We start from the raw sequence: 72089 nt of genomic DNA, 5'->3' as shown, positions 1-72089 counted from the left end.
CTGGAGCCTACCTATGGACCTCAAAACAACTTGATGCATCGATTTTGCATCAAGTTGTAGAAATCTCAATTTTGCATCTAACGATCATGCAGGCTCACAATACGTGCATATAGTAAAGCGAAAAAGCGAAGGTAAGTAAAAATATAAATCAGACAAACGCGTTATTATCTGAATTAATTTCTCCGAATAATTTTCCTATCGTATCCAATTTGTAGCTATCACACATGAACACCAAAAATCTCAAATAAAATCATTAATCGCTGCAATCTTCTTTAAATTAGAAACCCTAATATCCTAATAGAAATATCGCCTAATAATCCCAAAATAGCTCTAATAGACATTTAATTATAGGTCGGACCGAGTTCCATTGACCCCTTTTACACTTGTTTACGTCTTCATCCCCTCACCACCCTGCCCTCGAGTGCGATGAGCCATCAAAATGGTATGTTTAAATCCAATACCCCATACGATTTATTATAACAAAGCAGAACGGGAACGATCGCCCGTTTGCCATCTGTCGTCGTTCCGAATCTCGAATTCCCGAAAAAAAACTAAATGTGCGAGCAACCCTGGGAACCTAGGAGCCCGGAGCATTCCCACGAACAACCCCTCAATTTTCAATAACCAAATTAGCCTTTGCGTTACCCTATTTCGGATATGAGGGAGTCGTGAATCTATTCGAGATCAATAAAAAATGTTTTACGTCTCTTTCTTTTGTCAGTGGAAATCGTATGTGCGTACCCTTCGAATGCACGTGTTCCGCGATCGTGCGTTCGAATTGCGAGCGTGTGTGTGCGAGAGCCTTCGGATCATAGCACCTGCCGGCGCGCGCGCACCCCATTGGCTGCGACGGCACTATCACCGCTACACTGATTTCTTTTAAACATAATCTTTTTTTGTGATACTCTCTTCGGACATGTCGAGAAAAAAAAACATCCTACGTGTTTGGACCGGTACGAGTCGAATATTTTGTGTGTAGGTGGTATCTTAAGTTTGATAGTTGTTTTTGTTAATAAATTCTGTAGACGGAAACTCAACGGCCGCCGCAGCAGAGTTACACCATAAAATTCTAGTGTAGTAATTTTTTATGAAATTATATTATAATATTACTATGAAAAGATAAAGCGAATTAAGGAATTTTAATGTGATTATTGTCCTCGAGTTGGTCACGTGAGAAGCGTACGCGCAGCACGCTGGGGTCACGGGCGGTGTCAGAGTCACCCCATGACTTAGTGACCCCGTGGGGACGATAACAATCGTATTGTCCGGGCCATTTCGTTAGGGGCCTAATGAATAGAAGTGTTAAGCGCAGGGGAATGTGGACGGCACGTGGATAATTTTCCCATGGAAAAACCCTTTCGTAGCGCTTGTTACGCTTACGATTGATAAAGAGATGCGTGATTAACGTGGCGTGATTGTTAATAAATATTTATTATTATTATTATTATTATATATAGTGTACTTTTATTTAAATAATGACCTAGTTTTTTCTTGGATTTTTGCAGGTCGTAGACAATATAAATGACTTTTAAGACTGTTTTAAGACTCTTCTTTACAATAAAATTGTCATTTTAAACTAAACAAATATTCTAAAAACATTTATGATAATAACAAACAGAGATCTACATTCTGAAATGCTATGGATATTAGTTCATGCGAATGCAAAAAAATACTAACTGAAACTAAAATATATACACCATATATGTATATAGTGTATGGTATGTATTGTAAACAAAACAACTGAAGATCGATACAAAAATCATACAATGACACAGAGTTGATTTAAAGTTATATCACATAAACTCTTTCACCGTGAAAATATGAGAACCTGTCACGCTATACGAAAAGCATATTAGGGTATCGGATAAGCCATGCACACACGCGCGCACACACACACGTAAGGGGAACATTTCACATACGTGGAGCTTTTATGTCGGGGGCGGCCCAGCCGGTATAAAAGACCGTCCGACAAAACCAGCCCCACATTCCCGCCTGTGATCTCACTAGCGACACACGCTCTCATCCACTATTTCATTAACATTATCAACATGTCTACGTACGCTAACAACGAATACATCATCGCGACAAACAACTCGATTAACGAGAACAGATACAACGCTGAAAAGATGAAGAACAGCGGCATTAAGGCGCTACTGCGGCCGCTTATGAAGATGATCAAGAAGACAACGAAACGGGTTCCCGCCAAGGCGATCGACACGTGCCACGAGGACGCACAGAACTCGAGCAACGAGCTATTGGAACGCAAGATCTACGAAGAGATGGAAGCGTGCCAGTCCGGCGCCGCGTTCCTCGTCTACAATCAAGATGAAACCTGTGACCTTGTGCCGGTCAACAAGGACACATTCTACGTCCCCGTGCACTTCGCACGCACCGAGGCCGGCACCTTCTTCTGGACAGCAGTGTCTAAGCCCGAAGCTGACTTCGCAACGGCGCATTGCTACACCGAGTGCCAAGCGGCAGAACAACAACATCCAGTGCTCCAAGACCGTTGGGTGCAAGCTTGAATGCAACACGCGATCAGGATCAGTGTCTTCCGTGAAACCAGTGTCCTTTGGTTTCTGCAACCGTCTGTGATGTTAGCTTTAATAATTCGCAAGTGCCATGTAGATTTAAATTTAGTATTAAGTTAAGCTCAACACTCGTGATGACTTTTCGAAAGCTTTATATGTTTATGAATAGCAAATTGTGATAAAACATTATTGTATTGTATAATTTATGTTAGGTGTAACTTAGAAACATAATCTTCCTGAATATGAGCTTTAATTGTTTTTTTTAGATGTAATAATTTATTTTAATGCTGAACTTTTAAATGTTTTTTTTTTTAAATGCGAAATAAATAAAAAATTGATGATATTTTCTATCTTTCATTGAACTTTCTAGATTCGTGTTATGACATCTTAATCAAAGATCCGACATTACATAAAATTGCAATTCATCGTATCTAAAGGCCAGTAGCGAGTGGAGAACCGCAAAGTATTGAACAGTAATAAGCGGTTCTCGACGTCCGCCATAAAATGTGAGTCTCCAGTACACAAAGTGGTCAGACGAGTTGAGCCGGCGCGAGCCAATATACGTATAAGTAAAGATAACGCTAACCATACATACCAGTGCGACAGCGCGACTTCACCTCTTCGAAAGCCGAATAAAATTCTATCGTAACGTATTATATATGATCAGCTGAGATAAGATTGACTTTTATAAATTTTACAAAAGGCTGACTTCTGATTAATTGTTAACAGTCATTCGATGGGAAACTTCAATATTTCGGGTTTTTAATCACAACGGAATTAAAAAGGAAACGTATACTCTATTCCAATTACGACGTCCCATGAGACAGACATTATTGTGTGTGTGAATTAATTGTATAATGATTTAGATTGATTGTGTATTTTTAAATGATATTTACGGCCACTAACAAAAAATGATTATTATTTCAATGTATGCGAAACGTGAAGAGTTACGTTCTAAGAAATGTCAAAAGGGACTTCGTAATTGGAATAGAGTATAGGTTATAGTTATAGTATAGTATAGTTTACTGGTGGTAGGACCTCTTGTGAGTCCGCGCGGGTAGGTACCACCTCCCTGCCTATTTCTGCCGTGAAGCAGTAATGCGTTTCGGTTTGAAGGGTGGGCCAGCCGTTGTAACTATACTTGAGACCTTAGAACTGATATCTCAAGGTGGGTGGCGCATTTACGTTGTAATTGTCTATGGGCACCAGTAACCACTTAACACCATGTAGGCTTTGAGCGCGTCCATCCATCTAAGCAATAAAAACAAAACAGAGTATAGGTACAAATTTCAGTTTTTACCTTATATGCGTTGCAATACTAAAGTCCGTTGGTCTGTCTATACATGGAGTGCTCCACGGACGCACGTGCATGGCCCGAGGCAAAACCGGCTACTGGGTTTTAATGGTCGCTTTTTAACTCTCGAACCCAGAACCATTATTTATTTTAAAGCGAAGGTTTGACTAATAACTCTTAAGGAACGATTGTATTCGGAAGTACAAACATTGATTATGATTATTACTTGATTGTATTATATTATTAAAATCGCACTTTTGGACAGTTGCCAAATTTGAATTATTAGGTGAAATATAACATACAAGACGAGTATAATTGAATAGAAAATCAGCTCAAAGAATAATTTTGTTTTGATTAAAATAATTGTAGTAGAAATGTCAAATCACTTTATATTAACTATTAATTTATAGATGTTTTGATATTACGCACGTCAATCGATAAAAAAGTCAAATAAAAACCATTTTACCTCAACGCGAACATGACAAAATATGTCACGCAAAAAACTGTACGATACAATTCGACAAAAATATCCTACGTACTCACAGTCCATTCCGATAAAATAACTAACAGGAAAAATTACTTCGCACCTCATCTTCGATTTTTTAGTTTGTGTTTCAAACGTTCGCCAAAAAAAACCTTAATTTGATGATGCATCAAAAATACTATAATTTGACTATAAATTTTGTATTGTTCTCGATCTTAGCGTCAATACATCGGTTTGTTTTGGTTTTCATTCGTATTGACTTATTATTGTTAGGTACTTACTTAATCAGCAGCCGTCCATGAGATATCAATTTGAGATTATTTACATTTGGATTTTGGTTTGTTGTTGTTAATTCCTAATATATTTATGTAGACTGATTAGCATACTGATAATCTGATTTTTGTTCCTATTATTTTCTATTATATAGGCTATTTCAGCTTCTCCTTGACGTGTAAATGAGCTTACGGGGCTCAAACCGGAGTGTTGCTAACACTGGCCCTAACGCGAGCAGTGCTTCGCAGAATCTACCACCGGATCTGAAATGCGACCTACTGAGGAGATCCGGTGAGAAACTCAGTGGGCTGTGTCTATGGGAAAAATTTACTCGTCGAGCCCTTCGTCGCAAGCGACGCATTCGGCGAGAACGGTGACCGGTGCTTGAGGTACCTAAAAGCACCGTTAATGGATCAAGAGGATCGGTAATGACGTGTTTAGGGCAATCAATCGCTCTTGGTCATCAACAACGTCAGAAGCACAGCTTTATATGCTGTATACTGCGGAGGATGTTCTCGAACCTCGTTTGCAAAACGACTTGTCATGAGGTTAAAGCCTTGTGGAAATTGTACTTATTCATTAAAAGCGCGAATAACTTATTTAAAAACACTTCACTAAGACAAGTAAAAAAAATTGATACTTGCAAAAATATTTCCGCAAAAGTATCATGCGTTTACGTAATTCTAACATCCCGAAAAGCATGCTACATGTACCAACCTGTTCAGCAGTCGAACTTTTGCAAGTTCGAACTTGCTCCCGTAACATTATTGTGTTACGAAAAGAGAAGCATTGTGCAAAGCGAAAGAATAAATAAATTGTCAAAGAATCAACGGCCGCACGTGCAAAAGCGTTAATACTTATTTATGAGCATGAATGCAATTTTTGGAACAATGCCATTTTACCATTATTTAGTCTGTTAACTAAATAGAGTCTACGCAAAGAAAATAATAAATAATATAACTTACATATTTTTATAGAACCAATAAACATTAAATATATTCTAATCAATTGAAATCATAAAATATATTTACATATTACTTGGGTACGTCTAAAATCCACAACAATTTAATCGGAGTTCTTAGTCTTAACGTAAAAGAGCAGAATTCAGACCAGTAAATTATTAAAAGCATGTATTGACAAAAAAAGAAACTAATTTCAAAATGCACGAAATACGTAAATTTAGAAAACTCTATAATTTATATTCTTACTAGCTGACCCGGCAGACTTAGTAGTGCTTCAATCGATAAATAAAAGACACATCAAGGGGACACATCAAAGTAAAAATAAAATTGTTTGTTTTTATATAATTCCGAGCTTTTTTATATTTTCTCACCTTTTAAACCTTCCCTGGACTTCCACGAATAATTCAAGACCAAAATTAGCCAAATCGGTCCAGCCGTTCTCGAGTTTTAGCGAGACTAACGAACAGCAATTCATTTTTATATACAGAGATTATGGTATGGTATATACAGGTATTTATCCCAACTCTAGACCATAGGAATCCACCTAGTGTCACCCTTCAAATTTGAACGCGTGACTTCTACGCGGTGAAAATAGGTACAGATTATGTAAATTTACAAATTTTACGGCCATTAATGCTCGTCTAAAATTTTTGTTAAAAACAATCAAGATCGCAAAACAAAATCTACAAAAACAGTTGTAAACTACTCACAAAGCCTGTTGATATATAATTGCCTATTTAACCGTTAATTAGTATCAGCGCTACGGTAAATCTAGGAATCTACAGATAGCTAATTGCCATACGGAACCAGTCGAGTGCAATAATTTCGGTCCGTCCAGAGTTGACCGCTCCGCTAGTAATTCGCGTCCCGCTAAATGCCACGGAACCTGATATGCTAATACACTAGCTATTGATTAAAAAGTTCCCGCCAACCGATACCGCTAGCCGAGGCGACTTGTCATAATTACCAGAACACAACAAGATCTATAATACCCGGTCGGAGATAGCCGAGCGATCCGGTGTAATAATACCATACGCGGCGTTCGGATCCGTGAGAAATTTCGGCAGATGTACAATTCCTTGACGCGGTACGACGAGTGAGCGCTTATCTTTTCTTTTTCTTTTTTTGTTGTGTTTCTTTTTAATAACACGAGTTTAATAATACGACGTACGGTCCGTATCGGCGACGTATCGAGGCTTGTTCGTGACTCATCGGCGCATTGTTACCTCATGCACGTGTATATCGGCCAGTCGGGTTAGAGAAAGGATTTTTTTGCAACCCTTATATTTTCAATTTCGCAACTCTTGCAAAATTTGGGTTAATTTTTTTTTTTTAGTTCGCTTCAGAATTATCCTTATTACGTACACGTGCAAATTCGAATGTAGATCTGTAACTATTGAAAATCGGAAAGCGTATTTTTTTCTTGATATAATTCTTTCGTCCTCCCATGAAGAAGGGTGGGTCGATCGAATTGAAGCTGTATAAAACGTATTATCGTCTTATAAAATTTACGACGTATGAATAATTGAAAATTGCGTCCGACAGTAACTCGATTACTTCTCAGTTACATTATAATTGTTATTGACGTGCTGCCGATATATACGAATTCAATTAGAGCAAGCGTTTTAGAAAATTTTCACGCTGCGTACTAGTATCGTGGAGCGCGGGTGATTTTATGTTCGTATTTTTTGGGTTTTTTTTTTTCGTTCGTCGAACCGTGAGCGATAACTTTATTAACGCATCAACTCTGATTGAAATATTAAAGCCACTGTCAAGGTTGATATTGCATTTGAAATTAAATTGATTGAGTGCATCGAAAATTCAATGCACGTTTTTAACATAGTGTCATGTGCATTTAATAAGTTAAATGTATAATTTGAATAGTATCTCTATCGTGAAGCCGTCATCCGTGTTTGAAGATACTTTAGACTTTTTTCCAATCCAATAGCTTCTAATTAAAACAATTAACGGATTAATTAATTGTTGAAAAATAAACTAATTAATTAATAAATTATTAATAATGTGACAAAAAAAAATTAATTAATTAATTGTTTATTATAAGGTGGGCCGACTGTTACTTCTAAACCAGTCTTTCCCAAGGTGGGCGACAAGGGGGCGTCCTTGTGGGCGCTGCAGGCTAAAGGGGGGCGGTAAAAGACCCAAAAATAATGGGGGCGTTGTGTAGAGGCTTAGGAGGCGATTTGTTATTTCATCTAGAATCTAGAAGGACTCTTAGACACTGACTGAGCTCTTGCTATAGTGGTTTTTAAATAGGTGAAAAAATGGGGTCGCTAAAAAATTATTTATTCTCAAAGTGGGCAGTAGACGAAATAAGTTTGGGAGCCCCTGTTCTAAACGAAAAAATCCAAAGGCAAAAAATGAAAATAGTATGAGAATTAAGAGGATGCCACTGTACTGCGAGTCGAAGCGGTGACATCAGCCGTTTATCGACTCGCCTGTACATATTTACTCAGATGATCGGCCTGATGAAGCGACGCAAACACTTGCGTCAATCGTGAGCTGGCGATCTATTGTGTTAAGAGTCTGTTGGTGCATTAAGAAAAAAGATAATTAAGAATTTCAATCGCCCACGCATTCAGGATTTATTTATCAGAGGAGTTGAGAATTTTGTTGACTCTTCCATTATTTTGTTACTGACTAAAGACAACGGGCTATGATGAGATCTTATTTAAATACCTATAATTTAGCCATCGAACGCAATTTTTTCCCTACCTATGCTGATAGCCTTGAGAGGCTATTTCAGCTTCTTCTTAACGTGTAGGTGAGCTCACGGGGCTCAAACCGGAGTGTTGCTAACACTGGCCCTAGCAAGAGCAGTGCTTCGCAGAATCTACCACCGGATCTGAAACGCGAGCCACTGAGGAGATCCACCGAGAGGACGTAGGTACTTAATCAGTTGAGTAAACAAATAATAAAAGACACATAATTTCAAGGAACATGAAACTTGCCTTTTAATGTACATGGTCGTAAAGCAAAAACCATATATATGTCACTGCTTCTATCGCTCGAAGACATTGGCAACGCCATAACTCCAGCCAAACTGCTGTATAAAGTCACCTCTGAGAATGCTTTGAACATTTGTTTCTTTTTTTATTGCTTATATGGGTGGACGAGCTCACAACCCACCTGATGATAAGTGGTTACCGGAGCAATTACGTTGTAGATGTCTTACAATGTAATTGCCGCCACCCACCTTGAGATATGAGTTCTAAGGTCTCAGTATAGTTACAACGGCTGCCCCACCCTTCAAACCGAAACGCATTACTGCTTCACGGCAGAAATGGGCAGGGAAGTGGTATTACCTACCCGTGCGGACTCAAAAGAGGTCCTACCACCAGTAAGCAAGGACATTTAATAATCTTAGCCTTCTGAATAATTTCGTACCTATTTTCCTCCTAAGCTTACCGAAAATTCAAATCTATCAAATACCTAAATAAAAACAAACAAACGTGTTAAACCGCTTCATAATTTTATTTTAATCTATACGAAACGTATTTCAAATGTGTCATCAACATATTTCTAACGTATCAACATGTCAAATTGAATATGTCAAATCGATTAAGTTTTCTCTTTATTGCTATATTTCACTCAAATTTGTTGGGTAAACGTTAACGGGTCGTTAGTTAGTCGTTATAAATTATGAAACAGTAATACGAATAATTTCGAGGTGAGAAAGGCTGTTTGGTGTAAGCAACATTTTTGAAACTTTACAGGAGGAGCCATTTAAAGTTTGAATATTAGGAAAAAATATAATGAAAAACAAAACTTCTTCAGCTATTTGAACGGTGTAAACATAATTGAAGTTCGATTAAAAACATCGAGTTTTTAATGCTAATACCAAATAAAACGGATCTTTAATTCTTATTAAGCGAAATGTCGCTAACCTTTCACCCTTCGATGTAGTATTTTTTATTGTTGTTGCATAGGCACACGAGTTCATGGCATTATGCCGATAAAAACCATCACATAACTGGTGGTACCTTCGCAACGGTAAGGATCCTTTGTAACGAAACGTTTGACTGGTTTTTTACTGATGGTAGGACCTCTTGTGAGTCCGCACGGGTAGGTACCGCCACCTTGCCTGTTTCTGCCATGAAACAGTAATGCGTTACGGCTTGAAGGATGGGTCAGCCGTTGTAACCATACTGAGAACTTAGAACTTATATCTCAATGTGACTGGCGTATTTACGTTGTACATGTCTATGGGCTCCAGTAACCACTTAACACCAGATGAGCTGTGAGCTCGTCCACCCATCTAAGCAATAAAAAAAAGTTTACTATTTAATAGACCCATTGTTTATTAGCAGATTGGTTTTGATAATGAAGTGTCAATTATCTTAAATGACGTCGGTTTTTTTTTGAAAGTTGTACGATTGCTTCGCAAATGAATTATTATGTATCTACCACAGGTATCTACGCACGTGTCCTATCACGCGTAGGAAGCTTTATTCGTGTTAAAATATTGTAGACATTACAAATTTATTGGTGAGTACGTTTGGAGATCAGACCGGAACAATTTAGACGATATTAAAATTTACCTTGTTTTAATTAAACACTACAGGCTCAATGGTTTCAGACTAAGATTCCATTGTGAGCATGACATATCGGGTACAACTCTACACCATAAACATGCATCATACAAGAGTATTATGATTCAGTAGACCTTGACGGAGCCAATGGCCCGATGGAACAATGTAACATGCAATTCCGCCCCGACCTATTGAAATTCCGGTTCCAAACTATATTTTCTTTGTATTGTATGCTGTGCTAATTAAATTAAAAGTTGCATTAAAAACGAAACAAATAACTTCGCCTTAAGATGTTGGCATGAGTCATAAAAACCGCTGTTAACTTAATAGCATTCATTCATTAAAACACTAATAAATTTATTTCACGTATCGCAAAAAATACAATAAACTATTTGAAATCGCGATTAATTTACTATTGTATGTTGTTTATTACGTATCAATTAGTCGGGAAAAAAAACTGCGATCTTAAGTTTAAAAGACATTGTACAGGCATTTAATGAGAAAAGTCACCGCGTCATCTTCGACCATGGCATTGAATATGTTTTAGAAAAAAAAATGATTCGAAAAAAAAACACTTAAAGGTATTTGTTTTGACGTCATTCTCTAACACTAAAATAATAAAATGTTAGGCATTGTAATGGTCGCTTCACAATTATTTGCACTTATCAAAACAAAAGATTTCTATTGCCAAACGACTTCGCCTTTATTCAACAACACTTTCACTGGCACAAACACAATTTCCGCAATTTTAAAATAGATTAAAAAGATTCACTTTGTTACTTCCTGGTTAACAGTTCAGATGTAACTGAACATCAAATTGCAATGTATACCAAATTTATACAGGAATGAACCCCCGGAATTCGAATAATTCCCACGATCACAGTACCTAATACCTTTACACTTTGACCTTTGTATTGTCTGCATAACTGTTGTCTTGACAGATCTCCCCTGTCTATTTGGCGCGAAGGGTATCTTCCTGGTTCTAGTTCGGGTAGCCGTCAATAGATGGCGTTGAACATATGAAAGCGTTTCCTACGAGTTTCGCGCCAAAATAATACTTTCTTAACTGCCATTCAGATTTTTTCTTCTATTTAACATTGGGCGTTTCTTCCATAAAATAAGCGATTTGCTTCTAGCTGTTAATTATTAACTACAAAATTGTTTAGTCTTAAAAGCCCAAAGGCTTAGACCAACTTTGCAAGAGACGATGGTAATTATAAAATTTCACCTATAATTTTTAGTTTATTTATGACCTATAATTCCTTTATTATAACCTCTTTAATCTCTTTTTAATAACTGGAGAAATCCCACAATAGGTAAGATTCTGGTAATTACAAGCGAAACTCGGAACGTAAGTCAGCAACATTTTGAGCAAACTATGAGTCAGAACAAACAACGGTGGCATTATTTATTGAAAAACGCTTTATAGAGATGATTTCATTACCGTGGTATGTTTGTAAAATGTGGAACAATTGTTTTTAAATAAAGGACAGCGCGTGCGCGGCACGCGACTCTTCTGCTTTATGGTAATGACGGCAGTCGGTCTCGGTATACCTGCATGACAATACTTTTTTTTACCATATTTTTTTTAATTTTTTTTTTCACAACGACAATGATTATTTTCTGCAAAAAATTTATAAGGGTTTTTTGTGGTACTTGGTGGTGGTACCTACTAGCGATACATTGAAAATAAAATTAAAATTCAACACACAAGTTAACATTCCGAAATTTCACAAGAATTTCTAAATTAAGCTTCGAGTTATCGTACTCGTTTTCAATAAGCAAAATCGAATCTTCTCGAACGCAACGTATACCGTATATACTTTACAAAAAGAAGTCTCAAAATGTCAATATGCCCGCACCTACAAACTTAACTGACAACGTTGAATCCGCTAACTTATTTTATAACATAGGTTTATTTAATAAATTGCATGTAGCATTCTTAATAGATAACATGAAAAACAAGTGACAAGGTTCCCAGGCAGAACTAGTATTGGCAACATCATTAGAGCTGTTAAACGAAAAATTTACATTTCAATTCATCCGTCCATAAAGTATTGGAATAATGAAGTCCTAATACAGAATGTGGATGATAAAACTGGCCGGTTAATAGATACATCTCATCATTTGAAAAAGGAACAATATATTAACTATAGTAAAAGGAAACAGTCCGGCTGTTACATAACAAAAAGTATTTATTGAAAAGTAACCTGTAGCATAGATTAAAGAAGTATTCATACTGATTTATAAAAGTATTTTTGTTACAATAAAATTACACTCACACTTAATGTGGTAGAGTTAACATTGTTATTTATATTTTGATATTCAACAAGTGTGTTATACTGACATCTAAGTTGAAATAAATGATTTTGAATTTCGAATTTTGTAATAATCGTCATGTTTGTTGTTGTTTTTTTTTCAAACCACGAACAGAGTCACAGAAATCCACTAGTATTACAATAAAAAAAAATTCTTAATTGGCAATCATGACACGGTCTCGCGAGGAGACGAGACGTAGGCAGCCGGCCGCGGGCCGTGGGAACGACGACAGTTGCTCGCGCCACCTGCCCCATGCGCTAAAAAACATACTACACACGAAATATTCTAATTTCGAATTAACTCTTCATCTTAAATCTATTGATGTATTCTAAAATTACAATGCGCGCTATGAGCCGTTGTCGGATCGTAGAATTTCTGATAAACACGACAAATTGCGTGCATAATTCATTCTCAAACAAGAAACGGGTTTTGACGTACAGTTTTTTTTTCCTACCTATGCCTTGATAGCCTTGAGAAGATATTTCAGCTTCTCCTTGACGTGTAGGTGAGCTCACGGGGCTCAAGCCGGGAATATTGCTAACACTAGCCCTAGCTTCGCAGAATCTACCACCGGATCGGACACGCGACCCACTGAGAAGATCTGACGCGAAACTCAGTAGGCTGTACAGTAAAACCGAATTATTGAAAATGAAACGAAAGGATTGTTTTTTTTTATTTAAACTTGTATACAACTAATGCGTTTAATGAAAGTGATGCCGGCAATACGTAAGAAACGAAGACTCCGGTTTCCTAATGAGTTTATCTGAGACCGTCATCCCATAGATCCGTTGAGTCCGATATTTTTTGTGCACGCGTCACCGTTGGTCTCGCGTAAGTGCACCACGCGCGCCATATGTCGCGTGGATCGTGGGAACAGGGCCCTGCGAGATCGCGTAAGCGCAATGTGCGTTCTCAACTGTCAACGCTTAACCTACTTCATTCGAAAATCAAACTAATCTACTCAAAAATAAGGCTCTTTTCACAACGACAATAATGCGAGTTAAACTAGTCATCGAGATTCAACTGTAAGGCAACGGGAACACGGTCCCTATTGACGTGAAGCTTTTTACCGCGATTAACTCGTTTATGCACATGCCCTTTATTGATTGACTGTGTGAGATTACTCACAGCACAAGTACGCGTGAAAAAAATATTTTTATGAATTGCGTTCTTTTTTTATCTCTTCGAATTTACGACATGACTCCGTAAACCGTAAGCAAACTATCTAAAGTCCACAGACAAACATACGTCAAGATTAGACATTAAGTTTTTAAGTATTATACTAACTGTAAATATGTAAAAAAATTCTTGAAGATTTGTTTATAATTTAACTTAACTGAAACTCACGAAAACTGGTTCCTGAAAACTTACACGGCAGGTATCCATTCCTTTGATTAATATACTTCATGAATGTAAAGATGGTAACGAGCCCAATAAAATATATCAAAACCTCCTTTGACGTACCAATATCAACTTAAAGAAAAAAAAAAAAAAAAAAAAAAAACTGTTTATCGCGGGCACTCTAGGGGTTAGCGCACAACTGTCGCGAGCGATCGTGGGAACGCGGCCAGTTTCAAATATAGAACGCCTTAGAAAAGGTGCAATACTTTTTTTGTCGATAAAGGTTTTTGTAGGTACTCTGGGCTTCCTTTTTGTTAGAATTATAAATTTCGTAATTGGAATTCTTTTGAAAAAACATATAAGCATCTATAATATTTTTCCTATACGAGTATTATTGTGTAATAAGTACAGATAACTATTTCAAAGAATACCTTTAGTAATAGTGATCAGTCTATTATGATTAGATTTAGTAAATCCTTTTTTTATTTAATTTTAATATAAATACATAGCTACATTAATGTAACAGTATTATTAACCTAGTCAAAAATTAAGTAATTGATAATTCTGCGAAATAATTAAAATCTAATTCTTCTACGAACTATTTGACAAATAGTTGATTACCATTAAGAAAATGAATCATAAACGTTGATTTCTTTCGTAGAATTAAATATAACGATATATATATTTTTAAAATCTATTACATTCCACAAGCAGCGAAATCGAATTATCATCAACAAAAAAAAAACGTCTCAACAACAACCTCACTTTTCACAAGTCCATACTTAAACCTAGTTGCGTGCATCTGCTTTTACAAAAGAAACCCCCACATTATTATACTGGCACGTATTTTTTCTTGACCTCGATAGGCGAGGGGCGAGCCGTGGGAACCGAATCGCACAAAATACGCTTCCTTGGCCATATGCGACAGAAAAAAAAACTACAATTATTTATTCCCCCCTCAAAGAAAAGGGGAGCTGTGAGAACGTGACCTAACAATGCGCTTCCTGGCTTACGATACACGCTACGCCTAAAATTTATTATAGTCCTTAACGTTCATAACAAAAGTGCCACATTACTGTAGCCAGCTCCTTCATTACTAAGTTTTGTAAATGTCTTATTTTTCGTCATTACCGACAAGGTAATTTAAGCCTTATTTTCAAGGTGTTGAGCTGTATTTTTTCGTGTTTATTGCGCGTCGTTTACGTCTTTACGGAATGCAATAACGAAGAGTTTCTTCAATATTGAATAATGCACGGTGTGTGTACATTGAATGGTATCACGCGTGACCTTTAAAAGATATACGATTGTATGAAAATGATAATCGGTCTACGGTTTTTTTTTTCCATAAAATTTTTCTATTTAGTTTTGAAAAAAACCTTCCCATAGAAACTTCTACCGATTAATAGCGTTTATGTGTTTAGTAGCTGTTTGTTTTTTGTAGACAATAATTACAATTACAAGATCATTATTATAAGAAATTCTAATAAATGAAATCTATCTGGGAATCTTTTGTTTGCAAGTTTCACATTCAAACAGTTTAATGGATTGGCACATTTAAAAAAATATTTTAAATACATATTTACAGTTGGATCTTACTTTTGATACGAAACATTACTTAATGATTGAAAAAGGATTTTAGCATAAATTGTCATTAATAATAAAATAATAGGAAGTCGGTGTTTTTTTAATTAATGCAACATACGCTGTTCGTTGTGCTTTAAAGTAATCACGTGTCCATTTTTCAAAGTTCTGTGATATATTGTTAACATCAAAATAAAGAAAATATAATAATATGATAGCTTCCTAAGATACAACACGATTCTGAGCCTGTCGATTTTTTACAAATACAAACCATACAAAAGTCGGAAATAATTTCATTCGTAAACATATGTACTTAAAACTATTTTTACTTTATCTTTTATGTTGTATCCGATCTATTAACAATTTTATCTGGCACCGATGACTAAAGCCTTGTTTGTATAATACCGCAAGTAATGGCAATACCGTCTAAAATTCTATAGAAATTATTTCTAGATTTTTACGTTTCTTTGTTTTTTTTTTCCTACCTATGCTGATAGCCTTGAGAGGCTATTTCAGCTTCGCCCTAACATGTAGGTGAGCTCACGGGGCCCAAACCGGAGTGTTGCTATCACTGGCCCTTGCAAGAGCAGTGCTTCGCAGAATCTACCACCGGATCGAAAACGCGACGCACTGAGAAGATCCGGCGAGAAACTCAGTAGTGGGCTGTTACATTTCATTTCACACAAAACGAACCAACAGAATCTATTAGTCTGGATATATCCTATCTAAGTTTCTAATAGCAATAATTACTTGGTAAATAGAAATAAGAAACGTAAAACCAAAAAGAGGTAGTTTTATTTATTTCTAGAAACATCTTGTACCGTTGAATGGGCGCCAGTGTACGGACAAGTTGCGTATCTGGCACGCGCAGTGGTCGGGTCGCGTACGTTGCAATGTCAAACGTGCGCATAATGTACCTACATAAATACGTTCGATGCGATGTTTACAGGAAAATTGCTTTAATATTCATGCTACAGTGCTGCAGCGTTACTTAGTAAAATGCTTATGAATAAATCTAACGGGTCAACGGTGGAGCAATGAATAGCCGCTGTAACCGCTAGACGAGTCATTGTTTTCCCCCCTGGCTGAGCCCCCCTCCTGGCTGAGCCTTTGCTCGCTCACCTGTCCTGGTGAAACTGAAAAGGCCTCAGAGCCACCAGTAATGCGCCAAACACAAAAAAAAAAGTCATTTTAGATATGCCCGATCCATTCTCGTTGTTTTTAGGCATTTCGAGCACTTATCCAGTGCAAGAGTTCGACGAGCAACGTAACCCATATAACCCACTAAGTTTCTTGCCGGCTTGCCGGATCTTCTCAGTGGCTCGTGTTTCTGATCAGGTGGTAGATTCTGCGAAGCACTGCTCTTCTAGCTAGTGTTAGCAAATTCGTTCAGGTTGAGCCCGTGAGCTCACCTACCCGTCAGGGCGTAGTTGGAACAGCGCCCTGGGCTACCGGCTAATAGGTAGAGAAAGAAAAGTCGAAAGTGCGTTCGCATTGCCACAAAATTGCATGCAAATATACTATATATCAAAACTATTTTAGATAACTTTGTATCACTTTAACTGGTGGTAGGACCTCTTGTGAGTCCGCACGGGTAGGTACCACCACCCTGCCTATTTCTGCCGCTAAGCAGTAATGCGTTTCGGTTGAAGGGTGGGACAGCCGTTGTGTATCCATGGGCTCCAGTAACCACTTAACACCAGGTGGGCTGTGAGCTCGTCCACCCATCTAAGCAATAAAAAAAAACCTTTGATCTTATATGTACATTAAAATCCGATAACATATAAAACAAAACAAAAAAACCACGAACATTAAAGAATATTCTATAGAGGTATTTGAATTGATTTGCACCCACGCAAACGTTAACCAGAAATTTATGTTGAATTTATTCGAACTGAACCATAAACACTAACAGTATGAAATGTCTAGACGAACGTCTAGAAAGTCGGTACAAAATGCGGACACTGCTATGAATAATTATCTGCAACAAAATCGTTCATATGTTTCGTCCCACATTATCCGACTGGAGTGCGTATTTCCTCTAGTCTAATATATAAAGCTTAATAGTAATGGGAGAGCACTGAGGAATTGTTTGAGATGGTCCCGTCATCTCGTTTTGACCATCGCACCACCCTCCACCGGGACAGAGTTCATCCCTACGACCTAGAACCATTGCGTTCATTCACATTGCGTTTCCAGAGATCTTTTCTGACACGCGCCATCTCGCTTTGGAATGACATCCCCTACACGGTGTTTTCCGAGCTATGACACGTCTTCCTTCAAACTCATCTTGCAGAGTACTTAGGGGTGAGCAACGGCTTGGCTCTGCCACTGTCATTTTTAACATTAACATCAGGTGGGTCGTATGCTCGTCTGCATGTAAGGGCAATAAAAACTCTGTTCTCGCATCTATGAATAGTCGAATTTAAACATTGTCCTGTTGCCACCACTTAGCGTATATTTAAGTTATCGCAGCAAAGAGTAGAGCAGCTCACTAGAATATTAGTTAAATCGATCGCGACAGCCCTGGATCTGATTTAGATCAGATCGCAGGATGCTCAAATTGAGTCTGTTGGACTTCCACTGACAGTGATGCAGTCGGATGCTAATTTCTTTCGCATCCTGTTCATACAGATTGAGTTCGTTTCGAGTCCCGAAATAACTACTGTTCCCACGATGCTTCTGTGTTACTACACCCTCATAGGATACATGGCTATAAAATAAGAATCAATTTTTTTAGTCGCACTGAGAAATCTGAAAATAACGACTAACTAAACCATAGCATTAGTCTATAAAAACTATATTTTACTTTTGAAAAACAACTAACCGCCACTGTTTCGTTAATCATAGTATAAGTAGTCATTGTTTAAAAATTAAGAACGTATTGATAAGTTCAATTAAAATAAATATCAGTATTCACTAATAGCAACCCGCTAGGAATTATTACCTCATTATTAACGACTAGCGACCCGCCCTCGCTTCGCTTCGGAAACATTAAAAATCATATGAAACCAAAAAAAAAAAAAAAAAAGTAGCCAATGTTCATCAGGGACAATGTCGGCTTCTAATGGAAAAAAATTTTTCAAATCGGTCCATTAGTTTCGGAGCCTATTCGAAACAAACAAACCAATCTTTCCTCTTTATAATATTAGTATAGATATAGATATACCTAGTAGTCTGGGTTCCAGTCGCCTTCTATTCTAACAAAGCAAGTCTAGAGAAAATATTCATTGCGTTAACAAACCGTTTTCAAGGACGAACCGGAATACCCTACGACCTTATAGTGAAAGTAAAACAGTATCCGGGTGTTTGAAAAGCATAACACAGTTTTAGCAACCTACGTTGCTAAAACCAAAACGCAAAGTAAAAAGGCTGCCTTCCGTATCAGCAATAAGACAAATCTAAAACAGAACTCGCGGATACAACGTGGTCAGCGTCATTCCGTAAACTTCAATAGCGTAATTAAAAAATTCCAAGCTCATACAGAACTATAAGTAGCTAATCGAAATTATACAGCATAAACTTTCATAGCTGCAACAGATATACGCCCTATACCAGACGAATAATATAATATTCCTGACAGTTCAACAAGAGATACGACCGGAATAACAAAACACGAGAGGTCTATTGTGACGCGACTCTCATTTGGACTTGCGTAATCATTGTTCAAATTGTACAGTCGGCGATAGAAATTGAAGGAATATACTCCAAAAGCCGATGAAATAACTCAGTGAGATAAGAATATAATCTAAGCACTCGAAGACAAACTTATCGAGTTCTAAATAATTTGATTTAGAAACAATTTGGAAGCAGAAAACAATAGTAACGAATTATTTCATAACATTTTCTGTACCAATAAAAATCTGCTTTATAAACATAATATCCACTTTCCTACGATATTTGAGATCAATTTAAATCAGTGTGATGTTAGTGTGGACTAAAGCGTACTCAGTCAAGTAAGATTTGGTAACTAAGTTCAAAGCTAACAGAGCTTGCAGACGTATGAAGTAATTTTGCTATCGAATAAACTCGAAGACAAACTTATCAAGTTCTAAATAATTTCATTTAGAAGCAATTTGGAAGCAGAAAACAATAGTAACGAATTTTTTCATACCCTTTTCTGTACCAATAAAAATCTGCTTTATAAACATAATATCCACTTTCCTACGATATTTGAGATCAATTTAAATCAGTGTGATGTGATGTTAGTGTGTACTGAGTCAAGTAAGATCTGTTATTTAAGTTCAAAGCTAATAGAGCTTGCAGACATATGAATTAATTTTATTATCGCACAAGTGCTTTGGCCAAGAGTGTCTAAAATATTTAAGAAAAACTTTTTCTCAGTATATATGAGCAAATTAAATAAAGAATAGATAAAGGAATAAGATACATTTTGCTTTGAAAATATTTCATTAGTCTTAAAATAATAATTGTATGTTCCAAAGGGAGTGCTCTGAGGAATAGTTTGAGATGATCCCCTCATCTCTTTTTTATCATCGCACCTCCCGCCATCGGAGCAGATTTCATCCATATTATCTGGAACCTCTGCGTTCATCGACGTGCGTTTCCAGAGGTCTTTTTTGTCACGTACTATCCGGCTATGGAATAAGCTCCCCTCCACCGTGTTTCCCGAGCACTATGACATGTCCTTCTTCAAAAGAGGCGTGTGGAGAGTATTAAGCGGTAGGCAGCGGCTTGGCTCTGCCCCTGGCACTGCTGAAGTCCATGGGCGACGGTAACCACTCACCATCAGATGGGCCGTATGCACGTCTGCCCACAGGGACAATAAAAAAAAAGAATTAAATAAAATAATAATTGAATCTTTGTGTCTGAGCATCAGTCCATTTCAACATACCTTATTTTGATCGCATAGTATAAACGTTGAGCTAGTGACCGATGATCTCGCAATAGCTCGTCACTCAAAGAAACAACGTATTTACTTATCGATATTCACATATCAATTGTCAAGATACTAGGTATTTATTCAAATTTATTCACAAGTTCGTTGCTTGACATTTACATGTTGCAGATTATTTCTTATTAACCATCTTCTTCGATGTTTGCGACTCGTAAATGTGATTAAAACTACTTTTACGGCTTAATCTTGTCTGTGACCACGAAAATTAAGGTATTCGGAACTTCGAAAATCGTAAAATGTTAATAATAAACGCGAGGTCCCGAGTCTGATGTTCGTGAAGAATAAAATCTATACATATTTAATTACTTGCATCTGGGACTACAAATATCAAACATATTAATTAGTTGATCTTTAATTTTATGAACCTTCACTAAGCAACAAAAACATTGAATTTGGGGCTAATATCTACTACTACTGTTCTGTTAATTGTAACTCTGCACCATCAACACCATACAAAAAACCGCAATCTCGTTTACAAGAAAGAGATATCAATATTAAATTCAGATTCATTAAAAAAACATTCATTGTTATTAGCCCCAACTTGTCCCGTGTTAACTCGGGTGTGGATTGTGAATCCACGACTTTCTTGAGCGCTTGTGCCGAAATACTTGGTTTGACTTGGGCCATAATACATAATAATATGTAGAATTGGGATCGTGGCGCATAAAATAAAACTATTCCACTGTTGTACTTTATTGTTCTCTTCCAGAATCTTCTCCGGTATTGTAATTAAAAACTAACTGATACCTTTTTCATATCTTACTCATTCAATTGTCTTCGCCATCTTTATTTTCTCTGTCATTCTCTTTTTCCCACATCTTAACGCTTCGTTCCACACTCTTTTCATACGTTCCATTCTTACCAATCCCAGATACAGAAACACATTTGGGAATAGACACGGCAAACTGCAAATCACTTTTCTAATGCTCTATTAGTGAATCATAGAGAAATATTTCATACAGGCGACGACGACTTCAATACTTTCTAATTCGGTACAGTCAGCATCTGTGATGTAAAGAGTGACGCCGTTACACAACCGGATGGGTCGTGAAAGAGCACCGTTTCCGCCACTTTCCTACTTCATATAATTATATATCATCACTCTATAAACTTGGCACGTTGAAATTATATTACGAAAATTAGATTGCCAGTGAACGCTTCTAGACGGCTAGCGGAGCTACAGAAAATTAGCGGTCAAAATCTTCCTACAAATAAAACGTGTAGCTTAGTAGCCTCCACAGAGTATTGGCAAAAGATTGCCGATGCGAATTAAGCTGCGACACTAAAGTGAAATCATTAACTAGGCTAAGACTAAATTGTTTTTGTTTTTCATATTATGAACCACAAATGGAACATGAATGCAACTTAAAGACGTACGCCGAGGCCACAATTTCAATATGTCAGCTGATTTTAAATTGAATTACATTACGTGCAATTTCGTAGCATAAGTAAACATATTTATAATAATAATAAAAAAACAATTAAATAGTAAGCCGAACCAAAAAGTAATGTTTTCTTATGCTGCTGGTCCTTATATTAATATGGCTAAAATAATAAAATTGTTGTATTGTCGTCGACCCTTGACATGTCTCCCAATTTTAAAGTCAATTGGCCGTCTTGATGTTTGTGCCAATTTCGTTGAAAGATACCGTTAGGTACATAGATAGATACAAGTAAAACTAATTAGAAAAAGGGAGTTCAGCTTATCGAACATTTTTTTGGTTACAATTTACGTGAAGATTTCCAAGACACCCTATATTTATATGAATAAATAAAGAGGGCACTTTAATGCCGATAATCGATGACGCAAGCAAACGTGATAAGATGCAACAAAATCATTGTCTGTTTGAAATTGACAAAAGTAAATCACAACGTGAATGCGACCCTAAAGCATTAATTAATTCCCAAGACAAATATAATGCGGGCACATGTGTAAACTCACAAACTGCATGTTGTGATTAAAAGAGACTGATATAATTTTGCTGTGCTGTGGAGAATCACATCAATGGAGAAGGAGATCCTTACGCGAAAGTGGCATTGGATTGGTCACATATTGAGAAAGCCCGATACCCACCTATCCAAGAGAGCACTGACCTGGAAAGTGTCTGGCAGAAAGAAGAGTGGCCGTCCCAGACCGACTTGGCGTCGCTCGATGGAGCAGAAGCTAGGCGTCTTGGGCATGATGTGGGAGGAGCTAGAACAGACTACCCAAGACCGATGTAAATGGTAGGATTTGATTCGAGCCCTACACCCTAGCAGAGGGTAATAGGAAAAATAAAGAAAAGAAAGAAATATATAATTTTCAATGCACAATCTTTTTTAGTTTACTTTTTCTTCGCGTTTAATCTAAGCTATCAACCGTCCCTAGTAAAAGATCTCTCAAGCATGCACTCAAAAAGTTTATAGATCAAACAAACGAGCAACGTTTGAAAACCGAAACACGTTCGAATTACCTTTCCGTTTAAAATTTATTTAGTTATACAACGAAAGTTAAATATACGAAACAGTATGCTGAACGTGGTATGTCGCCATCAGTCGGGCACGAGTTAAGTCGGCTCACGCGCGGCGGTGGGGCGCAGGCCGACCGTGGGAACGATGTGCCTTTACCTCAGCACGTGCTCAGAACGGCACGACCTCGCCGTCTCACAGATCGTACTTGAAGATTAGCTCTATAATGAATCTGTACACTATATATGTGTTTGTTTGTTGTACAAAGACATTCTGTTTTTTTTTATTGGCAATTTCGGACAGACGTGCTCACGTTACGTCTGATATTAAGCGCTTATAATCAGAACGAGAATGCCCGATTGAAACGATTTTGAGGATTTTGAGAGGAGGAGGAAGAGGAAAAATTGTAAAACCAAAATCTGAGGTCGTACCATAGATTACAGATTTAAGTTTTTGTATCAAAGATTTACCGCAGCACGTGTTCAAAAACCTGCCTCTTACCAGACAGAGATGATACTTAAAGATAACTGCCATAGAAGGTTACATAAGCATTTATTTAGATATTTTTCTACAAATAGAGTACTGTTTGTTTGTTTTCTCCGGTTTTCACAGCATCATAGTTATAGACCAAATCGACTATCAGATCGCCTGTGAAGGTTAATTAAATAAATTAGTAGGTACGATCAAAGTAATTGCTTTACTTTTTTGTACAGTTTAATGAACAAGCTTAAAACTCCAAACATAATACTTATTTAGATTAAATTATGCTTTGTGTTAAAGTTTCGCAAACAGCTGAACACAAAACGATTTATTTATGCAGATTATTTATTTATTATTATTTATTTATACTTTATGGTATTAATTACGAACGTTCTTTTTGCGAGAAGCAATAACCGATTGAAGAATGAAGGTTTCTCAGAGGACGTACAAAAAAAAAACCGTGGTAATAATAATAATAATAATTAATCAAGAATTGATATTAACATAAATAAGTTTAATTAGGTGATAATTGAAAATAAAAAAATAAACGAGCACTTGCTTTTTATGAAGCAATAATTCAGACATGTTTCTATCGAATATCGTTTACCTGGAACATGGATGGATCGTCTTCGAAAAATCAAACTTGTAGAATTTAGAAACGATATAGTTAGTTACTATACGACTTTTCCTGCTGACTTGTCTATTTAAAAAAACAATACTTTCTATTCAAATACAAAGATTAATCTCTTGGTATAAAGTGTGCGGCGGGCGACATTATTTTTACAAAAATTTACAAAACGATCATTAGACCTGTCGTGCTATATGGATCTGAATGCTGGGCGATGAAAGCAAAGCATGAAAGAGGAGTGCATGCGGCAGAGATGCGAATGTTGAGATGGATGTGCGGAGTGACGAGAATGGACAAGATAAGGAATGAGTATATCAGAGGAACAGTAAAAGTAGCCTTAGTGATTGATAAATTAAAGAGCGGACGGTTAGCGTGGTATGGATATGTGATGCGTAGAGGCGAGATGCATGTGACTAGGAGATGTATGGAAATGGTAGTGCAAGGTAGAGGGGGAAGAGGTCGACCGAAGAAAACATGGATGGAGTGTGTGAATGAAGATATGAGAAAAAGAGGAGTGAGTGTTGAGATGAAGGCTGATAGAAGAGAATGGAATAGAAAAATTTCGCTGTACCGGCCCCATCTTTGTTTTTATAGCCCGTGATGACAGAAGAGCCTACGGCCCACCTGATGGTGAGTGGTTACCGTCGCCCATGGACTTCAGCAATGCCAGAGGCAGTGTCAAGCCGCTGCCTGTCGGAAGCCTAGTGGGATAAGGTGGAGACAAAGAAAAAGAAGAGGCGAGCGGCATTATTTCAATAACCAATCAGCACTAGACGAGTTATGAGATCATCCACACTAAGAATTGATTAAAAGGCACGTGGTTCGATACGGAGGACAGACGCGTCTTAAATGAGGAATGAATAGATGACATGATAAATATAGCACGTGCTTCTAAAATTGTTTGACTTTGACATCTCTAAGGGGTCATATAGAAACTGCAGATACATAATAATATGTGTGCGCTACAAGCGTTGGTATTGCAACAACAGGGATAATTTAAATAAAAAAAATGATACTCGATTCTATAATAGTGCCTAATATTGGGCAAAGTAAATTTTATATATTAAGTATATGACAAATTTTTTTTAAATCTGAAATCTCGACGCCTTTTGCAAACTTATTCAGAAATCCATACAGAACTAGCTCCTTTATACATAAAACACAAACCAAAAATCGATTACGACCAAAAACTATTTACATTATATATTTTTTTTATTGCTTAGATTGGTGGACGAGCTCACAGCCCACCTGGTGTTAAGTGGTTACTGGAGCCCATGGACATCTACAACGTAAATGCGCCACCCACCTTGAGATATAAGTTCTAAGATCTCAGTATAGTTACAACGGCTGCTCCACCCTTCAAACCGAAACGCATTACTGCTTCACGGCAGAAATAGGCAGGGCGGTGATACTTACCCGCGCGGACTTACAAGAGGTCCTACCACCAGTAAAAAACGATGATTTAAGATTTCCAGAATTGACATCCCAAGCTGATTTCCTCTTGTGTCTTGGTTGACATCAACATACGAGACAACATCAACTATTACGACCGGGAATGGGATCCGGAAACCTTGGAACACTAGTATTCCGTTTTGTAATTAACAAAACTTACATAAAAAATACGAATAATTATGTTTGTATATCACTACCTTTTACGCGCGGCTTTGTCCTTGTGATCTGGGAAAAGTGAGAATTATTTTTTCGAAGCGTAATTTTTCCAGAGATAAGACATTTGTTGCGACGGATACCAGTCACCATTTGTGGCAATAAAGAAAGACATGTAACCACAATTATACTTCACGTCACATTAAATAATCTAAATGCTGAATTGCGAGTTATAAAAGCGGTTAATAGCCGACTGACGATGAATTAATTCCATTATAAATTGCAATCTCCGACATCCGATTGTGAAACAAACGGTAGTTAAGTACGGTAGCTCTCGGCGAAATTTCTCGGAATTAAATAAAAAAATCTGCATTATGAATTTATTTGTTCTTTAGAAGATTACCTTTCACGATGTTGTTACAGATCTAACATTATTATGCGTATACGTATATGCATAAATGGATGTATTCTATCATTTTAACTGAAACATGTAGGTGAGCTCACGGAGCTCAAACCGGAGTGTTGCTATCACTGGCCCTAGCAAGAGCAGTGTTTCGCAGAATCTACTACCGGATCGGAAACGCGACCCACTAAGAAGATCCGGCGAGAAACTCAGTGGACTGTGTCTGTGTGTTACACGAGGGCTCGACGAGGACGTTGACCGGTGCTTGTGGTACCTAAAAGCACCGTTAATGGATCGGGAGGATCCGTAATGACGTGTTTTGAGCGATGTCGACTATTTACAATTCGGTCTACAGGATCGGGTATGCGCTTAAATCGCGAGGTCGTCCTTATCATACAATACAATTGAGACTATGATGTCTCAGGCCAAGTAGCGCTATTTACGGTCTAAGTTATGGGCTCCGTGACTTCTTAGGACCAGGGAATGAAATGACCTTCTAATGGCAATAAAAAAACTTATGCACGATTTAAGTACACAACGTAAACAAATCCGACGTATACAAGGAAACTAATAAAAAATGCCTCCTTGGGTGACCTTCGGCACACCATATGCCATAGCATGTGGCTGAATCTCGGCGAAACTACAGCAGAGGTCAGATTACATGTCACACATTTGGTGGCCACACTGTTGAATGTTGCAAAAACTCATCCATTGACTCGGAAGCACCCAACCGAAATGCCGGTGGTCGTTTTCATGACACTGAGATCAATGTTTTTTTTATCGCTTAGATAGGTGGACGTGCTCACAGCCCACCTGGTGTTAAGTGGTTACTGGAGCCCATAGACATCTACAACGTAAATGCGCCACCCACCTTGAGATATAAGTTCTAAGGTCTCAAGTATAGTTACAACGGCTGCCCCACCCTTCAAACGGAAACGCATTACTGCTTCACGACAGAAATAGGCAAGGTGGTGGTACCTACCCATGTGGACTCGCAAGAGGTCCTACCACCAGAAAATATGTTCACTTTTTTATTATTATGTTACCGTAAATGATTTTGAGTAATTGACTGAAGCAACGTGATTGCCGCATTTCCAGACGTCACTGGAGCCTCAGCTGCGTCGCAATGTTTTTTGAAACGTGACGTATGTTTAGAAATGAATACAGTTGAGTGCGTACGTCTGTACACTACTGCAATCTGGTGCTTTTATGTTCTTCAAGCACCGGTCACCTTCCTCGTCGTACTTGTCGATAACGACGAAGGGTTTAACGCGCGAACTAGCCCTAGACACAACCCGCTGCTCTTGCTAGGGGCAGTGTTAGCAAATGCACTCAAGGTGAATTCACCTACCCGTATCGCCCTTACCCCGAATATACGCTATGACATGTCCTTCTTCAAACGAGGCTTGTGGAGAGTATTAAGCGGTAGGCAGCGGCTTGGCTCTGCCCCTGGCATTGCTGAAGTCCATGGGCGACGGTAACCACTCACCATCAGGTGGGCCGTATGCTCGTCTGCCTGCAAGGGCAATAAAAATAATAATAATAGTAGCCTAATAATAGCCTTTTAGGCTACCAGCGATTAGGTAAGTAAAAACAACACCGTAATATTGGCTTGCAAAATATTCGTAAATCTTAACAATTATCGTAAACACCTGATGAATATCTGTACAGTTCTACTTTTAGATTTACATTGCTTGAATTTTTTAAGTAATTAATGTTCGTATAAATCGTATTAAACTTAAACCCATTTTTATGGCTCAGCTCTCTACAATAACAACCAAGTCAATAACTAAACCACCCTCGAAGTGACCGTAACAAGAATATAGAATGACGTAACATATGTTTTTGTTAAAATCAGTGAAACACGAGCGTCGCATCCGGTCAACGGCAACCCGATTTAATGGACTGCCGCAGTGGACAGCCCCTCAAACCAAAAAAAACGTTTAGCACTTATGCAAATAGTCGTAAAGTCTAAAATTGAATTCCCTAGTGAAGCGTGCTCGGGATGAGCAGTTTTATTGTTAATTCATCTATAGAAGCATTCATTGGTTTGAACGAAACTAAATTGCGAACATCCGGGAGATCTATTCAAGCGGCGGCTATTCCACAATTTATTATCTGGTGATCTATTGATGTGGAGGATAACAGGAAAATTATCTCCTTTGTCGAGTACACACTCGACACGAGGATGTATGTATAGTCGAAGATTCCTCCGAAATGATAACGGACGATATCTGATATTATGATTGGAAAAGTACTTGTTAAACAAGCCGACGGTTCATTGACTTACTTCGATGTGACCTTAGATTAAATCGAGATGGACATTGGCAAGTATACTTAATATAAGATATACCTATGAACACTTTTTGGTGTCATGTATAGCGGTGGGCAGCGGCTTGGGTCTGCCCTTGGCATTGCTGAAGTCCATGGGCGACGGTAACCACTCACCATCAGGTGGGTCGTATGCTCGTCTGCCTACAAAGGCAACAATAAAAAAAAAAAAAAAAAAACATGGTAAATACTCAATACTTCCCGAAACATTATATATATATTTTTTCCTACCTATTATAGTAACCTCAAGGGGATATGCTTCTTTTTTTTTATTGCTTTGATTGGTGGACGAGCTCACAGCCCATCTGGTGTTAAGTGGTTACTGGAGCCCATAGACATCCACAACGTAAATACGCCACCCAGCCTGAGATATAAGTTCTAAGGTCTCAAGTACAGTTACAACCGCTGCCCCACTCTTCAAACCGAAACGCATTACTGCTTCACGGCAGAAATAGGCAGAGCGATGGTACCTACCCGCGCGGACTCACAAGACGTCCTACCATCAGCAAAAAATGCTAGATTCATAGAACTAGTTGGTGAGCTCACGGGGCTCTAACCTGACGATGTTGCTAACACTAATGCAAGCAAGAGCTGTGCTTCGTAGAATCCCGAACCATAAGTAAATGTTTGTTATTTAATTTTAACGTCAGCATTAAGGAAACTGCCAAATAACGTAGTTTTAATAGAAAATTCTGAAGTACAATCAAAAAAACATTAACTTTTATAAACTCACACACGTGCGTAACAGATATGCTATTTTGTGTCTGTGTGAAGTATACTTCTCGAAGTTTCCACCAATTTGAATATAGCGTCTAGATAAAATTAAAGGATTGCTGGATGTATTCTGACTGATTGCGTATTGGATTTCATTAATATATATTTGACCGTAAACTTCTGTAAAGATAATTAACATTCCGAGTTTAATTATGCCACTAATTATGCCAAGCCTTTCTGATTTTGCTTTTATTGTTAAGTTTGGTGGATGAGCTTAGGGCTTACCTGGTGTTAAGTGGTTGCCGGGGCCTATAGACATTAACGTCATAAATGCGGCCACTCACCTTGATACATAAGTTCTAAGACTCCATTTTTACAGTACAACGGGTACTCCACCCTTCAAATAGAAACGCATTACTGCTTCACCGCAGAAATAGGCAGGGTTACGGTACCCACCTTTCAAACCCGCTCAAAGATGTCACGTACCACCAGTAATTCCGCAAATTAATAATATACACGTTCAACACCATCATAAAAAAATATAATACTTTATCTTAAATAAACTTTTCTCTTTGCGTTATCTTATTTTATTAAGAAATGTACGCATTTTTTTATTAATGGATCTTCTTTGTGGTTCCGTAAGTATGTATAACAATAAAACCGCTTAAGGACACAAATGACCCTTATACAATCAGATGAGGTCACGGGTGACCCCCATGGTGTTTAATTAACTAAGTTAGCTAGGTGGCTAGTTATTATTTATTTAATTTATATTAGTTATTAATAAAAAGTTGATTTCCTTAGTTCTTTGAACTCACATCTCAATATAGAGGCATTCATGCTGTAATCTCTGACCTCAAGTAACCACTTCACACTAAGTGAAATCACTTTTCTCCCTGTGTACACCAATTATAAAACCGTGCACCTCTATGCCTTAAATGGTCACTAGAACCTATTTCTTTCATCAATGCGAAACTATTTATTTCCATGTAAAACTCTACTATTATTTGTAGCCTTTATTTCTCAACTTTGTTCGAGAATAAAATTATCTGGTAATTTTCCATATTACTACGTCAGCTAGTATTATTAACGCTTATTTATCACGCCGCCACGAGACAGATTAATAGACCTTTTGCGGTTTTTCTCGTTGCCTTTGCGTCATCTCATAATCGTTCGAGTTATAAGAAGCAACGAACTGCAGCCGAGACGTATTAGTTACGAAAATTATTTAATAGCTAGCTGACCCGGCAGACTTCGTAGTGCCTCAATCGATAAATAAAAGACCTAAACTTTTGTGTAAAATAAACTTAAAACGAACAAAAGGAATCCGTCCGACGGGGGACACATCAAAGGGAAAACAAAATTGATATTTTTATTTATATTCCGAGCATTTTCATATTTATCTACCTTTTAAACCTTCTCTGGACTTTCACGAATAATTCAAGACCAAAATTAGCCAAATCGGTTGAGCCGTTCTCGAGTTTTAGCGAGACTAACGAACAGCAATTCATTTTTATATATAGAGAAGAAGAAGATATTACAATCATAATTATCAACTCATGAATCTGTACACAGGGTGTTAAAGCACCTTAAATCTGCATACTGATACATAAAGCCGTGCAATTAAGTACTTCCTACAAACGTTCCTGATTCATTGCATCGCTACGAGCTACGAAACTACGCTGGCTACGCGCTACGCTATCCCATTGGCCGTCTCTATCACGACCGACTTAAGGGCGAGAGTCAAGCTCGTGCACAGCACGTGATCGTGCCGTCTCGCTCGCACCCGCACACTTCCTGCGCGCGCCTCCAGCCAGAGCTCGACTGTGGGAAAATACGGCAGGTGTTATGCGGGATCGTGAACAACCACGCATTACCATTCACATTATTCAACAATAAATAATAATAATAAGAAGCCGTGGAGCGAGTGGCGAGCACGCGCAGCGTCTTCGTCGCGCCCAACATACTAATGGGAGCGGCGTGCGTGTGTGCGTGCGCGTTGCGTGTGTGCGGGCGCGTGTGCATGTGACTCACAGATATGATTAGTGCTGGACGTGTTTTTATGAAGTAACGTGTGGGCGGGCGCACGTCATGAATTCGACTTCAGGATTAGTTTTCGTTAATTGTTTTGGGATACGACGCTTTATACTGACTAATTGATTTTTATTTACATTTTTATAGAGGATCGCCTACGCTTTTGTCGAAGTGTGACGATGTCTGACTCGTTTCTTTCGTTAAAAGATATTTAACTATGGATGAAGTTATGAGAAAATTATTTTAATCGTAACGTTATAGTTTGAATTGCAAACTAGGCATGGATAATGCAGCGTCTTGGATACGCGTGATTGTTTGAATACCTACTAGTGCTACGCAATTCATTCAAGCATGCGTTGTTATTCATATTATATTATTCCCGCCGGCGGGAAAAAATCCCGTGCAAATACATACTTTTAAGCGACATAAAGGTCGAAGTTGGTAGTTCTGTAGGGAAATGGCATTTTTTTTAATACTTAGATGGATGGACGAACTCACAGCCCACTAGGCGTTAAGTGGTTACTGGAGCCCATAGACATCTACTGCGGCTGCCCCACCCTTCAAACCGAAACGCATAACTGCTTCACAGCAGAAATAGGCGGGTTGGTACCTACCCGTGAGGACTCACAAGAGGTCCTACCACCAGTAATTATGCAAATTATAATTTTTTTTTTTTTTTTATTGCCTTTGTAGGCAGACGAGCAGACGGCCCACCTGATGGTGAGTGGTTACCGTCGCCCATGGACTTCAGCAATGCCAAGGGCAGAGCCAAGCCGCTGCCTTATAATTTTGCGGGTTTGATTTTTATTACACGATGTTATTCCTTCACCGTGCAATTCAATCGTGAACATTTGTGTACTACGTATTTCATTAGAAAAATTGGTACCCGCCTGCGGGATTCGAGCACCGTTGGCCTTTAGGCCACGACGACTTTAAACCTATGCATAAAGCTGCTATTACTGCTATTACGGGCTGATAATGGTAAATTAGAAGCAGTTCGATAAGACCAAGGTCCTATAGACATATTTTCATTAACTCCTTATAGGCTTTTATTACCTGAAAATTCTCTAACCGAGTCACTAATACATGGACAACAAATTGTTACTATTGTCGATGTTCATGAGTGATACTAGCTGCTTACCGTCACTAAAATAATACTGATTGACTATAAAAAAAAACTGTATTCAACATTCAAGTAAAAAACGTTTTACAGCCAAAACACTCGTAAAGGACCCAAGAACGGACCTCCAATTATAAATTGTAAAAACACAATTTTAGGTAATTATGTTACGACCTCAATATGTTTAGTCAAAGCAAGAATTCGAGAAAAAAATTTATGAATTAGGGTCCCGTCCTGGAAATGAAACAAAAAAAAATTAATAAACTAACTTGGCATCAATTAATTATGCATGTTTACGTATTCTTCGCCAAATAAGAAAAAAAAACGGGTTTCATATGAACCCTTGGTCCGTCGATCGATCATCAAAAAAAAAAACTAAATATAATGACTTTTAATAACTTTTGCAATATATTGAATTGCTTTAATATTTTGAATAAGACAAGTAATTTTCGTTGCGTCCGTACTCAAATGAGATACTCAATCAATGGCGCTGGTACATAAATTAATATTCAACTTTCAATCACTGAAATTTTAATTTTGCTTACTTACCTTTACATTAATGTGCACGCTTATCGGCTACATCATAAAGTACAATATTGCTTAACTCGGTTGTTTTGTATTATTGTGAATCGTACAAGTGTAAACGAAATTGTGTCTGATTAATGCCAACGGATGAAATGGAGGATAATCGTGAGTTGAAATAAGACCACCATCAGTCACATATCGAGAGCTCGGTGCAATCGAATAATAATCTGTAAGGTATTAGGGTGACAATGCGTTGCTGTGTGCAAGAGAAGTTTTGTAATCGCGGACTGCGTTCAATGTAAGCCAAATATTTAGTTTTAACTTACGGAGCGCTGAGACATTTAGTCGTGGTACCGTGACCCGCTTCGAAGATCAAAGTCACAGCTGCAGAAGGTTTTCAACACCTCAAGAATACAAGTAAAATGGCATATTAAAACAGGTAATATGAGCGATAATATGACTTCAGTTTGAAATTTTTTTATTACAAATTTAAGCCGACCATGTTCGATAAAAAAATACGTTGTAAGTTCCGCATTTCTGCAAAGTTCTAATTCTAACTATAAATCTGAACGACATTTCTTATTTTGCAACGAAATAGGTAGTCAACTAGGTAGGTAGTAGGTAGTGGTATCAAAATCAGTAAGTTACTATGTAAAGCGAAAGCAGTTAAGCAATAAAATCAAGATTTCATCGCATTTTAAGGTGGTATTCAAATGGTGTTGTCTATGGATTCCAGTGAAGAGCAGACAGTGAGCTCTCGTGACCTGTAAATAAAGCATTCAAAAGTATTTTAATAAAAAAGATGACGAAAATGTTTGTAAAATACACAAAACCATTGCGACCCTACAGTCGATTCACAATATTTTATTATTATTTTTTGTTTATAATAGCTACCAACGCTGAGAAGTCTTGATAGACGTCGACCCTTCATATTAAAAATTGATTCACTGAATACAAACTTTAATGAAGCTGGACAGAACCGGAGACATTTAAAAGTCAATTTAATGAGACATCATATTATTTGCGATTAAAAAACATACATTTATTATCGTTTCTTTCTGATGGAGCATAAAAATGAGTTGCTTGTTAAAATACATTAATTAAAGAATTTTAAGAGTATAACAACTAAAAGATTTTTTCCTTTCTTTGATTCATTACTAGTGCAAACCAGTGTTCACTCACGCGGCCCGCACCAACTTGAGGCCCCTTCAGGTTATTTAATCCCGATTCTGCAGGATAGCCGTCGGAGCACCATGGTTCCTGAGGAACGTGGATCTCCACGATGACCTGGAGCTCGACTCTGTCAGTCAGTATCTACAGTCAGCATCATGGCGCCATTTCGAGAAGGCGCACTACATGAGAACCCTCTTGTCGTGGCCGCTGGAAGCTACATACCCGATCCTGTAGACCGAATGGTAAACAGTCGACGTCGCCCAAAGCACGTCATTACGGATCCTCCCGATCCATTAACGGTGCTTTTAGGTACCACAAGCACCGGTCACCGTCCTCGCCGAACCCGTCGCTTGCGACGAAGGGCTCGACGAGCGAATTAACCCATAGACACAGCCCACGGAGTTTCTCGCCGGATCTTCTCAGTGGGTCGCGTTTCCGATCCGGCGGTAGATTCTGCGAAGCACTGCGCTTGCTAGGGTCAGTGTTAGCAACACTCCGGTTTGAGCCCGTGAGCTCACCTACACACGTTAGGGTGAAGCTAAAATAGCCTCTCAAGGCTATCAGCATAGGTAGGAAAAAAAAGGAAAAGAGTGCAAACCGACCGACTACACTTCACTATAAGACCTAAAAGGGAATATTACCAATTTGGAGACATGGAACTGTAGATTCTGTTGCACTGAAATAATTGCTACTATGAATAATCATCACCACCTTCAGTATACAAGATAGTTTGATGCCCTAACCGGCATACGAAGGATACCCGAAATACATACTTAGGTGGCTAGGATTCGGTTGAGATCCTTATACCAACCCCAAATTCGATAGCGAGGTTTACGACAAAGTGACTCTTTCACGTTCCGCCAAACTGTTTTTGCAAGATAGCGCAATTACAGAAATAGGCTATGACCTGCCATGATGCTTGGCAGCGACAAATCGGTTCACCTTCGTCCACATCTTCCAAGGTGACGTCGTATCTTAGAAATGCGGAGCAGGCCACGAGCTTCTGGGACAAGGCAATGGACATCGGGTAGAGAAGAACTTCCAGCATTTCAAGTTTCAAGTGGATATATCAATTGTATTACAATTCTCCGTACCTTCTGTAAAACTGTTAGGGTATGATGGTAAGAACGTGATGGAGTAATTCGAAAAGCCTTATTATTTAATACCTATGATGGTATGACCACGAATATATATATTTAGTATTTATTGCTTAGATGGGTGGACGAGCTCACAGCCCACCTGGTGTTAAGTGGTTACTGGAGCCCATAGACATCTACAACGTAAATGCGCCACCCACCTAGAGATAAGTTCTAAGGTCTCAAGTATAGTTACAACAGCTGCTCTACCCTTCAAACCGAAACGCATTACTGCTTTACGGCAAAAATAGGCAGGGTGGTGGTACCTACCCGTGCGGACTCACAAGAGGTCCTACCACCAGTAAAGAATATAAATTACTTAAGCACTATGAACATTGTCGTGGGATATATAGGATTAGTTATTCCAATAAAATTATGTTATAAATATCGGACAGATAAAACGAGTTCGACCCGCATTTTTATAATTAAAGTTATATTAAACAGTTCAAAAGTACAGTTTTATGTTATTATAATTAATTTCTAAGTGCTTGTATTAAGATATGAATGACAGTTAGTTCATTAACTTTGTGTATGTGACCAGAGTCGGACTCTGAAAATAAAAGGGGTCATGGAATTTAAAAAATGAATGTTGTGTGCCTTTGAAAGATTGGATTTGAGAGATTCGAGATTGGGCACGAATCCCTGTTCGCGATATGTTGGTAAAATTTTCAATGACAGCACTTTTGTTTGCACGGGTTAAATTTTCTATGGTATTCTCGTAGTGATTTTTGTGGGCTACAATAGCCGATTAAAATTGATTATCAGCTGCCCTTAAATTATAGAACATAAGAAAAGTTATCTGGCGTGTAAAAATAAACATTTAAAAGCATTCTCTTTCTTACAAATACCTACAGTGTTTTAAAATAAAAATGCCCCCGAACACTCGCCCTTATTACATACCATCTGTATCTATTAATTTCCTATCGTGAAAAGGAAATGAATATAACTCTATAGAATTAGTAGTCAGATCGAGTCAATTGATGGTGATTGCGTTTTGTATGAAGTCGTCGCGTACGCTGTTCTTCTATGTTATTATTTTTAGCAATTTCCGTTACACTTGCTCGCTTATTACGAGTTTTATTTTGACGTTTACAAAAAAAAAGTAAAAATTACTTTCTCAAAATCGTGCGTGTCAACTTGTGCTGATTTGACTTAGTTTGTATCTTTGAGACGTTTGCTACTATGCTTTGTAGACCATGTCAGTTTTTATAGTTCTCAATATCCTCAAAATCCACGATGCAGTTCTCAACTATCGACCTCTAGCACTGTTGAATACATTATCCACGGAAATATTAATCTAAAATCACAGATCTGTAATATCTATAATCTCAATGATTCTAATTTTAAAAGTTTAAAAAGAAGATCAGAGCTACCAGAGCCATTATTTCCCCAAAACAAAACATACCTATTTGGTAATTTAAAAAACGACATGACACTTATTAACTTTATTTTGATAACATCACAGGCTGCATGCGCACTGAATCATTACTAATACCATTCATCAAGTTTTTAATAATTACGTACTTTTTTCTATGGCTACATTATTCGTTTTTTTTTCTTTTTTTTTCTTACCTAAGGGGCTATTCCAGCTAGGCACGGACAGGTAGGTAAACTCACGGGCTCAATCTGAGAGAATTACCTAACACCAGCAAAAACAGTGATCTACCATCAGCATCAGAATCTACCATGGAAATCGCGGCGCACTGAAACGATCCAGCAAGAAACTCAGTGGGTTTATGTCTATGGGTTAGTTATTAATATTTACTAAACGAATATTCAAGTAGATTGAAAAATTTTGCATATCGTATACATTAACCCACTAAGTGCGACTTTCGTTTTAGGTGGTAAATTAAAGTACCATCCATTTATATTCTCATATATTTAATATATGATATACAATCGTCATAAATCAATTATTGTATTAACAATAGGTTATTTATTTTCACAAACAAAAAGAAAAAGTAATTGAATGTTTATAATAAAAAGACTTGAATAAGTCTTACAAAGTAGCCGCGTCGAGTAATAATGTTGCTACCGCGTCTATGCCTCGGGGCTCGTGCTTGGCTAGCGCGTTGTAAGCATCGCTTAATATTAAAGGGCAATTATAATATATTAATGTACCACTCTAAATAAATGTTGTACCCATTTGAATGAGTGTTTTTCTTTTGATTATTGAGGCTGTAAATCGATATAGAAGTCGTCGTGGTCTAAAGGATAAGACGTCCGGTGCATTCGTATCTAGCGATGCCACGGTGTTCGAATTAAGGTAACATCAAAACGCTACTACGACAAAGCGGTGCGACACGATAATCCTCTTATCGTGGCCGCCGCTAATTACCTATCCGACCCAGGAGTCGGGTTAACGCAAAGCAGCCGTCGCCCGAAACATGTCTTGTCTTTAGGTCTCTCAAGTACCGGTCACCGCCCTCTTCGATTAAAACGAAGAGTTCGACGAGCGAACTAACCCAAAGACACGGCCCAATGAGTTTCTCACCGGATTTTCTCAGTGGGTCGCGATTTCGATCCGGTAGTAGATTCTGCGAAGCTGCTCTTACTAAGTAAGACTAGCGTTAGCAAATTCTCTCAGGTTGAGCCCGTGATCTCACCTACCCGTCCAGTTGTAGCTGGAATAGCCCCCTGGGCTACCAACGAATGAGTAGGGAATAAATAAAAAAACCCAGATAAACCATGACCTCGTTCACACATCCTATCACACATTCCTATCGTTGTTTTTGTCATTAATAAGAACTCTAAACATTATTGAAGTAAAATAGAGTACGTTACACCTACACAAGATGACACAGGAAAACAATATTAAAATGATTTTTAAGAGAAAACCACTTTCTCGCTTACGACGTCATGTGCCTGAGTCGCTTAAGATATTCTTAAATTAAATAACAATTCATTTCAAACGAAACCACTTCGGCTTTATGAAACTATTAAGAAAAGTTCTAAAAGCCATTTAATGCTCGAATGAAATGGACCCCGTTCGATAAGGTTTCTCAGAAAGTTCGAGAAAACACGGTAAGTCAGGTATGTTAAAGCAGTTCACGTGAGGTCATGTAATTATTTATTTTTATCTAAAAAAAAACCGGCAGAATTAAATACGACGACATTCCTTTGTAATGCCGCCAAGGAAAATTTATTTAAAAGTCATCTGACAAATTCCTCTTAAGTTTGAATTACGCTAAAAGATTAGCAGGGAAAATTCTGTGAACGACTAAGAACGGTTAATTAGATGAATCAGATTAAGATCTGAAATAATCTAGTACTAGACGAAGTTGAAAGATGCCGACAGTTTTAAACAGCTTTTATATTTTGTAGTGTATCAAATAAAATGTTTTTCGTTCTGTAATTAAGAAGCTTTATATAAGGAGAACATTAAGAACGACATTTTTAAAATTCTCGATGTAATCAAGTATGATTTTAACCTCCATTTGATATATAAGTTTACTTAAATTAAAGAAATAAATACAACTTAAATCGCAATTTAAACATTGTTCGTATTTTTGAAATATTTGAATAAAATTTTGAATCGTTAAGCAAAAAAAAAGGTTTCATTAATATACAATATGTCAATCTCATGTCAATTAATTTTTAGAAATTACGATACTTTATTTATTTGTTTATTTATTTATGTACACACAAAAAGGAAGACATAGTACAGAGTAATAGGAAAATTATGTACAAAGGCACTTTAAAGGAAACAACAATATTTTAGAAAGGAATTCGAATAATAGTCACACTATTGTAATGAATAATAATTAATTGTAAGGCACGGTTAATTTCAATTACTCATCATAAAGAAATAATATTTTCGATAATGTTTACTCTGATTTTGATTTGATATTGATTTTACAAAAGTCAAATCAAACACAAATCTATACTAATATTATAAAGAGGAAAGATTTGTTTGTTTGTTTGTTTCGAATAGGCTCCGAAACTACTGGACCGATTTGAAAAATTCTTTTTCCATTAGAAGCCGACATTGTCCCTGATGAACATAGGCTACTTTTAAAAAAAAAAAAAATTTTTTTTTTTTTTGTTTCATGTGTGTTTTAATGTTTCCGAAGCGAAGCGAGGGCGGGTCGCTAGTATGTTATATGCGAAGAGGCCTCAACAAAAAACGCTTCACATTCGTTATGATTTTACAATCGATTCAGTACGCAGTTTCAGTACTTTAAAGTATCGGCAACAAACGCAAAGACGCTCTTTTCGAAACAAACATGTATACAACATATAAATTTTACAAAAGACTATTAAATCATTTTAATATAAAGAAAGACACTTAATTGAGGCAGTTTCTAAACTCGAATTTTTCTATTTTTTTTTAGGGATTTTATAACCTGGTAACTGAGACCTTTAAGTCATGTCTTATTTTAATTTATTTTCTTATTTTTATGAAAAATGATGAAATGAAATGAAGATGATTAATTTGAGACATTAATCAACTGGGATGAAATCAAACGAAATGAGATGAGATGATATGGGATGAAATATAATCTCAGTAAAATGGTGGTCATCTACTGAGACTTTCATTGGACTTTTTGGAGGATCCCGAGAAGTGACGTCCAGCGGCTTTGTTTCATTTTCGCATATTTGTGCACTTTCACAGATATTAAACAGTTAATAAACCACCGTTATTACACATTTAAGCCTGAAGAATACCTAAATAGACAAAATAAAACAAATCACACAACTTCACTTCTCGCGTTCCCTCCAAAAAGTTGAATTTTTCTGTTGTTTGTATGACCACAGATTACAATTATTATTTTTTAAATTACAAAAGCCTCACTCTACAAATAATATGGCAAATGTATCTAATTTGAGGCCTTAAGCATTCATTTATCGAAACATAATACCGTGAGCGCATCACTATCTAATCGCATTAAGATTCGAATGATATGTTTGGTTAGGCCACGGGCGTGTGGTAGCGGTCGCCCGGTCGTGGCGAACCGATTATAGTGAATTACATAATCGATTTTTTATAGACCTTTGGATTATGTTTGCCGTTCTAATCAATACTGTCACGCTTCAAACATGTATGAAGTATTAATCGGATTGTTCAAGTTAAAAAAAAATTACAGATGTATGTAATGTAAACATTTTTACTCTACAACTCAAACAAAAATATAAACTCAAATATGCATTGTTGTTTATGGGTTTATGAGTAAAAAATATTAACACACTGAACGTAGTTCACCTTATAATAACAAGCGTTAAACAAAGTTCACTTTGCTAAGCATAGCTGGAATTTACTTAATTCACAGATTAATACTACAATCGTGCATAGATTATATGTTTTCCTTAAAAAAAGAACTGTGTTAATTTATCTATATCTATAGTAAATTCATTAGTAATTCGGGAAGTTTGAGACAAAATCTATGGCGTTTTATATTCGCGTCTCTAATAGCCTATTATGTATCTACATATAAATAGGCAGACAGACAGACAGATAGGCAAATGTCCGGTGCCTCTTTCTTCTCTGTTTTTCCAATCAACATTATTTTCTCTTCTGCTTAGTACGCATTAAAGACGTTTAGCGCTATGAAAAAATGTTATGTCTTTTACATGATAAAAAGTCAATGACAACAGCATATAAAATGAACCTTAAAATTAAGGTGTCCGTGGTGAGTGTGGTCGAATTCTGACCACTCGGCGAACATAGGCGTATTTCTGATACTAATGGTAGTTTTCCAATTACAGAATAAGAGCGCATTATGCGGCATAATGCTCAACGTTGAATGATCCAACTACAGCAACGCTTCGCACAATCGAGCACTCTCAAAAGTACTGCTCTCGCGTGATACTCGCAATCGATACCGACTCAGTGACAGAAAATTGACAAGTGTTTTTTTCTTTAAGTTGGCCTTGATCGAAATTTTGTTTATATTATCGTTAGTAATATTATTTAATGTTGAAAAAAAATGTAAGGCTTTCGTTTCGTTGTAGTTTCTTAGAAATAATCAATGTTAATTAAAACTGTGCTAACTTAGCGCACTCTGCTGATGCATTTGAAAACTAATTCACGTTCAAATTGAGCTTCAGCATAATTCGGCATTGTGCGTCACTGAGTCGCATTGTGCTCTGTAATTGGAAAACTACCACTATCTCTGGTGACTTATATCCATACCCGAAAACAAAAATAATAGATTGTCAGCCAACGCACGTGGTCCGCGATCAGTTGATTTGCGAATTAACATTGCACGTTTAAGAAATCTTAATTTACAAAAACGGTTAGAATTATTCTCAGCTCAGGATATTTTTTTATTGCTTAGATGCGTGGACGAGCTCACAGCCCACCTGGTGTTAAGTGGTTACTGGAGCCCATAGAAATATACAACGTAAATGCGCCACCCACCTTGAGATGTAAGTTCTAAGGTCTCAGTATAGTTACTACGGCTACTCCGCCCTTCAAACCGAAACGCATTACTGCTTCACGGCAGAAATAGGCAGAGTGGTGGTACCTACGCGTTCGGACTCACAAGAGGTCCTACCACCATTATTTTAGGATTTGTTAAAATATGATAAAAAAAAAATTTTGTTTCCGAAGACGGATGGGCGTAACCTGTATACCCGCTAATTTCTATGTATAACGGATCGATCAATTCCTGCGTAGCTTCGTGAAGTTTAAAAAAGGTATTTTACATTAATTAATTATTATTAATTATTTGACGTCAACGAAAATCATGAACGAAATATCATTCCTGATTTACGTTTTCAAGTTTTCATGCGATAATTTTTTTGTAAGATAAGATTCGTTAAAATGCAAAGTTTTATTCTAAAAAAACTTAATGGATTGAAATGTTAAAAAAATAAATTGATTTTTTTTTTAATATATCACACTTATACAAATTTATCTTATCTGTATATTTGATTTCAGTAATAGCAAAACGAGAATCTCTTTATATGTATTCATTAACAACTAGCAAATTCGATTCATAAAAAACCGCTGCCGGATGAGCATTAAAAAAAGAAAAAAGAATTACGATTTCGAAATTTAAATTTTACCTCCATCTAAACACAAACATTAAACAGTTAACTAAATCATCGAATTAAAATATTAGTTTGAAACCACACATTACCATAACTGTAATATAAAACAATAATTTATAACTAACGTGTTGTCTACAATTAACTACCAAGTAAAATGTATGCACCGACAATCTTGTAGACAGAATGTAATAAAATATCAACTATTAATTAAATATCTATAAATATTCTGTATTCAAATTGTTTCCATACAAATAAGCAATCTAAAAATGATTTAGATCGTGATAAGTAAGCATACTCCTCGGAACAATTCCGCGGTGTAATTAAACCATGCGACTGTATATGCTAAGTCACCTAACTGATTACCTTCCATATGTCTTAGTGCAAAAGACCTGCTACTAGCAATTACGAGATAGAATCTTTGATCTGACGCTTTCAATAAAAAGAACAGCTACTGAATTCCTTTTAATCATACATTTTGTGATAATAAATTCAACCCTGAATAGTCAACAATAATGCAGGTACGTGTATTATTAAAAAGCGGGTTGAAAATCTTGTCATCGTAGCCACAAGGGAGATGTTATTTTTTTGCGAAATGTAAATGAATCTTTATTGTAACGTAAGTAAAATATTTTTTTGTTAAATTAGAAGGAGGCACATATGACTTTATACTGATGGTGTATTTACGTCTAAAATGCCTTAAAGCAACGTCGGATGCTGTAATTATTTAATACAAAACATCAAGCCTAGAATACTGTGAGGTGTCTCATACTAGTGTGTTGTTTTATGTGACGCATATTTTGTAGTTTAAGGTATGAATATTCTTAGATTAAATACACTAACACAATCTACCAGTAGTCAAGTTGTTAGCTAAAATTCGGTGATGGTTATGCGTAACTAGGAACCAACAGAATTCCACGCTTCTTCGTTTGAAAATTACTAACTGAAATGCCGTTAATCAGTTATTTTACGATTTTGGTGTTAAATTGGCAATTTTTTTTTTCTAGTGGACGATTTAAAAATCAAATCCATTAATTGTCAAAATTTCCAGGAGATATGTACTCTCAGTGGCATAGGCTCTGCGTTGATGAATTAAACTGTCAGTCAGGATAAGCAGTTAAATATATATAGACGGACTTCAGAGTGGGTCATCAGGTGTACCAGGAACTCGTGTACTCGTCTAGAAATAAGACTACGTCGACGTATTACGCATATAGTAGCCAAAAATAGTATCACTTAGATTTCTAAGAACATTTTTACTACTGAGCTGCCTACCTTGTATCAAGCAGTAACGGAGAATAAATGCGATGGTGCTATTCTATGCCCACATCACATAGTCGTGTCATACATACAATGTATCCATAGAATTTGAAAATAAAAAATCTAAAAAGATTCCAAGAAACGTATTTTCATCAAAACGAATACAAAGGACTTTTATAAGCACCTAGGCAATATAAAATACCATTAATATTAAAGACTGAATATAAAAGCGCGGCTTAATGAAAAACATTCAACGTCATTAACACTCTAAAAGCCTCCATTACAAGTCACATTAAACTCGTATCTACCCGTAATAATTACCATTATACCAACCATAAAACCGTTGTGACACAAAGACCTTTAAAATCTTCGGAAACTCGTAAGATTATAAAAATAAAATCGACCATAAAATTCAGGATAGGGAAAAAATATGACTTTCTGATTCGTAAACATCATTTACTATACAGCCTCGGGCCGCTACACAAAAAGATATTTTATTATTTCTGGAGCGTCCTTCAAAATTATAAGGGCTCTGTGGCCTTTGTCGGCCCGAGCACGTGGATATTTCGCGTCTATAACAAGAAAAGGGTTTTCTAATCAATAATGCGTATTCTAAGAATTCACGTCACGCCACAATAGGTTGTTAGTTACACAGAACCGAATATGACTTATGTCCATTTTAAAGACGAATGAAACGCGTTTAGGAAATTGAACATTAAAGTCGAGAGAGAAGACAGACGTCTATTTTTGAATTTGGCGTTGATAATGCTTCTCATTCAAAAACCTTGTCTGTGAACACTCGTCTGCTTGAAGTACGCAACCCAGACATTTCACATTTGTAACGACACCTCATAGCGACGACTGTCTAAAGACCAAAAAAAATTGGCGCCGTATTGTATTATCACGAGATTTTTTCGTTCTCCTGGGGACGGTTACTGTTTCAAGTGCAGCCTTTTGTTTATTACAGCCTCTGTCCCGGTTTTTACAAGATCTCCTCGCGTTTATTTCTTAGAAGAACTACCTGCGGTCTCTCGGACGCGTGCTAGACAAGTGACTTATTGTCTTGAATCTATTGTCTGCAATTGTTTCACTCAAGTGGTACTTGGTTTTGAAAGGCACCATCAATGCTGTCAGTTTATAGTTTGAGGGAACGGTAAATTTGTATGGTGAGTATACACTTTTGATTTTTTTTCTCTCTTAAAGCCCAGAAACTATTACTGGACGTCTCGGGTGATCACCTTAGCCTTTTGAAGATCTCGCTTCTAGAAACTTTAATTAAAGTAACGTTTTTTAAATAAATTCCTTTATTTTATGACAACTCTTATCTAGTCGTTTTTTTTTTCCTACCTAAGCTGATAGCCTTGAGAGGCTATTTCAGCGGAACCTTAACTAGTAGGTGATCTCACGGGGCCTCAAGCCTGACGAAGTTGCTAACACGAAACCTAGCAAGAGCCGTACTTTGCGGAATCTACCACCGGAAAGCGAATCTAATATCACTTAATCTAGAAGTGACTAACATTATTACTATCTTCAACAAAACATGCGCCAATCAATTTACACGTTTTAATTGCTCAAGGCATGTTGATCACGCATTTATGCATTTAAATTCACTTTATACAATCTATTTTAATTATCTTTTGACGTCATTCAAACTGCCCGCTGATTGCGCGCATAAGAACTAAAATCCTTTATGGACGAAGCGCTGCTCTGTCGAGTGCCTTTGTCGTGTTTCGTGGAATACTTAAACTCAGATAATTCAATGGCATTACCGTATTATCTCTAAACATCCTCAAAGGAGACGTATTTTTTAAATTTCCTTGTTTGTCCCCAGTTTAATCATTTACAACTAATTTATTTATGATTGTAAGTTTAACACATCTTTCCAGCTATCAATCATTAGCCCTTACGCTCAGCTATCCGTCCGGGCGTAGCTAGAATAGCCCCTTCAGTTACCAGGGAATACGTAAAGAAAAAAAAACTAATTATATACACACATATTTGTACAAATTAGGTATATGCATATATAGATAGATATTAAATACCCAGATAAAGAACAAATCAGCACACGAATGGCTACCCGAAGCTAAAATCCAGCTCCTTGGTCTAGCAATCAGAGGTACTAACTATTGCATCACTGAGTCAGACCAGGAATGACTTAATGGTCCAGTATGTATTTAACACCACTGATGATAGTAAAAGTAGATAGAAATAGCCAAATGAAAAAAGTTCTTTTTTATTGATTAGATGGGTGGACGAGCTCACAGGTCACCTGGTGTTAAGTGGTTTCTGGAGCCCATAGACATCTACAACGTAAATGCGCCACCCACCTTGAGATATAAGTTCTAAGGTCTCAGTATAATTACAACGGCTGCCCCACCCTTCAAACCGAAACGCATTACTGGTTCACAGCAGAAATAGGCAGGGCGGTGGTACCTACCCGTGCGGACTCACAAGATGGCCTACCATCAGTAATAAGTAATATAAAAAGTACACTAATGGTGCCGTGGAGCCTGGAGCATTGACCTCGGGGCAATCCAGGGTAATTCAGAGCAATCTGCCCAGGTGGAGGCTCGCTGCCTACAAGGCAGGGGTGTTTCCTGCATTATCATTAGGAGCTGGTGTGCTTCCATTTCCTGTCTCCTCTCCTACGGGCGGCAGCATCTCCCATAACGCGAACAGTAGAAGTACTTATCGTCAATGCTGCTTACCGAGCTCTACCGTGTACAAAGTGACATACGTGAAACTAAAATAAATTTATCTGGAACATATCTGCCGTTTTCGCAATCTTATCTGTACCGCGGAATTCAAAGAAATAGAAAGAAAAAAAAACACATAACGCACATGTTAGTCATTAGTTTCAACGCCGTGTCAGGTTTATACATTAGGCGGAGCTTGCAAATCTCGGCGCCACGGGGTCGACAAACAAGTCACCGCCGCCTTTGCCGGTGCCGCCAAGTGACGCTTCCAAAGAACGGCAGCTAACATAATATTTATAGAGATGGCGAATGAACACAAATTACCGTGGGATTACACATCAAGCTGGACTAACACGAGACTCGGCCAGTGCTTGAGTAAACATAGGCTAACACGGATTAACAAGTAAAATATTATGTTACAGCTTCCTCGTGCTTCAGAATGTTAATGGAGGCAGGCTACTTATAATATCCACAGATTCGGTAGAATCTGGCGCCAAGTTCCGTTCAAAAATCCTGTTGTTTTACTATTCTATAGGCACTGTCTAATTCAATCACAATATGAACAAATCAGAGCATTATAAATTATGTACATCTAAGTGATGGAATTACGTAAGTTTGCAAAAATGTTTAAATTATCTTTATCATTTTACTAGCGACCCGCCCTCGCTTCGCTTCGGAAACATTAAAACACACATGAAACCAAAAAAATAAAATAATAAAAAAATTAAAAAAAGTAGCCTATGTTCATCAGGGACAATGTCGGCTTCTAATGGAAAAAGAATTTTTCAAATCGGTCCAGTAGTTTTGGAGCCTATTCGAAACAAACAAACAAACAAATCTTTCCTCTTTATAATATTAGTATAGATTCAATCAAATGTCACTTAAAGCGCTGAAAGGGCATGCCTATTCTAGATGACAAATGTGGAAACAATACATAGTTAAAATCCGTTATTTTCGGTAGCGTCCATTTTGGACTTTGGATTTGGATTTTTTTAAGTTGAACGCAATTTTACAGGTCAATGAACCCTTTCATTTGAGACATATATTGAGGAGGAATAAAAATATGTAATAGAAGAAATAACAAAATAATAAAATATGTAATGTATGTATGTGTATATCAATGTTTAGATCAATTGATCATTAATAAAAATCAATAGTAAAATATAGAAGTGAACTATTCTGGAAAAAAAATGAGGACATAATTTTTTTAGTGATAAGATAATAACACAAATTTATGTTCATGCAAATGCATGCATATTTGCCTCATGCAAAATTGATTCCACTGAGGATACGAAATTCGTTTCGAATTACCATATACCTAGTCATAAATAAACTCACCTGAAAAATAGCTTAGTAAAATAAAAGTGGTGGTATGATAGTACCATACATATAGACTGTGTTTGTCTTTTTCGGACCCACCCAAGTTCGAATGCGACAGAAAGAGATCAAACCAGAACCAATTTCTAGACTAAGCCTTGTTTACGAACAAAAACCCGTAACATTTACGATATCAGAATTATCAAATCCATATAAGTAATCCGATTTAGTGCACTGAAACACAAAAAGTCCCCGATCCGATGAATACCAAGCAATGATAAATTCCCACCATGTTAATCTCCTCTGATTCATAAACTGGAATTCACATAGTTTGTCGATCCCAGTGAAAAACAATGAAAGTTTTTTGCGCAGCCATTTCGAATAACATCACGTCAATCCGCAATACGTACGTCATGGCTTGCAAGAAGCACCAACGTCATCAATATAAAATTGTTGTAACGAAACTGGTTTCCGATTCTCAACAGTCATAGCTTCACACGTGACTTCTAATCACACGGCTATTTTACGTTTGCTTTACTGCAAAAACATTCATAAAAAGATCATAAAAGATCTATAGTTCCGCTTAGCGAGAAAATGAAAGGTTTTTACGAAGTTAATCACGGCGATCAACTCCCACGTCACACTTTTGCGAATATCGTCACGATTAAGGTTATTTCAATGCGTCACTGTCGATTCAACCAAGATCCGGGATACGTCACTACCTTATGATAATTAGTGAAAGGATCTTGCGAAGGAATCCACGATGACTTAGTAGGTACGTGCGTTGTTAATTAAAATATACGTTAATACCACTTTGGTTTGTACAGTAAATTGTTTTATTGAATTTTACAACACAACGTTTTCTAAATATTGATAGGTACACGTTTATATAAAGCCATAAGGTATATTATTATTAATCTGGCTTATGTACCGCTGGCAGTAATATTAAGTAATTAGTCTTTGTTGGGTACAGAAAGAGCAATCAGATAAAATACGTCTAAAAAAAATACGAAGGTGGCTTGATTCATGAATGAGTTTTCTGCAAAGCAAAGGTGCTCAACATTAGAAATGTCCAGAAGTATAGAAGTATTCAATGTCTAGACTCGAATAAAATCTATTGACATAAACTATAGGTATGTACATCAAAGAGTAAGATAAAAATAAATTAGATACGGTAACTAACTAAAAAATGGCGTATTTTATTCGGTTTTTTGCGATTAATAAATATAATCAAAACTGCTTTTACGTTACAGACAGTTAAAGTCAGTGGTCACGTCGTAAAGTCGATAATATTGTAACGACGAATAAAAAACGCGATATCAAAAGCTGTTATAGTTATAAAAATATCGCTTAAATTGGACATTTATATCAATACGATAGCTACAATATTTTGTTGTTGCAACTTAGTCAATACGTTAATACTTATTTTTTTTTTTTTTTTTTAGATTGTTGGACGACTTTTCAGCCTCTCGATATGGTATTAGTACTACCCAGTATTGGCAAGTAATGAATATAAATCGGGTTTTTTTTTATTGCTTAGATGGATGGACGACCTCACAGCCCACCTGGTGTTAAGTGGTTACTGGAGCCCATAGACATCTACAACGTAAATGCGCCACCCACCTTGAGATATAAGTTCTAAGTTCTCAGTATAGTCACAACGTTAGTTACAACGTATTACTATGTAATGTGGAAAAAACTTGTTATGATTTTTTAGCAAACCTCTGCGCTTGTTGAAGTTTATGGCGTCATCGTCCACCGCTTCGATCGCGTCACGCACAAGATCCGGGTACGTCATTACTAGAATTACATCATTATTTTTATTTATTAAGCTATTACATAATTTGCACTGTCGCGACGTAATCTTAATGTGGAGCAGACATGTTTTATTTTATTTTTTTATTTTTTTACTGGGATAGGCAAAGGAACCACGCCCAACTTAGCGGTTGATTACTAGAGCTCATAGAACGCCATCACCCTTCTAGAAGTTTCCATTTGACTAATATGTACTATAATTAGTTTAATTCGAACACACGATTGCTTCGAGATATAATTCGACAATATGGTAATAGATAAATATTAGGCGGGATGGTAGTAAAAAATAGACAAAATATAGATTTAGTAGTACATAATTAGGATGCCTGCAGACTTTCTATGTTTTTATACCTTTTTTTTTGCTTAGATGTGTGGACGAGCTCACAGCCCACCTGGTGTTAAGTGGTTACTGGAGCCCATAGACATCTACAGCGTAAATGCGCCACACACCTTGAGATATAGTTCTAAGGTCTCAGTATAGTCTCAACGGCTGCCCCACCCTTCAAACCGAAACGCATTACTGCTTCACGGCAGAAATAGGCGGGGCGGTGGTACCTACCCGTGCGAACTCACAAGAGGTCCTACCACCAGTAAAGGCAGACAAGCTAACAGTTCAATTTATAATAAGTGACCACATGGATATCACCAATATCAGATTTACAGTCAAAGCAATGTTAGGTTTGTTAGGTTTATCATTATGCAGCGTCTTGGCTCAGCCCGGTATTGCTGATATCCATTAGCGACGGTGACTACCTATGGTAAACCATCAGGAAAGTCGTATTTTGCGGGTTTGATTTTTATTACACGATGTTATTCCCTCACCGTGGAAGTTAATCGTGAACATTTGTTAGGCACGGTTTTTTTTAGAAAAAATCTCAATGTCAAAGGCTGCCAGATTAGAGTCATAAGAGAACCAGTAAAAATGTATTGTTGAATATTAATTCTATTACTGGACGTTAGTCGTGAAACAGAATAGTTTTTTTTTTCCTACCAGTACTGATAGCCTTGAGAGGCTATTTCAGCTTCACCCTAACGTTTGTAGGTGAGCTCACGGGGCTCAACCGGAGAGTTGCTAACACTGACCCTAGCAAGAGCAGTGCTTCGCAGAATCTACCACCGGATCGGAAACGCGACCCACTGAGAAGATCCGGCGAGAAACTCAGTGGGCTAACAGACTAGAATGAGCCTCCATATATAACAAAAGATTCATCTTCAAACAAAATACTTAAAACAGTTTTGGAATTCAATCAAATCCAAAATTGTTGGAAGCATTTGTTTTTCGCCGAGAAAACCTATACCTACTGCTCATAAATTATTGGTTTACATAAAATTATGCGGATTCATTGATACCATTCACTGGTGGTAGGACCTCTTGGGAGTCCGCACGGGTAGGTACCACCACGCCGCCTATTTCCGCCGTGAAGCAGTAATGCGTTTCGGTTCGAAGGGTGGGGTAGCCGTTGTAACTATACTGAGACCTTATCTCGAGGTCGGTGGCGCATTTACGTTTTAGATGTCTATGGGCTCCAGTAACCACTTAACACCAGGTGGGCTGTGAGCTCGTCCATCCATCTAAGCAATAAATAAAAAAAGAACTGAAATTAGGATAAACGAAAAAACACATTTTTGGTTTTAAAATTTAATCGCCCGGATATATGAAAAGCCGCAATCGTATCTATCGATAATTAAAAGCGATGTCTAATTCGTGCAAAGATTCAATATCTATATCGATTGTTATTTTCGTTAAAAATACGTGCCTACTTGTAGGAACTTATTCGTGGGCCACGCGGACACTTTATCTGTAGTCAGTTTCGGATAGAAACAAGAGATAAAATCTGTGTCGTTTTTATTCGTTGCCAATTTTAAATAGAAAAAATAAAATGTTGTATATTTTTGATGTGTAATGGAAATTTTTCGATTGCTTTGGTTTAAAGTGTATCCGTGACGTAACGTGACGGAATCATTTTTAGTGATTTCAATTTAACTTTATTATTGAAAGTTTAAAGTATATGTATTCCTTAGATGTAAGACTTTTTTAAGTTATTTAATTACCGTTGAGTCGATCATTTATTTATGTTAGAAAGGCAAAAAAATAATAAGAAACATCATCGAAAATTGGATAAAACAAATCCAATTTTTTTCAACGTCATTACACTCTTACCAAAGTCAGCGTGGGCACGCAATGTGTTCAGTGGTTAGTTTTACACTCAGTCCGTCTTACGGGAGATCTGCCGCGTGGTTTGGTACCTTTTATTAAGTACTCTTAACCGCTCTATTGGAAAATCGCCTTTTCGTTTTGCGTATCTAGAAATTTCCACAATACTATACTGCAGAGGAAAACCCTCTTTAAAATTCAGTTCACCAAAAACAGAAACAAGCTCATTTTGTTTTAATTACTTCTTGTCTGCGACACGCGACAGCATTCAAGGTTTCTTTTACATCAGATGAGTAAAGTAGAACCCGTTGGTTGACATTTGTGCGTTAATTCCGCTTAATATAAGTATATAGTTCGGAATTCTAGATCAGAAGATCGTAGTGGTAATACTGGCCGTGGACATTACCAGAAAATACTGGCGTGCAGCCCCGGTTCTGAGTTAATGCTATTACTTCTCTATCAATTAAGTACTGTTATTACTTCTCTATCAATAACTCGGCAATTTCTCCTATATCTCCTTACCTTGTTCAATGATTCCTAAACTCATACTTTATTTCTTAAATTTTGTCAACACCATTTTTCCTTACACGAAAATATTTTGCGTTCCTGATCCGATTTTTTATTTATTTATTGCTTATAGGGGTGTAGACGTCTATAACGTAAGTGCCGCCACCTACCATGAGATATGGGCTCTAAGGTTTCAATTTTCACAGCACAAATAAATTAAAGCCGTTGAATAAGGAAATGGTCGAAATATCAATTGCATTGAAACAAATTTTATTAATATCTCAAGATGGTCGTATCATCTACGATCATCAAAACTTGTTTTGACCTTCAAACCAAATCGCACGATTCCGGTGCCCTGATAAATTGTCCGACATTTAATGTCAAATCAGTCGCATCTATGAGTAAGTTGGGCGTACGCATTATTTCTCACGTCCACATAATATTGACGGAACAGGAAAACCGCAGAACTACTGAAATTATTAAAAGTACGTGACCGTTTTAGCGTTAACAACGAATTAAAGTGCTGCTTTAATAAACAAGAAATATGATGTAAGCAACATTTCAAGTTCGCGTTTTAGCGGCAGAAAACACAGAACACAATACCGCGTCGTATATCTTAGTGTACATTTGAAAAAAAAAACTCTTTATTAGTTTGCAAAATAGTAGTAGCAGCAACGGATTGTCTGGTGTTAAACAGATTACTAAGTTCATTGAAATAACAACGTGAATTTCGCCACGGCTTGACACCAAAGGTCAAAGGTCAAATTGCTTGACAAATCCTAACACATGACAGTTTCGCGGCAAAAACAAACGCGACAATTACTCGTGCATTTGCAATTTCATTTTTTATTATGCAATATTGCTTGTTACCTTTACCGTGGAAGTAGTACCTAAATGTTTAGATAGGTACAGTGAAAAAATTGTGGGGGATTTGAGCTCTGCGTTTTATTTTGTAGCTCACAAATACAAATCTTGATAGACGTTGCTAAACAATATCGCTCTAAACAAAAACATTTCTTATGTATTTGTTCTTTTTCAATTATCTCAATAGCGTTTCGGTGAAATAAATTGTAAACGTTCGTTATTGTACAGCAAACAATAGCACGTGTTCGACAGCGTGTCACACATTATCAATCATTGTACACAGACCGACTTGAAGTGATGTGATATTACGCCAAGCGGGCATTGTAAACAACACGCTATAATCACGCTTACCACACGATTGCGGACTAAACAGAGACAAGACTGATTCTAGGCTTCAGAACTGTAGTATTAAAAGTAATTTATAACACCAGCCCAAACAGATAGAAACCACCATTTTGTAAATTCTTGGTGCCAATTAAACACAGGCTCCGATTTGAGATTTAGGCCAACCCTAGACGATAAACTAAACTTAAGATGGCTTCGAAGAACAATTTTAAATCTCGAAGGTCGTGAATTTCGTCTGTCAATCTGAGCAATAGAAAAAATAATATCAACTTTCATTTTGAATAAGAAACGGAATATTTACTTCATGAGACACATCAAGTCTGCCCCTTCCAACACTACATGACGATCACGACCACTCTGTCAAGAGTGACATGGTTGAGAAGAAGAAGAAGATTTACAGTTTCAATGTATTCAAAGAAATTCGTATATACCTTACTCTGCAAAATGTTATTAATTCCGATTAATATCGTGAAACAGCAGTTTTATTATTGTAATTATATAATTAGTATGAACTTTACAAATCCGATTCCACAAATCAATAGTCACCTTACAACCTACATCTACTACTTCGAGTAGGAATTGGAAGTTCCGCTGGGAGTGCTCTAACGATACTTTAGAAATTATCCCTTAGTATAGAAATGACTTCTTACTGTTTGGAACATTTATGTTCATCGACAGATTGTTTTTTCCACATTTTTGTAACGTACTCTCTATTTTTCCTTTTCAGTGTTCTAAAAAGAGACCTTCTCGACAAGCAGCAGTTTAACTAGGTATGTCCTTAGCATTGGAGCATCAAAAAGTGATTTGTATCTCCGTTGCATTAGCCAATTTGAATTTTGTTCTTTAATATAAACAAAAATTAGGGTTTCGCACGATATGTACAAATAATTTTTTGGTTTTGTATCTGTCGAGTCTCGACCCAAGTGCCCCTTATCTGATATTTAAATAAGCGTTGATGAGTAATCGCGAACGCGTGCTCTCAGAACTTGCACAACAAACAAAGACTTGATTTATAAATGGGAAAATTCCTATTATTATACTCAAGTACAGATAACTACGGAACATGACTCCAGCCATTAACCTGAATAGTATATCGGTGGAGCAATATCGCAAATGACATTTTAATTTCATAAATCGTTACCGTTTCCAACGAAAGGAAAATTTAGCGAAACTTCCTTTGATATTTGTTGTTATTCAATAAAAATTCCTCTGACCTATGGGAAAAGGATTAAAATATAATTTCACTGTATTATGTAATTGCATATCTTACAAATTTTACAACATCGATTTTAAATAACATATATGTATAAGTATCTAAAATTGTGTACTTCTGATTTTTTATCATTATAACTAACAGAAATTGCTAGAATTATAACATGATGGTATCAATACCTAATAAAATCTTGAAAATTTCAAAAGCTCCTTAGAAGTCTTGACCTAAAAGCACAAGAAACCCAATGTACTCGTATCGAGCGATGTAACTGAGCTGGTGCTCAAATATCCCAAGCAGATACAATATTTTGTATTGAAATGCGTGATACTTACTTAACTCATGTTTACTACTGACTTCCACGACTGAGAATTCCCGTAATAACTGGTTGGAGTGCGTCTTCTGAGCCCGCATGAGAGGGCACCACTATCGGTCCTATTTCTATCGCGAAGCAGTCATGGATTCCTGTTTCGTAACGGCCGCTTTATTGTGCAATTAAGACTAAGGGAATGACTTAAGGTCGGTTGCGCGGCCCTCATCTAGTGATGTCCATGAACTTTGGTAATCACTTTCCGTGTTGGTAGTTTGCTCGCTCAATCGTCTCCGAGATTCATATCCGATCCTGTAAACAGTTGACGTCGCCCTAAGCATTACGGAGTAATTACGGATCCTCTCGATCCATTAACGGTGATTTTAGGTACATCAAACATCGGTCACCGTCCTCGCCAAACCCGTCGCTTGCGACGAAGGGCTCGACGAGTAAATTAACCCATAAACACAGCCCACTGAGTTTCTCGCCAGATCTTCTCAGTGGGTCACGTTTCCGATTCGGTGATAGATACAGTGGATACTGCTCTTGCTAGAGCAGATATTAGCAAACTTCTTTAAAAAACGCCCAAAAGTCATATTGAAGCCAGAATAGCCCTTTAAGGCTACTTGTAATTAGGTAAGAAAAAAAAAACAATCCAAAGCTGTCATAGGGTGATTTGACATAATGATTCTTTCTTTTTTCATATTAAAAAGACAGACAATTTCATTTCATTTCACAGACGAAGAGGATGTGGGAATCGAACCCAGGACCCTAAGCCCGCTAACTGCAAAAGGTAGCCATTAAATAATAGTAATAAATTTAAACTACAAAATGTATTTTGGCTAATTTAACATCAACACTCTAACTATTGTCATTACCGGTAATTTACCTCCTTTTTTCCCAAATAGGCTGAACGGTATTACGGTCCACGGACTTCAGAACGTCGTCCAACACCATGAGGCATGAGGTCGAATTGAATTTGTATTGCTGTCCCACTCTTCAAGCCGGAAGGTATGACAGACTAGTTGTTGTATGCCCGATATTATGGTTTAACTATGGATACAGTACATATTTAATTTTAAAACTTAGTGCCCGTCTTCTGCGGAGTTTGAACACCGGCACAATCGTATCGCTCGATATACACTGGGAGCCTTATCCTTTAAGCCAAGAAAACATAAAAAATTAATTGTTCCCATGCTTCTCTGCTAATCAAAGAATAACGTAGGTATAGGTCTGCGAGCTCTTACGCAACTGACATAAATTAGGTCCCAAATTAAAGGCATTATACATTTAAATGTTTTATAATAGTTCCAGTATAATTATGTAAACTTTCCGACTGGAACCAGTCATTCACGCGTGCCGAGTGTGACGTAATCACAATCATTTGTCACAAATCGACATTTTTCCGTTTGCCTAATCACATTAGTGGGAATGGAATTTTTATAGATATTTAATAAGAAATAAACAAGTATAGTACAAAGATCTTATTTATTGGTTACGTTTTTTATGAAGCATCAATAGTCATTTGATATATGGTTATTTATGTTCCTATTATTAGATATGCGATTTGCGGATTGACGGTGAATGGCTTAGTTTCCAGTGTTGTCCCAGCGAAAAGCACCGCCTGGTCTTTCTAAGGGGGGAATCTTACGCCTCCAATCACCGAGGGGAAGGGGCCAGAAAGATCTGAGAGTCATCCTTTATAAACCCATAACGTTTTGCCCACACATTAATTCCGTCCGCGACCGCGCCTCTTTTATCCTCGGCAGACATTACCTTATGATCTACAAACGGGGTAAAATGTTCCATCGTAATAAGGCGACCCTTGTCAAAACTTGCACGCGAGTGTGGTGTTCACACACACGGACGGTAGCCACATAGACTCTTAAATCCCGTTATTCCAGGAAACCGGTATAGCACCGTGGTCCGTAAGGAACGTCAACCTTCACGACGATCTGGGCCTCGATTCCATCAGAAGAAATTTGAAGTCAGAACGGAACCTTGATAAGGCGAAGCGTCATGGAAATCGCCTCATAGTGGCCGCCGCTGACTACTCCCCGACTCCGGCTCACGCATGACATGCAGAGATTAAGGCGGCACGGACAACATCGACCTCGAGTCTCAAAGTGATCATTAATGTGATGATTTTAGGCCGAGAGCTCTTTCATCTATCTACGCAATAAAAAAAAATATTTTCGTCACAAAATAATTATGACATCATATGGAATTTACGGTTTGTACAATACGTTTTCAGAAACAGTATTGTAATTAATTGAAAAAAAAAGGTCACAGCTGTGTCATCGAAACGTTCGTAGAAGGTTAAAGATGAGTCAAGCCTTACCAAGGACAACCCAACAATATTACAGCTGAAAATGAAAATTATTGAAAATATATATATATTGCATATGTAAAGAAAAACCTTCATAGTCTAAAACTCTTTAGTTTTCTAAAAGGATTTTTCTTATATGTCATTCAGTGAAATTTGACATTCAGTAAAAAGAAAGTTCAGTTTGTTTAAAAATATTATTTTTATTAGATTAAGGGTTTTAAATGTTGTTTTCTCATAACACATATAACAGAAAACGCAATTAAGTGTTTTATTATTTATTCAATCTGGAGTACCCAATATTTATATATGTAAATATGTCTTTTTTACTATTGCTAATGAGATGTGCGGATTTACATCGATAGGTATTACCATTTTGTTAACTTCTGCCGCGAAGTAGTCGTGCATTTTTATAGCATGTAGCATTCATATATGTTGTGGAGTGGATAGCGACATTCATGATTAATGCACTTCCCAACGCTAAACTTACATGAAAAAAAAAAAACAATTTTAAACTACAACTGTTATTTTACCAACGCATTCCAAAATAACCATTATAAAGGATAAAATTTGCAAATGCAGATTAAAATGAAGAACATGAATCATACAAGAAACACAAAAATATGGCAGGCAATTAAATGACTAAAATTTTACAGGGGGAAAATCGGGACTTGTGGATAAGAATTCCCTTAAATATAATACAAATCGTCTAACAAATTATAAGCTTACAACGAAATACGCAAAGGATTTGGCTTCGAACGTTTGACGTAATATTTCTCGATAACTTGAATCTTTATGAGGAGAATAATACTATGTAATATTTCTCGATAATAATACCTTGAATCTGTATGAGAATAATAATGTCGCTAATGGTGTAGGTAAATCTATATATTAATAGGTGAAGCAAAAACTTTGTATCCCTTTTTACGAAAATTGCGCGGACGGAGGAGTATGAAATTTCCCACACTTATAGAGAATATAGAGAAGAAGCGCACAATGCTAATATTTTTTTTAAATAATGCAAAAAGATACATTAAATCAATAAAGAAAACATTACACACACTACATACCATGTATTTGATGCACACACGCATGCATACTATTTATTGTCAAACTTTTATTCTTGACGTCTGTTGTCAAATTGAGAATAGATTAAATATTGTTTGTCTTTGTTAATATTTTTTTTATAGTGTAGTCTTGGCGAAATTTGTGATTATAGAAGTATAAAATACAATCATAATAGTGTACAAATTTAAAATTCCAATTAATTATAGTCGAATTTCGACTACTGCGGGACCACTAGTACATTTAAATCGGCCCTGTTATTCCAAGTCTAAACGACCAGCTTCTGTGAAAGTGTAAAATTAATAATAATCAAAATATTTCAATTACGTTTAGCCATTCATTCCAATCTCACGGTTTATCAATACTTCGCTAACTGAACTTAAACGTTACAGTGATTCGTAACACAAAATACGGAGACTGCTGACTTGTTTCGTTTAACAACTTTTTTTTCTAATATTATATCGTGTATAGTACGCATTATTTTGTAACAACTGAATTTCCGAACTCTTCCGTGATCGAAGTGCGAGATAAACGCGACATAACCCCGTTATATAAATTCTTCAATCGTTTGCGTGAAATCGATGAAAACTTCATCAATAATAATACATGGGAGGATGAAGAACTTTTATTACTTGTATTTTTTCTTCTTTATCACATGCAATTTCTAGAAATAGCCTGTAATCCCGGAACGTTAAAGTCTAATATGGTATATAGGCACATAGCACCTTCGTTCGTTTAAAAGCACAAAAATCTTAAAAATGGTACTTAACCCCTTCATCCACTCACGTCTTCAATAGTATTCCTAACATACATTCTGAGGTATCTGTGGTTTATAGGTACTTTTAGCTTTCGTCTTTCGTATTACTATACTGGTGGTAGGACCTCTTGTGAGTCCGCACGGGTAGGCACCACCGCCCTGCCTATTTCTGCCGTGAAACAGTAACGCGTTTCGGTTTGAAAGGCGGGGCAGCCGTTGTAACTATACTGAGATCTTAGAACTTATATCTCAAGGTGGGTGACGCATTTACGTTGTAGATGTGTATGAGCTCCAGTAACCACTTAACACCATGTGGGCTGTCCCACCCAGCTCGTCCACCCATCTAAGCAATAAAAAAAAATTACTTACCTAACTTAATTCGTGTAATTTGTCACCTAAACAAGAAGGTACTCCTTACTTCTGCCCTCCATATTTCGCGTTTCATTAACATTTGTCAACTACCGACCTTTTATAATATAATTTCGTAGACTCTTAGGACGTTAGTTTGCAGTTTTAAAGAATTTCACGTTTGAATGACTTGTTAATTAATCATTCTCTGACAATAATAATTTGTTTATTTGCTGTCACTTTTTTTGGGCGACGGTAACCACTCACCATCAGGTTGGCCGTATGGTCGTCTGCCTACGAGGGCAATAAAAAAAGAAAGAAAAAAAACTCGAAATGTATTTATTAAAAATTGTTGGTTTATTAAAAATACATTTGCTGAACTTTTTTTTTCAGTATTTACAACATTTAATAGCGTATAGCAAAAGTAATAGCATTTTTTTTATTGCTTAGATGGGTGGACGAGCTCACAGCCCACCTGGTGTTAAGTGGTTACTGGAGCCCATAGACATCTACAACCTAAATACGCCACCCACCTTGAGATATAAGTTCTAAAGTCTCAAGTATAGTTAGACAAAGTATAGGTACAAGTATACTTACACCGTCAAATTGTTTTTAATCGGCTATTCGATTCACGAAAGGGGAATGGCCGGCAGTGTATTCGAAACGAGTCCCGGTGCGATGCAATATTTTGTCTGTAAGTGGGTGTTTGGAGAAAGCAAACTAAGTACATATGATGGCGATAATGAACTCGTGTCGGATGGTTCCCAGAGATTCCGCGCGTGGGACGCACACCCACAGCACGCCACCGCTACACTAACCACAAAAAAATACACATTCCTGATAATAAAAGGATGTTCGAATATTTGATACGGAATTTGAGAGCCCTTTTATTTTTACTGAGAAATGCTAATGAGTTGTTTGAACGAATGAGGATACGAAGGTCGTCTCGTAAATACGTATTATGAAGGTATCCTTTGTGTGAAGTAAAACCATTTGATTATCACCATTAAAAGGCCCCATGCTGGGACTGGAGGCAGAAATACAAGTACATCAAGACACAGTATAATAAAAACAAAACAATAATTATAAGTCAGTCCGAGCTAAGTTAAGTAACATAACAAAATTCAGAAAATTAAATACAAGAAAAATAACCTTAAAATAATACTTGTTAATTATCACAATTTACTAAAATCCTAAGTGATTTTAGTAAATTGTGATAATCTTTCTTAATATACATAACGTCTTCTCGCATTAAAACTGTATAATCTCAAAACTTAACTACTAATTTTACAGGAGAGTGTTTTAAAGTTTTAACATGTGATATTTTTAATATTAATCATCTTTGCAACGTATCTTTTAAAGTAAGATAAAATTATGTATTAATTTTGTTAATAGTAGTCAAAATATAGGTAAACTAAAAAAAAAACTAAAACTAAACTACTCTCTTTTCACAGTATTTATGAGAAAAATACTGGTGATACTAAATGATTCCGCATATTAACTCAATTTCGAATATTTTTGGAAATTGTACACTTTTAATACGAAAAGACGATACATCAAAAGATTTCATTAAAAGCCAACAAATATACGCAATACATTGTCATAATAATATTATTATCGTAAGCTGGTTGACCTCGGTCTGAGAACGACCTATTTCTGCGTGCTAACAGGTTCCAGAGTAGGGCAGAAGAAATTCATTCAATACTTTTTATATACCGACACTCGACAGAAGTTCTACGCCGGCCCGTGTGTGCGTTCGCTTCACACAAGCAGAGTTTACCAAAAAAAAACATCTAATACCTAAACACCGTTGAAAGTTTACTGAATCACGTTATTTTGATTTATTCAAAATAATTTATTTGAATTAAAAAAAGAACGAAAATAGAGCTATCTCGGTTTATGGCTTCCGGCTCCATCAGCAGACCATGCCTTCGAAGTGAGTAGGTACCTACTTGTTAAGAGAAATTCAATGAAATACGATGGAGCGCATCATTATACAAGTTCCGTATTAACAAATTATCAGATATTCCAAAATACAAATTTAATTTTTTTCAGTATTTTCATAAAGCGGTAAAATAATATTTGCTCTAATAAACATTATATCAAAATGACATACAGCCAACAAATATTTGTTTGCCAACATTTTTGTCAAATTCATAAATAAGTATAAATATTTTATAACCATGATAAAATTTGATCATTGGTTTCTGGATCGACGAATGACGTTGTACGACATGACTAATGTGGTCACTTTGGTGGTCATATGCAAAAAATAAAATGGAGCGTTCGCGACTAAGCCAAACATAACTGATTTATTGAATACAATATAAGCTCAATCAGAAGGCCGTTGCGAAACTAGGTATTTGAACTATAAGTCATTAAGCGACGGCTCATTTAAGGCGCTGCGGCTGTTGTTGCCTGTCAATAATTATTACGGAGAGTAATCCGTGATTGATGAACGCCAACAGTAGCCAGATCGAAGTTTAATTGACGCGGGCCCATTGTAAAGCAGCTCTCTCTAAAGCCGACCGATCGATAATATTATGTTGCGACAGTACACAAATCCCCAATATTAATTAGATATAACTTTAATTAAATGCACGCGTGATGTAATGAAACTTAACTCGATGGAGAAATGGTTGATTGATAAACGCATGTGGAACGATAAAATAAGTGGGCACTTACTTTCGACATAATTAGGAGTCGTTTCCCTTGGCCTTGCTATAGACTGTGAAGTTATAAATTTATAAATTAAAGTAATCGGTGATAAATTAATGGCGATTTAAAAACTGCTAAAGGCTACTAATATGTTTAACGAAGAATAGGAAATAAATTTCGAAAATGATAAACGAACACCGTTGTTAATAAAACTAGTTTTTCGTCAACAAAAGTACAGTAAGTACATCATTGCTTAAACAGCCACAGTTCTGTTTGAGGTCTAGACGTGGCTGGAATGATCTGAGCTACACTTAGATGACCGGTAGCAAGCGAATCTGTACGTCAATTAGGGAGGTGAGGCGTCGCGGCGTGCGCTCGCGGCGGCGATTGTTTACGAGGCGCACGCGCGGCGCGTGTCCCCCCGCGCCCCGGCGGCAGCTGCTCCGCACAGGTGGCGCGTGTGGGAACTCGACGGCTCTCAGCGTTCCCACGATCGTGCGCCCTCCACTCCCTATATAAGCCCCCGCTCGACCGCCATACTGCATTCCGCGTTCTACGCTCTTCGTAAACGTACGCTCTTACTCACGACACACATACATTCAACATGTCATACGAGATCGCGTATTCGGTCGCGGAAGACGGTCCGCAGCCAGTCTCGCGCACTTATCAATATCGCAAAGTGATGAAACCGATGCTTGAGCGCAAGAGGCGCGCTCGCATCAACCGCTGCCTCGACGAACTCAAGGAGCTGATGGTCAGCGCTCTACAATCTGAAGGAGAGAATGTAGCCAAATTGGAAAAAGCTGATATCTTGGAACTGACCGTTCGCCATCTTCACAAGCTGAGACGCCAGCGTCGCTTGTCACTCAACCCTACCGTGGATGTGGATCGCTTCAGAGCCGGATTTACTCACGCCGCCAACGAAGTTTCCCGCTGTCTGGCTTCAATTCCTGGTGTGGACGTGAGGTTGGGCACTCAACTAATGACCCACCTCGGGCACAGACTGAACGAAATGCAGCGAGCAGCCGCCGGCACTGAAACCCCGCCAGCAAGCCCTCCCAGCCCTGCTCTCTCGACTGTTTCTTCATCATCTGGTTACGTGAGCCCATCTCCTCCGGCGTCACCGATGCCTGTACAGACAGCAACTCCATTGGACTGCAGCATGAACACCTCACTGCCCAAAGCATCGGCTGTGTGGCGGCCCTGGTAGACGACGGTGCCGGATGGAGCCGGCGGACCCGGCTCCGCGGTCACATCTGTTCCAGCACCGCTCGGAGTCGCTCGCGCCCTAATGTCCGCCCACTCATAAGTTTAGTGTTTCATGTGAAAATATAAATTAGATCTCACAGTCAGCGTAGGTTATAAATCTTAGCTCGTAAGTCAAAACTTGAAAGCTTTAATTAAAAATTTAGTATCTAAGTTAATTTGTGATATTAAAAGAGTAATAGGTAGATAATGTATAAGAAATGTTGTATGTTGTATCGAACCATGATAAGTTCGCATTGTTATATTTTATCGTTAAAAGATTTCACATTTATGTGAACAAAATACATAATAATACGTTAATAAAAATATTATCTTTTACCGCATTTACTGTATTTCATTAAACTTCGTCCTCGTAACATCCTGCATTCAAATTATCATTAAACCAATATCATTTACTTATTTATATGTCGATTGAAGGTTTTGTATAGATACGAATTAGTATCGTTTTCGGAAATTTTCAATTGCAGAGCTATTGAAATTGAGACAGGACAATCTGTCGCGTCTAAATATAGCAGCAGGTCAACAATCAACTAAACAAACAAATCACGAGTCAAATCTCGCGAGATAAGCCGTGAAAGAGGTTAAGGGCGCCCGCGAACCTCTGACACTGAAGTCGGCGCCGCGCGTGTGAGTAACTTTCCTGTTTACATCTCGCAGCTATTGACTCGCGCTACTTACATGATATAATCTTTCCACAACTAGACGTACAATTTACTTACTTATCGCGCTACATTTTAATTCTGAATCGCGTAGAAAGCCAAACGTGTCTACAACCGGTAGGCATATCTTCAAACATTAACCGCACGTCATCACGGAAATAATAATGCGAGATTCACGAAACCTTCAAGCGAACGATTGTAATAGTTTGACAGTTGCATATTTAGCAACACGTGCTTATAAACACAATTAGCGTTTGCTTGCTGACTAACGCATGCTAGCTTAGAGACATTCTAAAAATGAATCACAATATCAGATCTAAAAATCGGATGTCAACGCAAATTTCCGAACATTGTGAATTATTTTTCAATTTATGTTTTGTTCTATATACGCAATCATTTTTAGATTTATCTATTTTTTTTTAATTGCTATTACAAGCAGCCGTGCATAAGACCTTCGTGATGGTAAATAGTCAACGTCGCTCATAAATATCAGCAGAATAAATAAATAAATATTAATACTAAAATTATATCGACGCTTGAAAGGCAAACGTGACTAAGCGACAATGCGTGAACTTTACACTAGACTAATTTAAAGTTGAAATACCTGAAAAAAAAATATTTTAACGAATCTAGCTGTAGGATTGAAATGATTTTAATAGACCTAGCAATTTTTTTTTTTTTGCGCATCGAATATGTTTATTGTCTATCATTTATGTACAAAGCAGTTATTGTCGCTTAGTCACGTTTGCCTTTCAAGCGTCGATATATTTTTCGATTTATGTTACTTAATTGTGAAAAAATGGCCTAACAGATTTGGATAAAATTTGGCCCAATAATAATTTATAGCCCAGATTAAAACATAAATACTTTTCGTACAGGTACTAAATGACAGATTCCGGGCAATTCTCGGTACCTACCTACATCTACCGTAATAAATATGACAGTGAGTTTTCTTGTTCATAATCTATACATTAAAGAATAGAGTATAGTATTTCGTTATGGTCGTCTGGTGTAGTGGTAAGTGACATGGTCACTACATAAGGGGGTCGCGGGTTCGAATACCGCCAAGGGAAGATATTTGTATGATAAATGTCTTTTCCAGGGTTATGGATGTATATTACAATATATGTATGTGTATAATAAAAATCTTACATTTATTTCCGTTATCTGGTACCTGTAACACAAGTTCTTTACGAACTTATAACGGGACCAGTTGACGTGGCGTGATTGTTAGTAAATATTTATTTATTTATTAGTAAAACATATTAGTAAACATTTATAAATAATAAGTTTAAAGCGGGGCATGTTTGTTTTTACAATCGACACCAAAATTATAACCTACTAGCGACCCGCCCTCGCTTCGCTTCGGAAACATTAAAACACACATGACACCAAAAAAAAAAATTTTTAAAAAAAGTAGCCTATGTTCATCAGGGACAATGTCGGCTTCTAATGGAAAAAGAATTTTTCAAATCGGTCCAGTAGTTTCGGAGCCTATTCGAAACAAACAAACAAACAAATCTTTCCTCTTTATAATATTAGTATAGATTATAGTATAGATATAGATAAATAACGTTAAGACCTTAAAATGCGTAAACACGTAATTACGCGTTTTTTTTTTCTCAAAAAAACATAACGGTACTTCGTTTCTTCCGAGAAATACGGTAGCATTTCACTGGGTCATTGCAACCAAAAAGTAACGCACATTTTTGTTTATCATGCCACGTAAGGGAAATTTAAACTACAATTTGGTATCTCATTAAAAATCTCGCTACATTACTTGCTACAAATCTATCTTTGTATTTGTTTACATTCACGAACAAATAATAGAACATTGTTGGTATGTTACTATTCATGTTGTGGTCATTAAAAGATAATTGCTACGGTCTTTTTATTATAGTCTACAAAGATGTAAGAACTTTAATTAGTGACGTGGTTCTACTATTCTTCAGTCTAATTAATAAGAGATTGTTTGATAAGATTTAAATTATTTTTTTAAGGGATTTTATGACCTGGTAACTGAGACCTTTAAGTCATGTCTTATTTTAATTTATATTAATATATTTATGAAAAATGATAAAATAGAGTGAAATGAAATTAAGATGATTAATTTGAAACATTAATCAACTGGGATGAAATTAAATGAAATGAAATGGGATGAAATATAATCTCAGTAAAATGGTGGTCATTTACTAAGATTTTTTCAGTGGACTTTTTGGAGGATCCCGAGAAGTTACGTCCAGCGGCTTTGTTTCATTTTCCCACATTTGTGCACTTTCACAGATATTAAACAGTTAATAAACCACCATTATTACACATTTAAATCCGAAAAAACACTAAATAGACAAAATAAAACAAATCACATCAACTTCACTCCTCGCGTTCCCGCCAAAAAGTCCATAAGATTTAAATGCGTCCAAGTTAACTTATAACACTAAACTTGACTGACCTAGTCTTCTGCGTTAAACGAATGATATCTATATTTTCAATTAAAAACTTTCTATTATCACCATCAAGCATACCTGTTGTTTACTTACTAAATAAAGGATTCAGAGTTCGCACTAAATAGTGTTTATGTAACCAAAAAATAAAGAAAATTGAAAACACAGACTAATCGCTAATTGCATCGCGGGTGTCAACTGTTGATTTGCATCTAGTAGCGCCATCTGTTAACGAACGAGGTGAACTATTTAGTCAAAGAAAGCTTTTTGTGTTAAGCGTCACCTACCGATAAGCACTGATACTAAATAAGCAGCCAGATCGTTGAAAGGAATAAAAGCTCTTGAAAGCACACCGGTACCTCATCTCTAAAATTTGCGCAGATACAAAACACGTCAATGCCACTATCAGCTCGTAAATAAATTCAAAGCATTGCTAAATATAAATCAATACAGATATCTGCTAATGTTATCGGATTTTAATTATCTAGTAATCGCACAAGGACGTCGGCGATGCGACATCTCGCCCTACTGTTATCTACTTCCCGGTGCGGCAGTTCGTAAACGGTAGGTAGTAAAGCAAGTAGAACAAACCACGGGCATAAGTCCAGAGCAAAATCTTGTAGCGCATGCGCGATCGAAGAAATCTAGGAGGCCATGACCCCGCCGTGACAAATAAAGCATTGTACATTTTTACATTAAATAAACATTTTATTATTTTATTTAGAGCCGCTTTTATTTAAGCGTCCTAAAATCTGTACCTAATCCTATTTAGAAGCCACCTTTGGCCATTTATATATATTACAAATCAGATATCTGTGTCCGACTGGAAAATCTGTCGTGCGTAATTCTGCTACGATAAAATCATGTTAAGTCATGTTATGTGGCCACCGGAGTGCATGGACGTCAACAACGCAAGCGCCACTACCCAGCTCTTTTTTTCTACCTATGCTGATAGTCTTGAGAGGCTATTTCAGCTTCTCCTTGACGTGTAGGCGAGCTCACGGGGCGCAAACCAGGTGTGTTGCTAACACTGGCCCTATCAAGAGCAGTGCTTCGCAGAATCTACCACCGGATCGGAAACGCGACCCACTGAGAAAATCCGGCAAGAAACTCAGTGGGCAAGCCAGCTCGAGACGCGAGTTGTTGATGCCTATGAGCTTCGGCTACTAAACACTAGATAAACAGGTTCACATCGACTGTGCAATAAAATGAAGAATAACACGTCATAGCACTAAGGAAACATCCCTTCAGTTCCCGCACAACACCCGCCATCTAGAACAATCCAGAGCGCGTCGACAAATAACTAAGAAAAATCTATTACAGTATTTTCTTGCGATAAAAGTACTCGTACGTTTCCTATTGCGTCACTTAAGTGACGCGATAACTGCAGATAGATAATAAACGGAATATTCTGATATTTATCGTAAGTAAGTACCGAGTAAATTATGTATAGCAGGGGTTCTCACAAGCTTCATTTGATTTCTTAGAGTATACATAGTTTATGTTTACTCTAAGTTTGTATTACACTGTATATATATTTATACACTTGAATATTTCTCGGTTATCATTAGATGATTTTCACCTGAACACTTTTATAGTACTTAAAAAAAAAACGCTTATTGTTACATCCTCACACTTTAATGAAATAACAAACTGAATACAAAACTGTTTGTTAATAAATGTAAAATATTTAAATACATATTTCAAAGTTCGCTACATTTATAAGAACATTCTAGAGGGGGCCAGATTTTTTTAATTGCTTGTAAGCAGACGAGCATACGGCCCAGTTAAGGAAGAGAAGGCTAGCAATGGTGTACGAAAAGAAATCATTAATTTTACTTATACTTTTATTTAAGGCAACGGCAATCACACTGCACATAGGTCGTTCATGGAGCATCGTGGTAAGCGAAGTGAGGGCGGTGGAAATTATGCGACTTTGGCCGCAGACTTGACGATTGTCGTGAAGTTATTCTCTCGGTGCCTTTAGTACCCCAAGCACTGGTCTTCGAACTCGTCGATTACGACGAAGAGTTCGACGAGCGAACTAGCCCATAGACACAGAACACCTAGTTTCTCGTCGGATCTTCTCAGTGGGTCGCGATCCCGACCCGGTGGTAGATTCTGCGAAGCACTGACTGCTCTTGCTAGGGCAAGCGTTAGCAAATTCTCTTAGGTTGAGCCCGTGAGCTCACCTACCCGTCCGGGCCTAGCTGGAATAGCCCCTTAGGCAACCAGCGAATAGGTCATCATCATCATTATTTCCTATTACCCTCTGCTGGGGTCTAGGGCTCGAATCAATTTTTTTCCATTTATATCGGTCTTGGGCAGTCTGTTCTAGCTCCTTCTACGTCATGCCCAAGACACCTAGCTCCTGCTCCGCCGAGCGACGCCAAGTCGTTCTGGGACGAATAGGTAGGGGAAAAAATGTGAAGTTGGTAGCGTGTGCGCATAGAGAGGACCACCTGATTGTGAGTGGTTTCGCTCGCTTGTGGGCGTCAGTAATGCCGGGGCAGCGTCAAGCCACCACCCATCACTAAACTAAACAAATTTCAACTCTAAAATCTGTTTATTAAATAATAATAATAATAAGCCCTTTATTTCTTGCTTTACAAAGTTTAAAAAAAAAAAAAAAAAAAAAGATATAATAAATATAAATGTATGTATAAGTATTTAGAATGTAAAAGAGTTTTGTAATTAATCAGTAAAATTTAGTTAGCAAGAACCCCGGATCGGGTAAAGGCCTCCTCCAAAGATGCCCAAGCGTCTCTATCCTGTGCTACGTCTATCCAGTTTGGGCCAGCTGTTCGTCTAAGATCGTCTTCCCATCTGGTTAGTGGTCTCCCTCGACTTCTCTTGCCCGTTGGGCCGCTCCAAGATGTAACTTTCGCAGTCCATCTCTGGTCTGTATATCTCGCGACATGGCCAGCCCATTTCCATTTTAGTTTTAGTGCATAAGTCAGGGCGTCGGTCGCGTTAGTGGTTCTTCTTATCTTAGTATGCCTTACCTTATCCATCTTCCTTATTTTGAGCATACTCCTCTCCATCCCCCTTTGACAGGTCCTGATTTTATTTGTGGCTTTAGAGGAGAACTTCCACGTCTGGCACCCATACGTCAGGCATGGTAATAGACTTGAGTTCATAACTTTTGTTTTGATGTCTGTGGGCATATTACTTTTGAAAATTTCCTTTAGGTTCCAAAATTTATTCCATGTCGATTGAACCCTTCTTTCCATTTCTAGTATGTCGCTGTTTTTGGCAAAACTTAGCAGTTTTCCCAAGTATATGTATTTCTCTACATATTCTAGTGGCTCTCCATTGATTTTTATAGGATTTTTCCATCTGTTGTTGGTCATTATCTTGGTTTTAGTAAGGTTCATCTCGAGCCCCACCTTGATACTGGCTTGGTGTAGAGTCTCTATCATGTATTGCATCTGGCCGGCCGTCTCTGACAGAAGTGCTAGGTCGTCTGCGAACCTAAGATGACTTAAATATTCTCCTTTTATACAAAGTCCTATTTTGTGAAAGTCCAGCTTGCCAATGATGTTTTCCAGGATTGATATAAATAGTATTGGGGAAAGGGGGTCCCCCTGTCTTACTCCTCTTTGAATGGGAAATCGTGGGCCAATGGACTCGAGTTTGATCCTTCCTTTATTGTTATTGTATATATTTTGGATAGTCTTTATATATACTTCTTCAACTCCTTGCTCTGCCAAACTTTCCCATATGCTGTTGTGCGAAACGGTGTCGAAAGCTTTTTGGTAGTCAATAAAAGTTATATATAGAGTTCTCTGGTGTTCTTGATATTTTTCTATTATTAACTCTATTGTATGGATGTGGTCAATTGTTGAAAAGCCTTTTCTAAAACCCACTTGTTCTACTGGTTGTTTTGTTTCTAGTGTTTTACTTATTCGAGTTTTAATAACTGTAGAGAACAATTTGTATAGGCTAGGAAGTAGGCTGATTGGTCTATAGTTGCCAATATTTTTAGGGTCTCCTTTTTTATATAACAATATGATGTTTGCTTCCGACCACTGAGTGGGAGTTACAGAGTGTTGTAGTATCGAGTTAAAGAGTTTCGCTAACGGTGCAGCCAGAATTAATTGAGCAGCTTTCAGTGCTTCGTTTGTAATTTTGTCGGAGCCTGGGCTTTTTTCAAGTTTCAGTTTTTTTATTGTTTCTATGATTTCGTTTTCATTTATCTCTGTATATTTTTTAGATTGGTCTACTTTGCTGTTATTTGGCGTTGTTATATTGTTATTGTTGCTACTGTATAGATTTCTATACAGTTTATTAAATACAAATATAAAAACCAATAAACAATGATGGAATTTTAGCAGACCGTAGGGTTTTCATCACTTTTACCAAATATAAAAATAAGGTGTTATTCAAGAAGTTCAAAACTATTAACGGTTCGATCGGTATTAACGTTTATAACAATTAAAATCCGCGTGATAGTGGATAGTGCAATGTTCATTAAATATCGGTGCGCGCCTTCACGGACTACTTACGTTTCATTATCAAAAGCACGCGCATTAGTTAACAGCTCATCGATCGATTGATTACATATCAACTGCAGGTGTCTCTATATTCATAGATTAACTTCAATCACGCCTTCACTTAATGTTGTTTATCTGATAATTTATTTACAATAAAGCCGATGTGCTAACGTCCCGTGCATGTCCAGCACGTGCTTCGTGTGCTATCATTCAATATAAATTATTACACGAAATTATGGTTGGATAATGTTGATTTTTGTCTTCACCCATTCGGACTATCCACATTGTATTAACTGCGCCTATCAGTTGTAAATAAGATTAGAATTACCGGTTAATGTTCTATTTATTTGTTTACAATCGCATTTCACACTATGTGCACGAACTTTAGCCGAAGTTAGGATGTTACAAAGCAACATGAATTCCGCCGTTCACCTTGAGACTTGACGAATCCTCAATTGTATTATTTGGTAAAATATATTTCACAGAGAGTGTTCTGAGGAATCGTTTTTTTTTTTTATGTTTGGGAGATTACTGGCGGCCCGAAAGCCTTTCCAGTTTTATCAGGGCCTGGGCTCAGCCAAGAGGGGTGAGATTTGCTAATAGCTACCCGAGCGCTTCCAAAGGAGACCAAAGAACTCAAGAATAGCTGCTTCGCGAATGACAGAGGAATTGTCTTCTACTATCTACTGCCCGACATAGCAGAGTTCTTTTTTGACCAACTTAAATACGAATGGTTCCGAGGGGCTATTCTGGCTTCATCTTGGCTCATGGGGTTCGGCCTGAGAAAACTGCTAACATTTTTTTTTATTGCTTAGTTGGGTGTACGAGCTCACAGCCCACCTGGTGTTAAGTGGTTACTGGAGCCCATACACATCTACAACGTAAATGCGCCACCCACCTTGAGATATAAATTCTAAGGTCTCAGTATAGTTACAACGGCTGCCCCACCCTTCAAACCGAAACGCATTACTGCTTCACGACAGAAAAGGCAGGGTGGTGGTACCAAAATCTACCGCCGAAACAGAATTGCAATTCACTGAGATAATCCGACGAGCAGCTCAGTGGGTTCGCAGGGCTCATTCATACCACCTATATCCACAGTGCATTTCCGAAAACCTTTTGGCTATTTACCCTACGGCTTTGAAATTAATTTTCCTGTACTGTGATTCCAGAGCGCTATGACATGTCCTTCTTCAAATGGATTTTGCGGAGAGCATTAGCCGTAGAGCGGTAGGCAGGAACTTCGCTGAGCTATTGGCGTTACTGACATCCATTAACAGCGGTAAATAACTTGCCATCGGGTGCTTCGTTACTTCACTTGCCTTTAAAAGCAAACTTACTTAGGGAAAAAAAATATCTAAATATGACGGTATTAACTTGTAGATTTCTAGATGTTTCGGTGGATACTTAACACTATTTTGAAGGGGCGAGGAGTGAGGTGAAATCACCAAACTAAGCATAAACAAACTAGAAGCTATAACTGAACTTTATGACAGAAGTATTATAAACATAGATAGCACACTTAATATTCAAATTATACATTAGAAGGCGCATCTTTCCGCTGCAATGGATGAACTTTAAAAACTCCGAACCACTCAATAAAACGCCAAAGAGACATGGCATGACAGAAATGTAGATAAAACTAAATATAGAGTGGCCGTTGTAATAAAACACCGTCCCTTGTCTACTAACAAATGGAAAGTTTGTTGGTAAACCTGATAACGTTTGGTAAATACGGATATTCATCATAC

At 37.2% G+C, this 72089-nt stretch overlaps 2 protein-coding genes and 2 long non-coding RNA genes across 4 annotated transcripts in view; 3 read left to right on the top strand and 1 right to left on the bottom strand.

Annotated features, from left to right (window-relative positions):
- The window catches only part of LOC149503299 (uncharacterized), a 5991-nt gene extending 1116 nt beyond the window's left edge, over positions 1-4875 (bottom strand). The window contains exon 1 of the long non-coding RNA XR_016325733.1: positions 3832-4875. This is a non-coding gene — a long non-coding RNA (uncharacterized LOC149503299). The remainder of the gene's footprint in view (positions 1-3831) is intronic.
- E(spl)malpha (enhancer of split malpha) lies at positions 1989-2823 on the top strand. The gene has a single exon (XM_028173534.2). The coding sequence runs from the start codon at positions 2049-2051 to the stop codon at positions 2523-2525; it is 477 nt and encodes a 158-aa protein (XP_028029335.2). The 5' UTR covers positions 1989-2048; the 3' UTR covers positions 2526-2823.
- A 36846-nt stretch (positions 4876-41721) lies between the features above and the next one.
- LOC149503298 (uncharacterized) lies at positions 41722-56964 on the top strand. Its single transcript, XR_016325732.1, has 7 exons — positions 41722-42655; positions 44071-44269; positions 48834-48905; positions 53530-53572; positions 55062-55115; positions 55231-55333; positions 56227-56964. It is a non-coding gene; the product is annotated as an uncharacterized LOC149503298 (long non-coding RNA).
- Positions 56965-60920: 3956 nt separating this feature from the next.
- On the top strand, positions 60921-63065 carry E(spl)mbeta (enhancer of split mbeta). The gene has a single exon (XM_028175867.2). The coding sequence runs from the start codon at positions 62081-62083 to the stop codon at positions 62684-62686; it is 606 nt and encodes a 201-aa protein (XP_028031668.2). The 5' UTR covers positions 60921-62080; the 3' UTR covers positions 62687-63065.
- Positions 63066-72089: the final 9024 nt, after the last annotated feature.

Source organism: Bombyx mandarina, chromosome 03, assembly GCF_030267445.1.
Source record: "Bombyx mandarina strain Sakado chromosome 03, ASM3026744v2".
In the NCBI taxonomy this organism is placed as follows: domain Eukaryota; kingdom Metazoa; phylum Arthropoda; class Insecta; order Lepidoptera; family Bombycidae; genus Bombyx; species Bombyx mandarina.
This window is presented reverse-complemented; position numbering and strand designations above follow the sequence as displayed.